At 38.2% G+C, this 60948-nt stretch overlaps 6 protein-coding genes and 1 pseudogene across 6 annotated transcripts; 6 read left to right on the forward strand and 1 right to left on the reverse strand.

Annotated features, from left to right (window-relative positions):
• Positions 1 to 5610: 5610 nt before the first annotated feature.
• LOC131977752 (interferon-induced protein with tetratricopeptide repeats 1-like) lies at positions 5611 to 7616 on the forward strand. The gene is made up of 2 exons (XM_059341178.1): positions 5611 to 5615; positions 6323 to 7616. The coding sequence occupies exons 1-2, from the start codon at positions 5611 to 5613 to the stop codon at positions 7614 to 7616; spliced, it is 1299 nt and encodes a 432-aa protein (XP_059197161.1).
• A 4678-nt stretch (positions 7617 to 12294) lies between these two features.
• LOC131977753 (interferon-induced protein with tetratricopeptide repeats 1-like) lies at positions 12295 to 13659 on the forward strand. Its single transcript, XM_059341179.1, has one exon. It carries the CDS (start codon positions 12295 to 12297, stop codon positions 13657 to 13659), a length of 1365 nt encoding a protein of 454 aa, XP_059197162.1.
• Positions 13660 to 18873: 5214 nt separating this feature from the next.
• On the forward strand, positions 18874 to 20799 carry LOC131977754 (interferon-induced protein with tetratricopeptide repeats 1-like). Its single transcript, XM_059341180.1, has 2 exons — positions 18874 to 18986; positions 19488 to 20799. The coding sequence occupies exons 1-2, from the start codon at positions 18874 to 18876 to the stop codon at positions 20797 to 20799; spliced, it is 1425 nt and encodes a 474-aa protein (XP_059197163.1).
• A 4015-nt stretch (positions 20800 to 24814) lies between these two features.
• On the forward strand, positions 24815 to 26934 carry LOC131977755 (interferon-induced protein with tetratricopeptide repeats 1-like; annotated as a pseudogene).
• A 2863-nt stretch (positions 26935 to 29797) lies between these two features.
• LOC131977756 (interferon-induced protein with tetratricopeptide repeats 2-like) lies at positions 29798 to 33304 on the forward strand. Its single transcript, XM_059341181.1, has 2 exons — positions 29798 to 29802; positions 32293 to 33304. The coding sequence occupies exons 1-2, from the start codon at positions 29798 to 29800 to the stop codon at positions 33302 to 33304; spliced, it is 1017 nt and encodes a 338-aa protein (XP_059197164.1).
• A 5660-nt stretch (positions 33305 to 38964) lies between these two features.
• On the forward strand, positions 38965 to 56502 carry prpf38a (pre-mRNA processing factor 38A). Its single transcript, XM_059341645.1, has 10 exons — positions 38965 to 39176; positions 40635 to 40794; positions 42509 to 42630; positions 49285 to 49370; positions 50072 to 50182; positions 50343 to 50455; positions 51379 to 51405; positions 51523 to 51614; positions 54369 to 54417; positions 56160 to 56502. The coding sequence occupies exons 1-10, from the start codon at positions 39047 to 39049 to the stop codon at positions 56203 to 56205; spliced, it is 936 nt and encodes a 311-aa protein (XP_059197628.1). The 5' UTR covers positions 38965 to 39046; the 3' UTR covers positions 56206 to 56502.
• Positions 56503 to 57525: 1023 nt separating this feature from the next.
• LOC131977767 (interferon-induced protein with tetratricopeptide repeats 1-like) lies at positions 57526 to 58890 on the reverse strand. Its single transcript, XM_059341195.1, has one exon. The coding sequence runs from the start codon at positions 58888 to 58890 to the stop codon at positions 57526 to 57528; it is 1365 nt and encodes a 454-aa protein (XP_059197178.1).
• Positions 58891 to 60948: the final 2058 nt, after the last annotated feature.

A 60948-nucleotide genomic window follows, 5' to 3' on the forward strand; every position in this document is an offset into this window, starting at 1 on the left:
GAGTCTGGAGGAATGGCCCCACTGTAACACGGATGGTCTGACGGAGAGAGGTACAAACAGACAGCCCGGGGGGCCATTACCTGGGTCTGGCTGGTGTTGCAGAGCAGTCCTCACCTCCTTCTCAATCTCCCAGGTGGCTGCTCCAATAATACAGGCCCTGGGCACGATGGTGTCAGGCTCTGCAGCTGCCTCCTCCCTCTCAAACACTCGATACCAGTGCATCAGGCTTCACGTTTCTAGACCCGGGCCTGTAGGTCAGGACAAAATTAAAACGACCAAAAAACAGGGCCCACCTGGCTTGACGAGGGTTTAGGCGCTTCGCTGCGTGGATATATTCAAGGTTCTTATGGTCAGTCCAAACCACGAACGGCTGCTCTGCCCCCTCCAGCCAGTGTCGCCACTCCTTGAGTGCCAATTTGACCGCCAGCAGTTCCCGGTTCCCGACATCGTAGTTCCTCTCTGTGGGGGATAAGCGATGAGACAAAAAGGCACAGGGGTGAAGCTTGTTATCCTCTGGGGACAGCTGGGACAGGACGGCACCAACTCCTACGTCCGAGGCATCCACCTCAACCACAAACTGCCGGGCTGAATCAGGCTGAGTGAGGATAGGAGCTGAGGTGAACCTCCTCTTCAGCTCCAAAAAAGCCCCTTCAGCCTCAGAAGCCCAGAGAAAAGATCTAGCCGGGGAGGTAAGTGCGGTTAAGGGTGCAGCAATACGGCTGTAATTTCTGATGAATCTCCTATAGAAGGTAGCAAAGCCCAAAAACCTCTGAAGCTGCTTCCTACTTTCAGGCCTTGGCCAATCCATGACCGCTCTCACCTTCTCAGGATCCATCCTCACCTGGCCCTGGGCAATGATGTGGCCGAGAAAGGTTATAGTGGTGGCGTGGAACTCACACTTCTCAGCCTTGACAAATAAGCGGTTCTCCAGCAGCCGTTGGAGGACCTGGTGGACATGCTGGATATGTTCTGCTTGGTTTTGAGAGAAAATGAGAATGTCATCAAGGTAAACGAACACAAATCTGCCTAGCATATCTCTCAGCACATCATTGACAAGACATTGAAAAACTGCAGGTGCATTGGTGAGACCAAAGGGCATGACCAGGTACTCAAAATGCCCCAGAGGAGTGTTAAAGGCAGTCTTCAATTCATCTCCCTCACGGATCCGGACTAGATGATAGGCATTACGTAGGTCTAGCTTGGAAAAAACTGTAGCTCCCTGGAGCGATTCAAAAGCAGTGTTCATGAGAGGGAGTGGATACTTGTTTTTAACTGTTATGTCGTTCAAACCTCTGAAATCGATGCATGGCCTGAGAGTCCCATCCTTCTTGCCCACAAAGAAAAAACCGGCTCCCAGAGGTGAAGAGGAGGGACGGATGATCCCAGCCGCCAGCGAGCTGTTAATGTACTCCTCCATAGCCGCCCGTTCAGGCCTGGAGATGTTATACAGGCGGCTTCGGGGATATGTGGACCCAGGTAGCAGGTTGATAGCGCAGTCATATGGTCGGTGCGGGGGTAGAGAGAGTGCCTGTTGTTTGCAAAACACCTCAGAAATCCCATGGTACACGGCTGGGACTAGAGACAGGTCCAATGGAACTGGTTCGGGTTTCTGGTGGGATACAGAGGAAGGCAGAGCAGATCGCAAACAACTGGCAAGACAGGCTGGGCTCCAGTTACTTATCTTGGCTGTGGTCCAGTCAATGTTAGGATTATGTATGGTTAGCCAGGAATGTCCCAAAACCAGAGGTATAAACGGAGAGTTGATTACATAAAAGGAAATGTGCTCGAAATGGTTACCTGACAGCTGGAGCTGGACGGGGCAGGTTCGGGTGGTGACTCGAGCCAGAAGTCTCCCGTCGAGGGTGTTAGCTTCCAGAGGCTCCTCCAGTTGCTCTGTGGGCAGCCCCAGCTGTTTAACCAACATAGTGTCCAAAAAACTCTCGTCGGCTCCGGAATCAATAAGCGCTAGGACTTCTAGCGTCTGGTCCTTCCAGCTGATGGTGGCATGTAACTGGGTATGGGGTCGGGAAGACAAAGGTACGTTAGCCCGGCTCGCTAGGATGCTTCCCCTGGCTAGCGAGCCCTCCGGTTTAACGGTCTGCTAGGACAGGTGGCGAGGTAGTGGCCAGGTCCTCCGCAGTAGAGAGAGGTGTTGTTGGCTCTTCTTCGTTCCCGTTCCTCCGCGCTGAGCTGGTTACGTCCCAGCTGCATGGGTTCACCCTCGGCATACTCCTCTCGCGGCCCGGGTCTCTGAGGCGGAACAATGCTGGCAGCAGGGCGAGAGCTTGCTGGAGCTGGGGAATGCTCCCTCCGACGAGACGTGACGTCACCACCAGGATTCCGCCGCTTCTCTCTTCGCCGCTCACGGCTACGATTGTCTATCCGGATGGATAAAGAGATTAATTCATCCAAGTCCTCGGATTCAGGATAGGACACTAGCTCATCCTTTAACTGTTCGGATAGTCCGTTAACAAAAACTGCCTGTAGAGACGGACCATTCCACCCACTCTCTGCTGCCAGGGTCCGGAACTCAATGGCATATTCGGCCACGCTCCGAAACCCTTGGCGGAGAGAGAAAAGCCTCATGGAAGCGTCTTTACCTTGGACTGGGTGATCAAAAACCTTCGACATCTCCGTGGTAAAAGCAGCATAGGTGGTGGTGAACTGATCCTGCCTCCTCCAGTGAACCGAAGCCCATTCCAGCGCCGCTCCCCGCAGCAGTCCAATCAGGTAAGCGATACGAGCCTTCTCCGTAGCGTATGTAAGGGGCTGGAGATCAAAAACAAGACCACACTGCATTAGAAATGTTTTACATTGTCCCAGATTCCCGTCGTACCTCTCCGGCGGGGAGACCCACGGCTCTCTGCCGGGGTTAGCTGTGGTAGGTGCCGCTGTGGCCGGTACTGGAGAGGGGTCTTGTAGTGCGCCCTGGAGGTTCGCCATGCGGATCGACAGGTCACGGAGTCCGACCCTTATCTCCTGAAGCGCGGCGCTGTGCTGGTCCAGTATTACACCCTGAGTGGAGACGGCGTGACGGACGGGCTCTAGGTCTGCTGAGTCCATACTGGCCGGATCGTTCTGTCAGGACCGGTGACCAGAACTCAGACGCAGACCAGAGATCAGAGAGATATGGATGATTTATTTAGATTCTTCAAAAAGAAAAACAGGTCGAAGGGGTGGTGCTGGGAATTCAGGAGCGGGTTCGGATCCAGAGCTCTCGGCTGGCTGGTGCGCTGGACTGGGTACAGGTTGAGGCACGATGGTCTGAGGCGAGGCAGAGAAAACAAGGTTAGGAACAGGCACAAAAACCAGAGTTACTACCAGGTTGCTGGTGAGTCTCATACAAACTGATTCGACGATCCGGTGGGGACTGGAAGGCTGGTCTGGTCTTTTATAGGAGTGTTGATTGTGGAATGAGAAACCGGAGTGCAGGACTGATGAGATGCGTTGCAGGTGTGTAAGCTGGAGCTGCCGAGACCACGCCCCCCAGCAGTAATGCATGCCACAGACAAGTCACAACCGGGGGTTGTGACAAACATAGATACTGAATAAAATTGGACCCAGGACCGAGCCCTGAGGAACACCAGAAGAGACATTTAAAATACTGGAAGAGCAGCCATCATGGTAGACACATTGACACCTGTCGGACAGATAATTTGCAAACCAACCAACAGCTTGTTTGGACAACCCAATGTCTAACAAACGTTTTCCAAGATGTGATGGTCCACTGTGTCAAAAGCCTTGGAAAGGTCAACAAAGAGAGCTGTGCAAAAGTTTTTTATGATCTAGTGACTCTAAAATGTCATTTGTGACTTTAAGGGAAGCTGTAATGGTGCTGTGCTGTTTCCTGAATCCAGACTGATATGGAGAGAGAATGTTATTTGTATGCAGGAAGTCCTTCAACTGATCATTTACAAGTCTTTCAAGGACCTTGGACAAAATGCATAACTTGGAAATCGGTCTATAGTTGTTAAGGGAGGTGGGATCTCCCCCTTTAGGTAGAGGGAGGACGTGAGCGGTCTTCCAGATTTTAGGAATTTTTGTTGTTGTAAGAGTGAGGTTAAAAATATGTTGGAGGAGTTTAGCAATAATATTAGCTGCTAATTTTAAAAAATAGGGTTCCAATTTATCTGGGCCGGCATATTTTGTGGAGTCAAGTGATACCAGAGCTCTTTGGACTTCTTCGAGTGAAAACAAGGTAAAATGGAACAGTGGGCCTGCAACAACATGACCTTCATCAGGAGCAGATGACAGTGCGTCTGAAGCAACAGGCAGACAAGAAGTGGATAAGACATTTGGGGGAGAGGACTTGGAAAACAGGGAACCAGAGGCAATAAAATGCTTATTAAAACAGTCAAGCATAGAAGCCCTATCTGAAACGATGGAGGAGTCGTCGTTAATAATACAGGGAGGAAGTTCACAATGAGTGCCAGTGGCCGAGATGGATTTAAATACTTTTCCAGAATTTCCTGGGGTCATTTAAATTTTCGGCTGTAGTAGAGAGATAAAAATATGACTTGGCCTTTTTTATAAGGACAGAGAATCTATTTCGTAGTTGTCTAAAAGTGAGCCAATCAGTCTCCAGCCCTGTTTTCCTTGCCTGAGCCCAAGCTAGGTTTCGCTCATGGAATAAAATAGAATGTTACTGTTGTTTCACAGCCTGTCATTTGGGTACAGCTACCCACAGTTATCTGGGAAAACATCCAGTTTAGTGCCATACTTTTGGCGGGAAATTTAACCTGGCCGCAGACAGAATTGCTTCCTTAAAGAGGTTTAATGGTGCAGCAACCTAAACACAGATGTTGTAATTTTTTGATCAACATTGCATTGTCCAATCTATGTTGAAAAGTTAGCTGTGGCCTGGATTAGGATCCAAAGGGTGTCCGGTTCCGGTCTACGTCTGGACCAGGTCTGCAGCGAAACCCCTAACAGCTCAGGGTGCATGTCAATAGGGTCAAATAATTGAATTTCAAAATACAATATGTCTTCTTCATACCTTTCTGTCTCGTATAAAGGTCTGATGAGGATGAAAAGGCACAAACTAGTCCACTTACCAGCTTTTTAGTGCAGCTAATGGCATTCATCAATGGATGGAGGTGCCTCAGGAAGTTCAAGTAAAATTTGCAGTTTGAGGCTCATTTCTGCAAACGTCTGCACATCGAGGCTAAAGCTGGGAACATACAAAATGACTTGATGTGTACGTTTTGTGGAGGTACATCGAGAGAAACCCAAAATCCAGAGTGAAACTCTGTATGTGCTCATATTTTTGACAAATGAAACTGATTCTGCCTGTGAAGGTGCAGCCATAAAAATCAGGCATCCTCAGTTTGAAACTGAAATCAAAACATTTAAGTTGAGTTGTGTTTTTATCCAGATCAGACTAGGTTTCCATTCTTGAGAAGCGAAAGTGAAGTAGAGAAAAGGCAGGAATGCAGGAATACAGCAACGCCCCACCCCGGACAGCAACTTTGACTTCAGTGAGAATATTTAAAGCTGCGACTCAACAACATCTCATCACTTACTACACAACAGAAGTCTGTGACTGTTTGAAAACCGGACAACTCAAAGCATCAGGAGCTAAAAAACAGCCAAACTAACCACTGAGTTGAGATGAGGTGAGTAGCTGCATTTTGTAATCGTATAATATTATAATATCCTTCTTCCCTTCAGCCAGGGCCACGGTTTAAAATTTGATTGATTTTTAGAAATCATTTTGTACTTAGTCTTAATTCATGACATTAATTATGTTCTTACTTTTAGCTTACTTGATTCTTTCATGAGTTCAGACTCTGCTTTTATTCATCTCTCTTCAGTTCTTTTCTTTACTCCCGTCTTTGTTGCTTCTTCTTTTTTCCCCATTATTCTCTCCAAATTTCCTCCCTGCCTTACTGACTTTTCCATTTCTTCCTGACCTCTTTCAGTCCCTTTTCCATATTGCTAACCCATTCCCACCTGTCCTCGTTTTGCTTTTCATCAATATTTTTTATTTATGCCTTTGATTTATTCATTTCTGTGTTCTTTCCTCCTGTATTCCTTTACTTATTCACTCAATATATCTCTTTCACCGTTTTGTTTGCATCTTGGAATGCTCCTGTCTGGTTTCCATTTTCAAAATGGTTGTCCTCCAATTATGAGGGTCTCAAACTGCTACCCTTCCTGGAAAATTGTTGTGAACAGTGTTGGAAACAGCGGATTGGTTTACTTCAGATTCAGGAGGAGCAGTTACAATTCTGTCTTTCCAGGGAAAACACAATCCTTCCCTTCTATTTAGTGTTTCTTCCACCATGCATGTTTTAATAATTATTTTTTTATTCTCCATCAGTGCTGCTCAGAGTCAAACTACGCTGGTGTCCAAACTGGAGGCCCTGCAGTGCCACTTCACCTGGGATCTGGACCCCAGCAGGTCCAAACTTCTCCATCTCCAGGAACAGCTGAAGGACATCGGCACCGAGGAGGGAAACAGCTGGCTGGGTCACATTCACAACCTGCAGGGGTTTGTTGAATACAAGATGAAAAACATAGAAAATGCCCAGAGCTTCTTCAACAAGGCTGCAGAGGCCTTCTGCCAGCTGAGAAACGCAGACGAGGGTCCCTGGTTGGTGGTGAACTACGGGAACCTGGCTTGGCTGCACCACCACCTGGGGGACGAAGCAGAGAGTGAGGCTTACCTGTCAAAGGTCGACGCCCTGATGAATAAATACCCGTCTCCATCCCAGGACGAGCTCCATCCGGAGATCTACGCTGAAAAAGCCTGGACCCTGATGGAGTTCACTGCAGACAAAGAAGTGATTGAAGAATACTTTGAGAAAGCCATCAGGATGCAGCCGGACATGGTGGAGTGGAAGACCAGCTACGCTTTAGCATCAATGAATGCTTTTAATAACAGCAGCACAGGGGTGGAGGCTGAAGTCTTGAAGAAAATGAGAATCGCCAAGGAACAAGATCCAGAGAACTTGTACCTCGCTGTTTACTACCTTCAGCAACGCGCTAAAAAAGGAGAAAAGGTTGAAGATGAAGCTCGTGAGTTAACACAAAAGGTTTTGAGAAATCCTGTCAGCAGCTACAGCGATATTAGACCATTACTCAGCATTTACAGATACTATTTATCTGTTGATGAGGCTATTGACTTGGTAGAGGAGGCTCTGGAAAAACAACCAGATGAGCGTTATCTGAAGAGATGTGCTGCACTCTGCTACAAATGGAAGATCGTCTGTTGCGGAGATGGTTGCACTAAGCAAAGTGTGATCAACAGAGCAATCAATCTCCACGAGGAGGTGATTTCTCTTTACCCTCATTCTTCTCTCGGGATGAAAATAGACCTCGCAAAGATATATGGAATGTCAAATGACGGTCTGGCTAAAGCTGAGCAGATGTTCCAGGAACTGTTAGAAAGTGACCTGGAACCTGCAGACAGACAGATGCTGTACACACAGTATGCAAAACATCTGTTCTGCAATCAAAAAGATTACAACAGGTCAACAGAATATAACATGAAGTCAGCAGAGATACCGCACCAATCACACTTTCGTCAGAACAGCATCAAAACTTTGAGCCGCATTAGAGACAAAACTAGAGAGAAAGTAGCAGAGTTTCTGAGAAACCTGCCAGAGCTATAGTAGTGTTTTTAACAACACTGGTTCTAAATCCAGGAGAAAAGAATCTAGGTATTGCATCAGCAAAACTATTTAAATGATTACATTCATAAATTTGATGACATTCACATGAGAAAAACCTGTTTTCCTCTGATGGTTAGCGATCAGATTGTTGCACAAAGTAACAGTTTGCCTTTAATGCTTTATTTTATTTGTGTTTGTTTTTTAGAGGGTGCCAGCCAGGTCTCTCTCCTGACATTTAACATAGTTAAGTCTTAGATTAGATTTGTTGGTTTGGATACATGCATATCATAATTACAGTTAAACACACACCCTGCACAATAAACAACACAAGAATAACACGACCAAAGTTCAGCTTCAAAACCAAAAGCATGTATTTGATCAGAAATGAAAAACAGAATCCCTCCTCAGTCTGGACACAAAAGTCCACAAAACCAAAGGAAATCCAACTCAAGATCCACAACAGGTTCTATGTCTCTTTAAGTTCAGTTATTGGTTTAAATAAAAAAAACACAACTCAGTTCAGCTCACACCAGTTTTTCTTCAACAAAATTAAACTCAAATCAGTTTATCACAGTTACAACCAGCAGGATGCGTTTGATTAATTAGGTCGAGTAATCTTGTTAATCAAAGAACGATTAATCCTGTTAAATGATAATTTCTATCCATTCTGTATGAGTTAATAATGAGTAATGAGTCCATAATTACTACAATAGCATTAAAAACTCTTGACTTGGACTCGATAAAGTCCTGCCTGCTGCCCTGATATGAAACCTGCTTTGCTGTAAGCTTTGATGTTGGTTATGTAATAACTAAAATAATGTGGAAGCTGAATATTATCTGCAGATGTAATGGATTGTTTGTAAATAGACTGTGTAGACGTCTGTACTCTGACTTTTGCTTTACTTTTCTTTTTATGAATAAATACTTTTTGGACCCACACAAGTGGTGTTCAGGTTAAAAGAATAGATTATATGAGAACGCTTTGTGTAAGCTTTGGAGAATATAAAAGTCTTTGATGTATGAGCTGCACTTACTATTCATAGAAAGAATGTTGAACTGTGTCTGTGATTTTCTTCATTAAATAAACATTTTGTACACTGACAATGTTCAAGTGTTTGGTTTTAGTGGGTAAATTCATGTACTCTACACAGCTGCACAGAAAAAACAATGATGGACTTTAATCAAACTACAACTTTTTAAAGCTGCTGCCAAATATGTTTTAACTTTTATGTCAACACAGATGATCATTAAACACATAGTTGTATGAAAACATCTTGTTACAATACATGAACAGGTGAGAAATGATTGAATATGAGCTTTTTGTGTCAGTTAAACAGAAAACAGTAACCTGGGTACACCTGTAGGTGGCAGCAGTGTCATAATGCAGGTGTGTCCAGGTAACAGCTGGCCCAGCTCTTGGCACCTTAATATTTCTATTTGATGGGGGAAATGTGGCATTTAGGTTTGAATACTTCACTCAATGTGGCAGTTTATTATATCTTCAATAAGAAATGTCTCTAACTTTAAATATCAATATAAACACCTTGAGGATATTTTTATCCCAGGTGTGTGTCTGCAGGTTTCAGTTCCTGGGAAACAGAAGTCAAAGTGCATTTTAAGATTGAACTCAAGACTTTATATGTAAATCATTCCTTGAGGTGTGCTTACAGTTTAGGCTTTTTATCCACTCAGGTTTTGGATGAAACCGTTCCATCAGATCCACTCAAGCTCAACTATAACTTTTTAAAACTGCTGCAAAATATTTATTTTTTCTTTTAAGTCAACACAGATGAACATTAAACACATAGTTGTATGAAAACATCTTGTTACAATACGTGAACAGGTGAGAAATGATTAACTATGAGCTTTTTGTGTCTAAAAGAAGTGTTTTACAGCTAGACTGATCTGTCATAATGCAGGTGTGTCCAGGTAACAGCTGGCCCAGCTCTTGGCGCCTTAATATTTCCTTTTGATGGGAACGTGCAACTATAAAAATGTGGCATCATATTATGTCTTCAAGATAAAAACACATTTGATGAGTCATGCTTTTAACACCAGGTGTGTGTCTGTAGGTTTCATTTCATGAGAAACTAAAGTCAAAGTGCATTTCAGGTTAAACAGCTTCTTTGTCTGTGAATTCCCCGCCTCTACAGTTCTCTTGGACCTCAGTGTGATCAGGTGTGCTGAGGAATGTAACCACAACCACAGTGATGTCACAAGGTACAGGAGTCCACCTGGACCAACATCACTGCAGCAACATTTCTCTGAGAGGAAAACCTTTAGGGATAATAGATATTGATTGGCAGAGAGCATGGTAATTACCATATTACACCATATATATCCAACCAACCTAGATTCTTACAGACTGATAATAAATGTAGTTTTTAGCAATGATCACAAATCTTTCACACACTTGTTTTACCATTGTATATATTCAGTTACAGTCCAAAGACATGCAGCTTAGGTTTAACTGGTGACTCTAAATGTCCCGTAGGAGTGAATGAGAGTGTGAATGGTTGTCTATCTCTATGTGTCTGCCCTGTGATAGTCTGGAGACCTGTCCAGGTGGACCTCTCAACCTATGGATGGATGATGGATGGATGGATGATGGATGGACGGATGGTGGCAACAGGCAGCATTTGAACTTTTCCCCCTTTAGCACCCCAAAGCATTTCCGTGTGTTATTATTGGTGCTGCCCCTAAAGACAACAGTACTCTGTCAATAAGAGTGAAGAAGTCAGCATGTTTACAGAAGAGGTAAAGTTACATTTTTTATAACGTTATACTGAATGGTAATGTAGCTTGAGTGTTACTTCTCCCGTACAAGTTTCATACAGTTTTATATTGTTAAACGTCGGAGTACAAGTAACATTAGCGTTAGAAGGAAACGTTAGCAAAAAAGTGTGCGTTTATTCATTCATTTAGTCTATAAGGAGACAGAACAAGTTTCACATACATTTATTTATTAATGGTGGTTGGTCGAACCAACATCAAGTTACTAATGTAGCAAAATATACCGTTAGCAGCTTGGCTACTGTTAGCAGCTTGGCTACTGAAGCAACTTGTAGAGGTGGGGGAGAAATCAATCAAGTATTACAATATTTTCCATGGCAATATAATATTGATTCATGGCTGCAAAGTAACGATATTTAGCGTTCGGACGGCCAGATGGCCCTCAGTATTTTTCCGGAGGCTGTAGCGGGCTCACTTTTATGAATATACTGGAGATACTGGTATCATATGAAACTACAAGATCTAAGGAATCTATAGGCACCATGTGCGTGCAGGATATCGTGTTGGGAAATAATGCTGCAATGTTAGTCTATTTTTTTTATGTTTCATGGTGATTGTCAAAGCGCTCATGTGACCTCTGACATCATGCTATCTCAATGAAAACAGGCTCTCTGGGTTTCCACAAGTCTCCTCTTTACGTAAGGCTACCTCCCAATTCAGAATGCGCAAAGAAAAGAACACAATCCATTACTTCCTTCTTTAGCAAAGACTTGAGGCCTTACAACATTGTGGAAAACGAGTTTTAGCTACATGCTAAAGACACTGGAACCAGGAATGTGACTCCGTCGAGACGTTATTTCACGGACACAGCCGTATCGAAGCTACACAGAGCAGAGAAAAGTTTGAGAAAATGCTGCAGTTGTTGTCGTTCATACATGTTTAATATCAGTTCAGTTCAGTTTAACTTAATACTTTGTTGGTCAGTCTGTGGCTTTGACTCTCATTGTGGAGAAATAAAAAGACTGAAGTGAGATGAATAGACTGAGAATTTTCAATTTTTTATATTTTTGACTAATGAAACTGATTCTGTCTGTGAAGGTGCAGCCATAAAAATCAGGCATCCTAAGTTTGAATATCTCAGATTCTTCAAGATAAAAAACATTGAAAGAACTGAAATCACAAAGTTCAAGTTGAGTTGTGTTTTTATTCATATGTGACTGTAGGTTTCCATTCTTGAGAAGGAGTGAAGACGAGATAAGGCTGAACTTTAGAGTTTAGCGTACATAATAAAGTACTCGGGTTACTTCATTTAATGACTTTATGAAGGAACGCCCCGCCCCGGACAGCAACTCTGACGTCAGTGAGAATATTTAAAGCTGCGACTCAACAACATCTCATCACTTACAACACAACAGAAGTCTCTGACTGTAAACCGGACAACTCAAAGCATCAGGAGCTAAAAAACAGCCAAACTAACCACTGAGTCAAGGAAACATCTGAATGATGAGGTGAGTAGCTGCATTTTTTAATATCTTATAATATTAAAATCAAAAGATTAACACTAACGATCCTACAAGTCAATGATGTTTTCAGTCACTGATGTTCAGTCCTCAATTTCTTCTGTTTTCTTCCAGGGCCACGGTTTAAATTAGATTTCTTTTTTCTGCAATCTGTTAGTTCAGACTCTGCTTTTATTGATCTCTCTTAAGTTCTTTTCTTTTCTCCTCGTCTTTGTTCCTTCTCTCCTTTTCCCCGTTATTCTCTCCACATTTCCTCCCTGTGTTACTTTCCCATTTTTTCCTTGTATTCAGGTTTTAATATTCTTTAAACCTGAGCAACACTTCAAAACTGTGTTTAGACGGCTATCAGAATTATTAAAAATGATCATAAATAATTATTAAATATATTAAATGATGTCACTTGATTTACTCTGAGTAACCTCAAGATGGGGCACCACGTTACCCATGTTTTAATAGTTGTTATTTTATTCTCCATCAGTGCTGCTCAGAGTCAAACTACACTGGTGTCCAAACTGGAGGCCCTGCAGTGCCACTTCACCTGGGATCTGGACCCCAGCAGGTCCAAACTTCACCGTCTCCAGGACAAACTAGAGGATATCGGCACCGAGGAGGGAAACAGCTGGCTGGGTCACATTTACAACCTGCGGGGGTTTGTTGAATACAAGATGAAAAACATAGAAAATGCCCAGAGCTTCTTCAACAAGGCTGCAGAGGCCTTCTGCCAGCTGAGAAACACAGACGAGGGTCCCTGGTTGGTGGTGAACTACGGGAACCTGGCTTGGCTGCACCACCACCTGGGGGACGAAGCAGAGAGTGAGGCTTACCTGTCAAAGGTCGACGCCCTGATGAATAAATACCCGTCTCCATCCCAGGACGAGCTCCACCCGGAGATCTACGCTGAAAAAGCCTGGACCCTGATGGAGTTCACTGCAGACAAAGAAGTGATTGAAGAATACTTTGAGAAAGCCATCAGGATGCAGCCGGACATGGTGGAGTGGAAGACCAGCTACGCTTTAGCATCAATGAATGCTTTTAAGTACAGCAGCACAGGGGTGGAGGCTGAAGTCTTGGAGAGAATGAGAATCGCCAAGGAACAAGATCCAGAGAACTTGTACCTCGCTGCTAACTACCTTGTGCAACGTGCTAAAAAAGGAGAAAAGGTTGAAGATGAAGCTCGTGAGTTAGCACAAAAGGTTCTGAGAAATCCTGTCAGCAGCTACAGGGGTTTTAAAGCATTGATTTGGTTTTACAGAAACTATGTTTCTGTTGATGAGGCTATTGATTTGGTAGAGGAGGCTCTGAAAAAACATCCAGATGAGCGTTATCTTAAGAAATGTGCTGCAATCTGCTACAAACAGAAGATCGTCTGGTGCAGAGATGGTTGCACAGAGAAAAGTGTGATCAACAGAGCAATCACTCTCCACGAGGAGGTGATTTCTCTTTACCCTCATTCTTCTCTCAGGATGAAAATAGACCTTGCAAATATATACGCAAAGTCAGGTTACAGTCTGGCTAAAGCTGAGCAGATCTATCAGGAACTGTTAGAAAGTGACCTGGAACCTGCAGACAAACAGATGCTGTACACACAGTATGCAAAACATCTGTTCTGCAATCAAAAAGATTCGAACAGGTCGATAGAATATTACATGAAGGCAGCAGAGATACCGCACCAATCACAGTTTCGTGAGAACAGCATCAAAACTTTGACCAGCGTTAGAGACAAAAACAGGAGCCAAGAAACTAGAGAGAAAGTAGGAGAATTTCTGAGAAACCTGCCAGAGCCATACTAGTGTTTTAACAACACTGGTTCTAAATCCAGGAGAAAAGAATCTAGGTAATGCATCAGCAAAACTATTCAAATGAGTACATTCATAAATTTGATGACATTCACATGAGAAAAACCTGTTTTCCTCTGATGGTTTCCGATCAGATTGTTGCATGAAGTAACAGTTTGCCTTTAATGCTTTCTTTTATTTGTGTTTGTTTTTTAGAGGGTGCCAGCCAGGTCTCTCTCCTGACATTTAACATAGTTAAGTCTTCGATTAGATTTGTTGGTTTGGATGCATGCATATCATAATTACAGTTAAACACACACCCTGCACAATAAACAACACAAGAATAACACAACCAAAAGTTCAGCTTTAAAACCAAAAGCATGTATTTGATCAGAAATGAAAAACAGAATCCCCCCTCAGTCTGGACACAAAAGTCCACAAAACCAAAGGAAATCCAACTCAAAATCCACAACAGGTTCTCTGTCTCTTTAAGTTCAGTTATTGGTTTCAATTTAAAAAACACAACTCAGTTCAGCTCACACCTAGCCTGGCTAACACCAGACTATTCTCAAATGAGGGCTAGTCTGGCAACGAGCAATGGATTTCTCCGTAGAGGAGGTGTGGTTTACGATCCTCCAGAGCCGTTTATTGGGAGCTTAGAATGTCTATCAAAGCGTCTGTAGGTAGCTCTTAGCCAATCAGATCAGTTATACCAGATGACGTAGTAGAGCAACAGAAATGGATGTTTGTTGTGTGTGTGTCTGTGAGAGAGTGTTGCTGCTGCTTTGCTTCTCCAGTTCTCGCTTTCTGCAAGATTATTTATTTTCACGCTTTATTCCCCCTCATGTCATTCAGCCACACACATCCACTGATTTTATGGGCAATAAACAAGCTGCTGCGGGTCTCTGGGGGCTCCGCTGTCCCCCGGCTCGTAGCGAGACCGCCGGTGGTGACCGGCGGTCTCGCCGGTGCGGCGCTAATCACCGGCGCTACCTGTGATCTCGCTCCGAGCCGGGGGACAGCGGTGCCGCCGAGAGACCTTTTGCCTTTCAACTTTCGCTCTTAACTGTTTAAAACACCATCTACAGCTAAAGAGAGTTTCGCGTCTGCAGCAGCCATGTTGGATCCGGAAAACTACAAGCTTCCAAATGCCGAGTAGTACGCGTCATCGTCTTGCCGTCCCTCCCCGCTCTGTGATTGGATCCCTAAAACAGGGCTAGGAATCCTTCCTAGATTCCAGACCCTTTCGCAGTTCGAAATTAAATTCGAGCGTGCAAGGCAGTCTGGGTATACCCAGGCTAGCTCACACCAGTTTTTCTTCAACAAAACTAAACTCAAATCAGTTCATCCCAGTTACGACCAGCAGAATGCGTTTGATTAATTAGGTAGCGTAATCTTGTTAATCAAAGAACGATTAATCCCGTTAAATTATTATTTCTATCCATTCTGTATGAGTTAATAATGAGTAATGAGTCCATAATTACTACATTAGCATTAAAAACTCTTGACTTGGACTCGATAAAGTCCTGCCTGCTGCCCTGATATGAAACCTGCTTTGCTGTAAGCTTTGATGTTGGTAATGTAATAAATAAAATAATGTACAAGCTGAATATTATCTGCAGATGTAACGGATTGTTTGTAAATAGACTGTGTAGACGTCTGTACTCTGACTTTTGCTTTACTTTGCTTTTTAGGAATAAGTACTTTTTGGACCCACACAAGTGGTGTTCAGGTTAAAAGCATATGGAAACCCCAACAATGGGACAAGTAAGGTTAAATATATTCAGGATAACCTCACATTATTACCTCCCAATCCTTTCTAGCCATAAGCCATTAGCAAGTTAGCCTTTTAGTTCGGACCGCCTTCTCCCCTCTTCAGTAACTCATTACTTAATTAAATGATGAACAGTCCTTAAAACAAAGTGGTGGCTAGCTTGTTAGCCCGTTTGCTAGCTACAGCTGCTACCAGCTACTATGTTAGTATCACTACCAAGTATCTAGAAACAGATACTAGGCAGAGATTTGTAGATAATTTAGCTTGAACTTTTTATGAGTAAACACAAACAATGTGCTGCTCGGCACAAAATCACAAAATGTTTGAGAAATACATGAAAGTTGTTAATAACACAATGTCTTATTAGCGTGCTGCTTGCTAGCATGCCAGTGCTACATCACTCACAGCATTCATCTATTAAAATAATAACTTGTTTGTAACTTGTATGTAACTTGTGTTTAGGCTACTACTCCTATATGAATCATTTTGTCTTTCCAATGTGTTTTCAGTTTAACTGATAAAAGAAAACTCTATATGAAATACTATATTCTTTGTTCTTTTCTATTGTGAGAAAATAGAAAGATTGATTCATAATGTTATTATTAATTGACATACAAATGTGTTTAAAATAATGCACAACACCTTAATATTTCTGTTTGATTGGATGGTGTCATGTGGCATCTTAGGTTTGAATATATATATTTATATTTCACTGTGGCTTCATTTTATAACTTCATGAGCAATAAAAACTTTACAATTTGATAAGTCATGTTTGAGTTTTATTGTTAGATATGTGGCTGCAGGTTTCCATTACTGGAAAACGGAACACCAGACTTAATGATACCAAAGTCCACACAAATGTCCAGAGAAAGGATGTTTGCATGTATATATACAAACGCTGGGTTCCCAACAACATCACATCATTTACAGAAAAGCAGAAGTTGGACATCTCTGACTTCACACCAGCGAACTCAAAGCATCAGGAGCAACAACTGGTCTGATATTTAGAAAACAGCTGAACGATGAGGTGAGAAGATACTTATACATTTGAATCACTGTATGAGTTAATAAGGATTATCACTGAGTTATGTAATTGGTATGTGATTAATTTCTTATTAAGTCCTAGAGTCTGAAATATTAACTTTAAAGATCCTACAAATACATTATGATGTCTTGAATCACTTACTCATTCTCCATTATTTTATTCCTCTTTTTTATAATTTTCTTTCCTTCTTTACTTTTCTCGTTTTGTTTCTGTCTTCTTCCCCTTCAGCCAGTGCCATAGTTATCTTAAAATTTTATTTCCTTTATTATTATTTCTTACAATTACTTGACTCCTGATACGTTGTTTTCTTAAGGTTTGTATTTGTATTTATTTATTTGCACCAGACCAGATCTTCTCTTACACAGAATTGTAGGCTGGTATGAACGTAAATTGACACACCACCCCCAGTTCTCCGTGGTCTACAACAGTGAACTGCCTTATTTAAAGGTATATCATATGACATTTCTGTTGAATCTGTCAGCCATGTTTCTGACGGGGCAATAATAGAAAGTTCATGATTGAGAGAAGATAAATAATTAGTAAAGTCATCATCATTTTTAGGAAGACTGTGAGCATTCAAATGACAAATAGAAAAAGGTGAATTTGAGAAACCCTCATATAAACCTTTAAATTGTTGGACATTATAATATTCACAAGTGGTAGACACATTGCTGGTAAATGTAAGACAATTTGAGTCAGTATAACCATCAGATCCGTTTAAATCAAAAGGGTCGAAAACATGCTCAGCACAAAAGTCCTTTAGGTCTACATCAGTTAAAAACTCATTCATAATGTGACAAAAGAAAATAAAAAACAAGTAGCACTTTAGGCTGCTAGGTCATAAACCTAAAATTGTCTATAGAAAACTCATGCACAAGCATTAGGTGTTGACTTACTTGTGGTAGACTTGGATGAGGGAGTGTGGACAATCAACTGGTCATATTTTAGATAAGCAATGTTGCCTTTCATTCATTCCTCCTTAAGCTGTGGCAGTAGCTCCTTCCTTTTGGAACGCACCCTCTCAGAGAAATCCTCATTAATAAAGAACTTTGTGCCCTTCAGACACTTGGCCCTTTTAATGATTTCTTCTTTGTCTTTGAATTGAAGGAGTTTGACAGGGTTAGGCTTAGGGCACTGTTTCGGTGCGCTCTTTCCACCTCGATTAGTTCAGGATCCATCTCAGAGTGATCAGCAAGGAATTTCTTATCTTTAACTTCAGTGTCATGCCAGGTTTCAGTTTTCTCTTCTTAGATGCCGTCGATGAGGATGTTATTCCTCCTTGTCTGGTTTTCGATGTAATCTATTTTGGAAGTGAGAGCTTCTAAAGATATTTGAATTTCATCAAAGTTAGAATTGATGGATTTAAAATTGCTCAGATTGGCTGTGTGAGCACTCATTAGCTCCTCCACCTCTGACTGAGAGTACTCCATATTGTGTTTGTATTCCAAGACATCTTTCACAAGAACATCTATTTGTTTATTGGTTGAATCCATGACAACCGTGAGAAAGGTTTTAAAGTTATTTTCCTGGAGATCTAGGATATCCTTGTAAAAGAGCTTTTGCTGGTCGAGTAGCTCTCGTAGACTGCTCATAGAGACATAATCCTCATCCATGCTAGTTTTAGGCTCCTCATTTCTTTCCCCTTTTGGCTTTTCACAAGGCATGCCTGGAGAGGAAGGTGACTAGCTGTTGGTGGGCCTGGTGGTGGCGAGCAGCCACTGGGCCTGGTGGTGACTAGCTGCCACTGGGCCTGGTGGTGACTAGCTGTTAGTGGGCCTGGTGGGACTAGCTGCCGCTGGGCCTGGTGGTGGCTGGCTGCTGGTGGGCCTGGTGGTGGCTAGCTGCTGGTGGGACTGGTGGTGGTTAGCTGCTGGTGGGCCTGGTCATGACTAGCTGCTGGTGGGCCTGGTGATGACTAGCTGCCACTGGGCCTGGTGGTGGCTAGCTGCTGGTGGGCCTGGTGGTGACTAGCTGTTGGTGGGACTGGTGGTGGCGAGCAGCCACTGGGCCTGGTGGTGACTAGCTGCCACTGGGCCTGGTGGTGGCTAGCTGCTGGTGGGCCTGGTATTGGCTTGCTGCTGGTGGGACTGGTGTTGACTAGCTGCCACTGGGCCTGGTGGCGGCTGGCTGCTGGTGGGCCTGGTGGTGGCTAGCTGCTGGTGGGCCTGGTGCAGGCTATCTGCTGGTGGTTTTACATCGCACTGCCATAGACATAATTCTGGTGGACAAGTTGGAGAAATTCTAAATCAATGTGACAGCTGGCCTCTTCAGAACTTATCACCCCTTAGAGAAATGGTTTCATGTGACTGGCATGACTGGCAACGACCCAGGAATTGACAGAACCATGGTTACATACGTAACCTCTGTTCCATTTCATTCCTTCCTGACTTCAGTTGCAGCAACAAAGTAGATGATTCACACCAGCAGTGTCACCAGTAAAGAAACACCCACCTTCTGGTTCATCGTTAGTGCCAATGGCAGAATAGCTGATGCCAGAGCAGATCCTGAAGCCACATTAACATGGTACCAGTGACCTTGTGACACCCTGATGGTTGATATAAAAAAACACTGAAGTATTGTCTGTCTTAACTATGACATGCTTGCCTCTTTCAGTCCCTTTTCCTTATTGCTAACCCATTCCCAACAAACCTCCTTTTGCTTTTCATCAATGTTTTTATTTATGCCACTGATTGATTTTTGATTGATTGATTTCTGTGTTCTTTCCTCCTGTATTCCTTCACCTATTCACTCTTTTAATGTTTCTTTTACCGTTTGTTTGTTTTTTTGCATCTTGGATTGCTCCTGTCTGGTTTCCATTTTTTCAAATTGTTGTGCTCCAATTATGAGTGTCTCAAACTGCTACCCTTCCTGGAAAATTGTTGTGAACAGTGTTGGAAACAGCTGATTGGTGAACTTCAGATTCAGGAGGAGCAATTAGAATTCTGTTTTCCCAGGAAAGACACAGTGCTTCCCTTCTATTTAGTGATTCCTCCTCCTCTAAAATGTTATTTTATTCTCCATCAGTGCTGCTCAGAGTCAAACTACACTGGTGTCCAAACTGGAGGCCCTGCAGTGCCACTTCACCTGGGATCTGGACCCCAGCAGGTGGAAAAGTCTTCGTCTCCAGGACCAACTGAAGGACATCAGCACCGAGGAGGGAAACAGCTGGCTGGGTCACATTAACAACCTGCAGGGGTTCATTCAGTACAAGCTGGGCTTCACTGAAGACTGCCAGAATTTGTTAAACAAGGCTGCAGAGGCCTTCTGCCAGCTGAGAAACGCAGACGAGGGTCCCTGGTTGATGGTGAACTACGGGAACCTGGCTTGGCTGCACCACCACCTGGGGGACGAAGCAGAGAGTGAGGCTTACCTGTCAAAGGTCGACGCCCTGATGAATAAATACCCGTCTCCATCCCAGGACGAGCTCCACCCGGAGATCTACGCTGAAAAAGCCTGGACCCTGATGGAGTTCACTGCTGACAAAGAAGTGATTGAAGAATACTTTGAGAAAGCCATCAGGATGCAGCCGGACATGGTGGAGTGGAAGACCAGCTACGCTTTAGCATCAATTAATGTTTTTAAGTACAGCAGCACAGGGGTGGAGGCTGAAGTCTTGGAGAGAATGAGAATCGCCAAGGAACAAGATCCAGAGAACTTGTACCTCGCTGCTAACTACCTTGTGCAACGTGCTATAAAAGGAGAAAAGGTTGAAGATGAAGCTCGTGAGTTAGCACGAAAGGTTTTGAGAAATCCTGTCAGCAGCTACAGGGGTTTTAAAGCATTGATTTGGTTTTACAGAAACTATGTTTCTGTTGACGAGGCTATTGATTTGGTAGAGGAGGCTCTGAAAAAACATCCAGATGAGCGTTATCTGAAGAGATGTGCTGCCCTCTGCTACAGACAGAAGATCGTCTGGTGCAGTTATGGTTGCACAGAGCAAAGTGTGATCAACAGAGCAATCACTCTCCATGAGGAGGTGATTTCTCTTTACCCTCATTCTTCTCTCAGGATGAAAATAGACCTCGCAAATATATACGCAAAGTCAGGTTACAGTCTGGCTAAAGCTGAGCAGATCTACCAGGAACTGTTAGAAAGTGACCTGGAACCTGCAGACAGACAGATGCTGTACACACTGTATGCAAAACATCTGTGCTGCATTCAACAAGATTACAACAGGTCAACAGAATATAACATGAAGTCAGCAGAGATACCGCACCAATCAGAGTTTCGTGAGAACAGCATCAAACCTTTGAGCGGCGTTAGAGACAAAAACAGGAGCAGAGAAACTAGAGAGAAACTAGCAGAGTTTCTGAGAAACCTGCCGGAGCCACACTAGTGTATTTAACAACACTGGTTCTAAATCCACGAGAAAAAAGAATCTAGGTATTGCATCAGCAAAACTATTCAAATGAGTACATTCATAAATTTGATGACATTCACATGAGAAAAACCTGTTTTCCTCTGATGGTTTCCGATCAGATTGTTGCATGAAGTAACAGTTTGCCTTTAATGCTTTATTTTATTTGTGTTTGTTTTTTAGAGGGTGCCAGCCAGGTCTCTCTCCTGACATTTAACATAGTTAAGTCTTAGATTAGATTTGTTGGTTTGGATGCATGCATATCATAATTACAGTTAAACACACACCCTGCACAATAAACAACACAAGAATAACACGACCGAAGTTCAGCTTCAAAACCAAAAGCATGTATTTGATCAGAATAGAAAAACAGAATCCCTCCTCAGTCTGGACACAAAAGTCCACAAAACCAAAGGAAATCCAACTCAAGATCCACAATAGGTTCTATGTCTCTTTAAGTTCAGTTATCGGTTTCAATTTAAAAAAAACACAACTCAGCTCACACCAGTTTTTGTTCAACAAAATTAAACTCAAATCAGTTTATCACAGTTACAACCAGCAGGATGTGTTTGGTTAATTAGGTCTAGTAATCTTGTTAATCAAAGAACGATTAATCCTGTTAAATTATTATTTTTATCCATTCTGTATGACTTAATAATGAGCAATGAGTCCATAATTACTACAGTAGCATTAAAAACTCTTGACTTGGACTCGATAAAGTCCTGCCTGCTGCCCTGATATGAAACCTGCTTTGCTGTAAGATTTGATGTTGGTAATGTAATAACTAAAATAATGTACAAGCTGAATATTATCTGCAGATGTAACGGATTGTTTGTAAATAGACTGTGTAGACGTCTGTACTCTGACTCTTGCTTTACTTTGCTTTTTATGAATAAATACTTTTTGGACCCACACAAGTGGTGTTCAGGTTAAAAGAATAGATTATATGAGAACGCTTTGTGTAAGCTTTGGGGAATATAAAACTCTTTGATGTATGAGCTGCACTTACTATTCATAGCAAGAATGTTGATCTGTCTGTGATTTTCTTCATTAAATAAACATTTTGTACACTGACAATGTTCAAGTGTTTGGTTTTAGTGGATAAATTCATGTACTCTACACAGCTGCACACAAAACAATGATGGACTTTAATCAAACTACAACTTTTTAAAGCTGCTGCCAAATATTTTTTAACTTCTATGTCAACACAGATGAGCATTAAACACATAGTTGTATGAAAACATCTCGTTACAATACATGAACAGGTGAGAAATGATTGAATATGAGCTTTTTGTGTCAGTTAAACAGAAAACAGTAACCTGGGTACACCTGTAGGTGGCAGCAGTGTCATAATGCAGGTGTGTCCAGGTAACAGCTGGCCCAGCTCTTGGCACCTTAATATTTCTATTTGATGGGGGAAAATGTGGCATTTAGGTTTGAATACTTCACTCAATGTGGCAGTTTATTATATCTTCAATAAGAAATGTCTCTAACTTTAAATATCAATATAAACACCTTGATGTTGATATTTTTATCCCAGGTGTGTGTCTGCAGGTTTCAGTTCCTGGGAAACAGAAGTCAAAGTGTATTTTAAGATTGAACTGAAGACTAAATCATTCCTTGAGGTGTGCTTACAGTTTAGGCTTTTTATCCACTCAGGTTTTGGATTAAACCGTTCCATCAGATCCACTCAAGCTCAACTATAACTTTTTAAAACTGCTGCAAAATATTTATTTTTTTACTTTTAAGTCAACACAGATGAGCATTAAACACATAGTTGTATGAAAACATCTTGTTATGATACATGAACAGGTGAGAAATGATTAACTATGAGCTTTTTGTGTCTAAAAGAAGTGTTTTACAGCCAGACAGATCTGTCATAATGCAGGTGTGTCCAGGTAACAGCTGGCCCAGCTCTTGGCACCTTAATATTTCCTTTTGATGGGAACGTGTGGCATGTGGCATCCTTTTATGTCTTCAAAAAGATAAAAACACATTTGATGAGTTATGCTTTTAACACCAGGTGTGTGTCTGTAGGTTTCATTTCCTGGGAAACTAAAGTCAAAGTGCATTTCAGGTTAAACAGCTTCTTTATCTGTGAATTCCCCGCCTCTACAGTTCTCTTGGACCTCAGTGTGATCAGGTGTGCTGAGGAATGTAACCACACCCACAGCAGCAAGATTTCTCTGAGAGGAAAACCTTTTGTGCTTCAAAATAAGTCTATTTTTTTATGTTTCATGGTGATTGTCAAAGCGCTCATGTGACCTCTGACATCATGCTATCTCAATGAAAACAGGCTCTCTGGGTTTCCACCAGTCTCCTCTTTACGTAAGGCTACCTCCCAATTCAGAATGCGGGAAGAAAATAACACAATCCATTATTTCCTTCTTTAGCAAAGACTTGAGGCCTTACAACATTGTGGAAAACGAGTTTTAGCTACATGCTAAAGACACTGGAACCAGGAATGTGACTCCGTCGAGACGTTATTTCACGGACACAGCCGTATCGAAGCTACACAGAGCAGAGAAAAGTTTGAGAAAATGCTGCAGTTGTTGTCGTTCATACATGTTTGATATCAGTTCAGTTCAGTTTGACTGAATACTTTGTTGGTCAGTCTGTGGCTTTGACTCTCATTGTGGAGAAATAAAAAGACTGAAGTGAGATGAATACATTGAGAATTTGAAAAAAACAATTCTTGATGTAATTTAATTTTTTGGACACAAAATGCAGTTCAACAGTTAAATCACAATATATTGTATCACAATACTGACCATATTGCAAAATAAAATCTTAAAATCGCAATAATAGCGTATCCCTCTTTTCACCTTCTTTGCCTCCACCGTGAACGAGACTCTTCTGTTTCTACTGTTACCGTTGTTTCACAGCCTGTCATTTGGGTACAGCTACCCATAGCTATCTGGGAAAACATCCGGTTTAGTGCCATACTTTTAGCGGAAAATCTAACCTGGCTGTAGACAGAATTGCTTCCTGAAAGAGGTTTAATGGTGCAGCAACCTAAACACAGATGATGTCATTTTTTGATCAACATTGCATTGTTCAATCTATGTTGCAAAGTTAGCTGTGGCCTGGATTAGGAACCAAAGGGTGTCCGGTTCCGGTCTACGTCTGGACCAGGTCTACAGCGAAACCCCTAACAGCTCAGGGTGCATGTCAATGGGCGGCCCTCTCTCCATTTAATGCATGTTTATAGGTCTTGTTGGCATGTGTGTATTTCAACAGGGTCAAATAATTGAATTTCAAAATACAGTATGTCTTCTTCATACCTTTCTGTCTCGTATGAAGGTCTGATGAGGATGAAAAGGCACAGACTGTGGTCCACTTACCAGCTTTTTAGTGCAGCTAATGGTCTTCATCAATGGATGGAGGTGCCTCAGGAAGTTCAAGTAAAATTTGCAGTTTGAGGCTCATTTCTGCAAAAGTCTGCACATCGAGGCTAAAGCTGGGAACATACTAAATGACTTGATGTGTACTTTTTGTGGAGGTACATTGAGAGAAACCCAAAATCCAGAGTGAAACTCTGTATGTGCCCATATTTTTGGTTAATGAAACTGATTCTGTCTGTGAAGGTGCAGCCATAAAACTCAGGCATCCTACGTCTGAACATCTCAGATTCTTCAAGATAAAAAACATTGAAAGAACTGAAATCACAAAGTTTAAGTTGAGTTGTGTTGTTATTCATATGTGACTGTAGGTTTCCATTCTTGAGAAGGAGTGAAGATGAGATAAGGCTGAACTTTAGAGTTCAGCGTACACAATAAAGTACTCGGGTTACTTCATTTAATGACTTTATGAAGGAACGCCCCGCCCTGGACAGCAACTCTGACGTCAGTGAGAATATTTAAAGCTGCGACTCAACAACATCTCATCACTTACAACACAACAGAAGTCTCTGACTGTAAACCGGACAACTCAAAGCATCAGGAGCTAAAAAAAACAGCCAAACTAACCACTGAGTCAAGGAAACATCTGAATGATGAGGTAAGTAGCTGCATTTTTTAATATCTTATAATATTAAAATCAAAAGAATAACACTAACGATCCTACAAGTCAATGATGTTTTCAGTCACTGATGTTCAGCCCACAATTTCTTCCGTTTTCTTCCAGGGCCACGGTTTAAATTAGATTTCTTTTTTCTGTAATCTGTTAGCTCAGACTCTGCTTTTATTGATCTCTCTTAAGTTCTTTTCTTTTCTCCCCGTCTTTGTTCCTTTTCTTTTTTCCCCCATTATTCTCTCCACATTTCCTCCCTGCCTTACTTTCCCATTTTTTCCTTGTATTCTGGTTTTAAAATTCTTCAAACCTGAGCAACACTTCAAAAGTGTGTTTAGACGGCTATCAGAATTATTAAAAATGATCATAAATAATTATTAATTATATTAAATGATAGTTGTTATTTTATTCTCCATCAGTGCTGCTCAGAGTCAAACTACACTGGTGTCCAAACTGGAGGCCCTGCAGTGCCACTTCACCTGGGATCTGGACCCCAGCAGGTCCAAACTTCTCCATCTCCAGGAACAGCTGAAGGACATCGGCACCGAGGAGGGAAACAGCTGGCTGGGTCACATTCACAACCTGCAGGGGTTTGTTGAATACAAGATGAAAAACATAGAAAATGCCCAGAGCTTCTTCAACAAGGCTGCAGAGGCCTTCTGCCAGCTGAGAAACGCAGACGAGGGTCCCTGGTTGGTGGTGAACTACGGGAACCTGGCTTGGCTGCACCACCACCTGGGGGACGAAGGAAAGAGAGTGAGGCTTACCTGTCAAAGGTCGACGCCCTGATGATTAAATACCCGTCTCCATCCCAGGACGAGCTCCATCCGGAGATCTACGCTGAAAAAGCCTGGACCCTGATGAAGTTCACTGCAGGGAAAGGAGTGATTGAAGAATACTTTGAGAAAGCCATCAGGATGCAGCCGGACATGGTGGAGTGGAACTCCTGCTATGTCTTGGGGTTGGTGAATGCTTTTAAGTACAGCAGCACAAGGGTGGAGGCTGAAGTCTTGGAGAGAATGAGAATCGCCAAGGAACAAGATCCAGAGAACTTGTACCTCGCTGCTAACTACCTTGTGCAACGTGCTAAAAAAGGAGAAAAGGTTGAAGATGAAGCTCGTGAGTTAGCACAAAAGGTTTTGAGAAATCCTGTCAGCAGCTACAGGGCTTTTAAAGCATTGATTTGGTTTTACAGAAACTATGTTTCTGTTGATGAGGCTATTGATTTGGTAGAGGAGGCTCTGGAAAAACATCCAGATGAGCGTTATCTGAAGAAATGTGCTGCAATCTGCTACAAACAGAAGATCCTCTGGTGCAGAGATGGTTGCACAGAGCAAAGTGTGATCAACAGAGCAATCACTCTCCATGAGGAGGTGATTTCTCTTTACCCTCATTCTTCTCTCAGGATGAAAATAGACCTCGCAAATATATACGCAAAGTCAGGTTACAGTCTGGCTAAAGCTGAGCAGATCTACCAGGAACTGTTAGAAAGTGACCTGGAACCTGCAGACAGACAGATGCTTTACAGACTGTATGCAAAACATCTGCTCATCAATCAAAAAGATCACAACAGGTCAACAGAATATAACATGAAGGCAGCAGAGATACCGCACCAATCAGAGTTTCGTCAGAACAGCATCACAACTCTGAGCAGCGTTAGAGACAAAAGCAGGAGCCGAGAAACTAGAGAGAAACTAGCAGAGTTTCTGAGAAACCTGCCAGAGCTATACTAGTGTATTTAACAACACTGGTTCTAAATCCAGGAGAAAAGAATCTAGGTATTGCATCAGCAAAACTATTCAAATGAGTACATTCATAAATTTGATGACATTCACATGAGAAAAACCTGTTTTTCTCTGATGGTTAGCGATCAGATTGTTGCACTAAGTAACAGTTTGCCTTCAATGCTTTCTTTTATTTGTGTTTATTTTTTAGAGGGTGCCAGCCAGGTCTCTCTCCTGACATTTAACATAGTTAAGTCTTAGATTAGATTGTTGGTTTGGATGCATGCATATCATAATTACAGTTAAACACACACCCTGCACAATAAACAACACAAGAATAACACGAACAAAGTTCAGCTTCAAAACCAAAAGCATGTATTTGATCAGAAATGAAAAACAGAATCCCCCCTCAGTCTGGACACAAAAGTCCACAAAACCAAAGGAAATCCAACTCAAGATCCACAACAGGTTCTATATCTCTTTAAGTTCAGTTATTGGTTTCAATTTAAAAAACACAACTCAGTTCAGCTCACACCTAGCCTGGCTAACACCAGACTATTCTCAAATGAGGGCTAGTCTGGCAACGAGCAATGGATTTCTCCGTAGAGGAGGTGTGGTTTACGATCCTCCAGAGCCGTTTATTGGGCGCTTAGAATGTCTATCAAAGCGTCTGTAGGTAGCTCTTAGCCAATCAGATCAGTTATACCAGATGACGTAGTAGAGCAACAGAAACGGATGTTTGTTGTGTGTGTGTCTGTGAGAGTGTTGCTGATGCTTTGCTTCTCCAGTTCTCGCTTTCTGCAAGATTATTTATTTTCACGCTTTATTCCCCCTCATGTCATTCAGCCACACACATCCACTGATGTGTGTGGGCAATAAACAAGCTGCTGCGGGTCTCTGGGGGCTCCACTGTCCCCCGGCTCGGAGCCAGATCACCGGTGGTGACCGGCGGTCTCTGCGGTGCGGCGCTAATCACCGGCGCTACCGGTGATCTCGATCCGAGCCGGGGGACAGCGGTGCCGCCGAGAGACCTTTTGCCTTTCAACTTTCGCTCTTAACTGTTTAAAACGCCGTCTACAGCTAAAGAGAGTTTCGCGTCTGCAGCAGCCATGTTGGATCCGGAAAACTACAAGCTTCCAAATGCCGAGTAGTACGCGTCATCGTCTTGCCGTCCCTCCCCGCTCTGTGATTGGATCCCTAAAACAGGGCTAGGAATCCTTCCTGGATTCCAGACCCTTTCGCAGTTCGAAATTAAATTTGAGCGCGCAAGGCAGTCTGGGTATACCCAGGCTAGCTCACACCAGTTTTTCTTCAACAAAACTAAACTCAAATCAGTTCATCCCAGTTACGACCAGCAGGATGCGTTTGATTAATTAGGTAGAGTAATCTTGTTAATCAAAGAACGATTAATCCCGTTAAATGATTATTTCTATCCATTCTGTATGAGTTAATAATGAGTAATGAGTCCATAATTACAACATTAGCATTAAAAACTCTTGACTTGGACTCGATAAAGTCCTGCCTGCTGCCCTGATATGAAACCTGCTTTGCTGTAAGCTCTGATGTTGTTAATGTTATAACTAACATAATGAACAAGCTGAATATTATCTGCAGATGTAACGGATTGTTTGTAAATAGACTGTGTAGACGTCTGTACTCTGACTTTTGCTTTACTTTGCTTTTTAGGAATAAATACTTTTTGGACCCACACAAGTGGTGCTCAGGTTAAAAGCATATGGAAACCCCAACAATAGGCCAAGTAAGGTTAAATATATTCAGGATAACCTCACATTATTACCTCCCAATCCTTTCTAGCCATAAGGAATTAGCAAGTTAGCCTTTTAGTTCGGACCGCCTTCTCCCCTCTTCAGTAACTCATTACTTAATTAAATGATGAAGTCCTTAAAACAAAGTGCTGGCTAGCTTGTTAGCCCGTTTGCTAGCTACAGCTGCTACCAACTACTATGTTAGTATCACTACCAAGTATCTAGAAACAGATACTATGCAGAAAATTGTAGATAATTTAGCTTTAACTTTTTATGAGTAAACACAAACAATGTGCTGCTCAGCACAAAATCACAAAATGTTTGAGAAATACATGAAAGTTGTTAATAACACAATGTCTTATTAGCGTGCTGCTTGCTAGCATGCCAGTGCTACATCACTCACAGTACCCATCTATTAAAATAATAACTTGTATGTAACTTGTGTTTAGGCTACTACTCCTATATGAATCATTTTGTCTTTCCAATGTGTTTTCAGTTTAACTGATAAAAGAAAACTCTATATGAAATACTATATTCTTTGTTCTTTTCTATTGTGAGAAAATAGAAAGATTGATTCATAATGTTATTATTAATTGATGTATAGGCTGAACATTAGTCAGATGAAACCAATTGTACCAGAAAGTGTTTCAAGCTGTACACAATAATAAATAATTGTATGTACACCAAGAAATCTTATATTTGTTTGTTTCATTTATCATTTAGTGTTCATAAATGCTGCTGTACACAGACTTGCCTTCACTACACAGGACAGTGACAGAAATCAGACACCAACTGTTTCAGGCTGCTCTGACAAATTTAATTTCACTTTCACTTTGAACATTTAAGTCCACATATATATGAGCGTTAATGTGTGATGTGTGAACAGGTGAAAAATACACCAAATATGAGCTTTTATGTGGAAAAGAAGTGTTTTCAGTCAGGGTGAAGTGGAAACCAAACCTGGTCACACCTGCAGGTGGCAGCAGTGTCATGATGTCATAATGCAGGTGTGTTCAGGTAATTCTTCATAGCAACACGCTGCAGACAGCTGCAGCACAGAGATACATACAAATGTGTTTAAAATAATGCACAACACCTTATTATTTCTGTTTGATTGGATGGTGTCATGTGGCATCTTAGGTTTGAATATATATATTTATATTTCACTGTGGCTTCATTTTATAACTTCATGAGCAATAAAAACTTTACAATTTGATAAGTCATGTTTGAGTTTTATTGTTAGATATGTGGCTGCAGGTTTCCATTACTGGAAAACGGAACACCAGACTTAATGATACCAAAGTCCACACAAATGTCCAGAGAAAGGGTGTTTGCATTTATATATACAAACGCTGGGTTCCCAACAACATCACATAATTTACAGAAAAGCAGAAGTTGGACATCTCTGACTTCACACCAGCGAACTCAAAGCATCAGGAGCAACAACTGGTCTGATATTTAGAAAACAGCTGAACGATGAGGTGAGAAGATACTTATACATTTGAATCACTGTATGAGTTAATAATGATTATCACTGAGTTATGTAATTGGTATGTGATTAATTTCTTATTAAGTTCTAGAGTCTGAAATATTAACTTTAAAGATCCTACAAATACATTATGATGTCTTGAATCACTTGCTCATTCTCCATTATTTTATTCCTCTTTTTTATAATTTTCTTTCCTTCTTTACTTTTCTCGTTTTGTTTCTGTCTTCTTCCCCTTCAGCCAGTGCCATAGTATTCTTAAAATTGTATTTCCTTTATTATTATTTTTTACAATTACTTGGCTCCTGATACGTTGTTTTCTTAAGGTTTGTATTTGTATTTATTTATTTGCACCAGACCAGATCTTCTCTTACACAGAATTTTAGGGTGGTATGAACGTAAATTGACACACCACCCCCAGTTCTCCGTGGTCTACAACAGTGAACTGCCTTATTTAAAGGTATATTATATAACATTTCTGTTGAATCTGTCAGCCATGTTTCTGACAGGGCAATAATAGGAAGTTCATGATTGAGAGAAGATAAATAATTAGTAAAATCATCATCATTTTTAGGAAGACTGTGAGCATTCAAATGACAAGTAGAAAAAGATGAATTTGAGAAACCCTCATATAAACCTTTAAATTGTTGGACATTATAATATTCACAAATGGTAGACACATTGCTGGTAAATTTAAGACAATTTGAGTCAGTATAACCATCAGATCCATTTAAATCAAAAGGGTTGAAAACATACTCAGCAATAAAGTCCTTTAGGTCTACATCAGTTAAAAACTCATTCATAATGTGACAAAAGAAAATAAAAAACAAGTAGCACTTTAGGCTGCTAGGTCATAAACCAAAAATTGTCTATAGAAAACTCATGGGTTAGGCTTAGGGCACTGTTTCGGTGCGCTCTTTCCACCTCAATTAGTTCAGGATCCATCTCAGAGTGATCAGCAAGGAATTTCTTATCTTTAACTTCAGTGTCATGCCAGGTTTCAGTTTTCTCTTCTTAGAAGCCGTCAATGAGGATGTTATTCCTCCTTGTCTGGTTTTCGATGTAATCTATTTTGGAAGTGAGAGCTTCTAAAGATTTTTGAAATTCATCAAAGTTTAAATTGATGGATTTAAAATTGCTCAGATTGGCTGTGTGAGCACTCTTTAGCTCCTCCACCTCTGACTGAGAGTACTCCATATTGTGTTTGTATTCCAAGACATCTTTTACAGGAACATCTATTTGTTTATTGGTTCAGTTTTAGGCTCCTCATTTCTTTCCCCTTTTGGCTTTTCACGAGGCATGGCTGAAGAGGAAGGTGACTAGCAGCCACTGGGCCTGGTGGTGACTAGCTGCTGGTGGGACTGGTGGTGGCTAGCTGCTGGTGGGCCTGCTGGTGGGACTGGTGGTGACTAGCTGCCACTGGGCCTGGTGGCGGCTGTCTATTGGTGGGCCTGGTGGTGGCTAGCTGCTGGTGGGCCTGGTGGTGGCAAGCTTGTGGTGGGCCTGGTGGTGGCTAGCTGCTGGTGGGCCTGGTTGTGGCTAGCTGCTGGTGGGCCTGTTGGTGGCTAGCTGCTGGTAGGCCTGGTGGTGACTAGCTGCTGGTGGGCCTGGTGGTGGCTAGCTGCTGGTGGGCCTGGTGGTGGCTAGCTGCTGGTGGGCCTTATGGTGGCTAGCTGCTGGTGGGCCTGGTGCAGGCTATCTGCTGGTGGTTTTACATCGCACTGCCAGAGACATAATTCTGGTGGACAAGTTGGAGAAATTCTAAATCAAAGTGACAGCTGGCCTCTTCAGAACTTATCACCCCTTAGAGAAATGGTTTCAAGTGACCGGCATGCCTGGCAGTGACCCAGGAATTGACAGAACCATGGTTACATACGTAACCTCTGTTCCATTTCATTCCTTCCTGACTGCCAGTAGCAGCAACAAAGTAGATGGTTCACACCAGCAGTGTCAACAGTAAAGACACACGCACCTTCTGGTTCATCAATCCTGAAGCCACATTAACATGGTACCAGTGACCTTGTGACACCCTGATGGTTGATATAAAAAAAAACACTGAAGTATTGTCTGTCTTAACTATGACATGCTTGCCTCTTTCAGTCCCTTTTCCGTATTGCTAACCCATTCCCACCTGTCCTCCTTTTGCTTTTCATCAATATTTTTATTTATGCCATTGATTGATTGATTTCTGTGTTCTTTCCTCCTGTATTCCTTCACCTATTCACTCTTTTAATATGTTTCTTTCACCGTTTTGTTTGCACCTTGAAATGCTCCTGTCTGGTTTCCATTTTTGTGCTCCAATTATGAGTGTCTCAAACTGCTACGCTTCCTGGAAAATTGTTGTGAAAAGTGTTGGAAACAGCTGATTGGTGAACTTCAGATTCAGGAGGAGCAATTAGATTTCTGTTTTTCCAGGGAAGACACAATCCTTCCCTTCTATTTAGTGATTCCTCCTCCTCTAAAATTATATTTTATTCTCCATCAGTGCTGCTCAGAGTCAAACTACACTGGTGTCCAAACTGGAGGCCCTGCAGTGCCACTTCACCTGGGATCTGGACCCCAGCAGGTCCAAACTCTACCGTCTCCAGGACAAACTGGATAACATCGGCACCGAGGAGGGAAACAGCTGGCTGGGTCACATTCACAACCTGCAGGGGTTTGTTGAATACAAGATGAAAAACATAGAAAATGCCCAGAGTTTGTTCAACAAGGCTGCAGAGGCCTTCTGCCAGCTGAGAAACGCAGACGAGGGTCCCTGGTTGGTGGTGAACTACGGGAACCTGGCTTGGCTGCACCACCACCTGGAGGACGAAGCAGAGAGTGAGGCTTACCTGTCAAAGGTCGACGCCCTGATGAATAAATACCCGTCTCCATCCCAGGACGAGCTCCATCCGGAGATCTACGCTGAAAAGGTTTTGAGAAATCCTGTCAGCAGCTACAATGGAATTAACCCATTGCTTAGGGTTTACAGAAACTATTTATGTCTTGACGAGGCTATTGATTTGATAGAGGAGGCTCTGGAAAAACATCCAGATGAGTGTTATCTGAAGAGATGTGCTGCACTCTGCTACAAATGGAAGATAATTTGCAAAGAGCAAAGAAAGCCAAAGCAAAGCGTGATAGACAGAGCAATCTATCTCCACAAGGAGGTGATTTCTCTTTGCCCTCATTCTTCTCTCAAGCAGGAAATAGACCTCGCAACCATATACGCAAAGTCAGATTACGGTCTGGATAAAGCTGAGCAGATCTACCAGGAGCTGTTAGAACGACCTGACCTGGAACCTGCAGACAAACAGCTGCTTTACTACAACTACGCAAAGTATTTACACTTTGAGCAACACGAGTTTGAAAGTTCAGTGCGATATCATATGAAGGCGGCTGAGATACCGCACCAATCCCTCTATCGTGACGACAGCATTAGAGTTCTTAAGAAGATTAAAGACAGAATGCATAGAGAAATACAGGAGTTTCTGCGCAACCTGCAGGAGCCACAGTGATTTTATCAGCATTGATTATAAATCCAGAAATAAACTGTAGGTATTGCATTACCCCCAAAAATGTATACATACGTATGGATTTCAATCAAGGGAAAATTTGTGCAAATTGCGTTAATGAGCTGCTGATCGATACACGGCAGGAAGTAAAGTTTGGCCTTATCCAGTGTGAATAATTAGAGGTTAACTTTATCCCAGGAAGTGAATCTAATGATGGCGATTCCCCTGGAACAAATTGATTTTGCTTTTATAAATGCGAGCATTATCCAGTATGCATGAACCAGAATGTTAAATTCTTTAAGAAATACATAAATGTTGCTTATTTGCTTCTTTGGATCTTCATTGAAAACCACTTAAATGTGGAGGTTTATAATTTTTTTCATTATTTAAAGTAGAAGAGAAGACGGCTGCATTATCTTACTCAAACCCTGTAATGTACAATTAATTCATTGTTGGTTTTTATTATTTTCAATTCAGATAATAGTGTATATTTGTTGCATTGAATACCCTGTATTCAAATGCTGAGCCAAACTTTTTAAACTTCTATAGAGGAGGATTAACTTAGATAGTTATCAACAGCAAGTGGCTACCTTAGCACAATGAATGGTTTAAAGGTGGTAAATACCAATACAAAAAATCTCTTTAATGGCTTTTACTAAATTTATAATTGAATTAATTTACACCACACTGTGCTTTTGTGAGTACAGATGTATCTACTCCTGTAGCAGACTACTGGTGTAAAATGTAAAAACGTCTAGCAAGTCTAGAATTGGAATCAACAATTTTGGCATGGACCAAAAGTGAATATGCTGATATATTAATTATGAACAATTGCCATTGTACAATGCCTCACACGGGGCACCAATAATGTAAGGAAATTAGGATGTCCCAAAATACGTGTATGGATAATTCTAAACGGGGCACCATTTATATTGGGAACATAGCATTACTGAATGACTAATATATATTCTCAGGTTTTGAATCCATATATATAATAATTTCCAGAACGGCTTGCCATAATATATATTAAATATATAAATAAATAAATTATCCATGGAAATCAAATTGATTAACCCATTGATGTCTGGATTTGGAGTCACACTCAAAATTAAAGTGGAAAAACACACTACAGGCTGATCCAACTTTGATGTAATGTCCTTAAAACAAGTCAAAATGAGGCTCAGTAGTGTGTGTGGCCTCTAGCATTGTCTTGCATTAGGAGTTTCTATAATATCCTTTTGTACATTTACGTAGGAGCTAAAGTTGAGGGCAGGACTGACTGGAGATTGTTTTTGTTTGCTGTATTTGTCAGTCAGAATAAACGGAGATCACCTTCAAAAGGATATCTGGTCCTGGTTTCATCAATTCACACAACACAGAGTAACCTCCACCGGTTACATAACACCTAATTAAAGACTATACCAAAAAAAAGTGAATATATTGCCAATAACGCTCTATTAAAAGCCAGACTAAAACAATGAAAAAATCAAATCAAATAAAAAATATAGATGGATAAAACTCAGTTAACAGTTCCTTAATGAATAAGAAAATAATAATAATTTTAAATAAATAATAATATTAAAAAAATAAAATAAATATAGATATAATAAATTCAGTTAAAAGTTAGACTAAACAAGTATGTCTTAAACAATAAAAATACAATTAATAAAATATTATAAAATAAAATAAATAATATATTATACAATAATATAAATATAGATAGAATAATCTCAGTTAAAAGTTAGACTAAACAAGTATGTCTTAAACAATAAAAAATACAATTAATAAAATAATATAAAATAAATAAAACAAGATAAAATAAAATAAATATAGACAGAATAAAGTCAGTTAAAAGTTAGACTAAACAAGTATGTCTTAAACAATGAAAAAATACAATTAAAATATTTTAAAATAAATAAATAATATAAAATAAAATAAATATAGATAGATATAATAAATTCAGTTAAAAATTAGACTAAACAAGTATGTCTTAAACAATAGAAAATACAATTAATAAAATTAGATAAAATAAAACAAAATACATAAAATAAATATAGACAGAATAAAATCAGTTAAACGTTAGACTAAACAAGTATGTCTTAAACAATAAAAAATAACATTAATAAAATAAGATCAAATAAATAAAATAAAATAAATAAGTATAGATAGAATAAACTCAGTTAAAAGTTAGACTAAACCAGTATGTCTTAAACAATAAAAATTACAATCAATAATATAATATAATATAAATAAATAAAATAAAAATAAAATAAAATAAAATAAGATCAAATAAATATAGATAACATAAACATAAAAATAATTTAAGATAAAATGAAATAAATAAAATAAATATAGATAGATAGATGGATAAAACTCAGTTAACAGTTAGACTAAACAAATAGGTCTTAATGAATAATAATAATAAAATAAAAAAGATACAATAAAATAAAATATAGTTAAAAAGTAGTAGATAGTTCAAAGTTAGACTAAACAAGTATGTCTTAAACAATTAAAAATGCAATTAATAAAATAAATAACATAAAATAAAATAAATATAGATAGAATAAATTCAGTTAAAAATTGGATGTCTTGAGTTTGCTGTTAAAATTTGTGTAGTATTCAGAGATGAGCAGGAATCCTTTCTAATGGTCTTTATTCAGCTCAGCAGCGCCACCTGCAGACCAAGCAACATTTTGTTCTGAAACATCGACACGGCCCGTAAGTGTTCCTCACACTGAACCAGAAACAGTCAAACATGAGCTGGTAGAATGTAAAGAAAGAGACTTCTAGGGGAAACACAGTAACACCCTGGAAAGTCTTCTCGGGAAAAAATCATGCAAAGAAAACAAGCCTCTATTTAATTACCTGAGGGAAACAGGACTTATAAAGAGAAATAAAATAAATATAGATAGTTAAAAAGTAGTAGAAAGTAGTTAAAAGTAAGACTAAACAAGTATGTCTTAAACAATAAAAAAATACAAATAATAAAATAATATAAAATAAAGTATAATAAAATAAATAAAACAACATAAGATAAAATAAAACAACATAAGATAGAATAAACTCAGATAAAACTTAGACTAAATCAGTATGTCTTAAACAATAAAAAATACAATTAATAAAATAAATAAAATAAAATGAATATAGATAGAATAAACTCAGTTAAAAACTAGACTAAACAAGTATGTCTTAAACAATAAAAATTTAAGAATTTAGTTATGTATTTAATTATTTATGTTTGCATGTAAAATGCTATTATTTACACTATTATTACTACTATTGTCTTTTCCCGTTTAATCATTTATTTATCTTAATTTTATTATTATTATTATTATTATTATTATTATTATTATTACTTTATTACTTTATTTATTTATTTATTTTTATCAGTATTATTATTTTCTCTCCTTATTTTCCCGTCAATCTATTGCTCCACCACTCCAGTCCGCCTGTACGTTGGTCTGCCAACCGCCAATAAAACTAGTTAGACTAAACAAGTATGTCTTAAACAATAAAAATGTAAGAATTTAGTTATCTATTTAATTATCTGTTTGTATGTAAAATTCTATTATTTACACTATAATTACTACTATTGTCTTTTCCCGTTTAATCATTTATTTATCTTATTTTTTTAATTATTATTATTATTATTATTACTATCATTACTTTATTTATTTATTTTTGTCAGTATTATTATTTTCTCTCCTTATTTTCCCGTCAATCTACTGCTCCACCACTCCAGTCCAGCAGGTGGCGGTAATCTCCTGTCCGTTGGTCTGCCAACCGCCAATAAAACTAGTTAGACTAAAGAAGTATGTCTTAAACAATAAAAATGTAAGAATTTAGTTATCTATTTAATTATTTGTTTGTATGTAAACTTCTATTATTTACACTATAATTACTACTATTGTCTTTTCCCGTTTAATCATTTATTTATCTTATTTTTTTAATTATTATTATTATTATTATTATTATTATTACTTTATTTATTTATTTATTTTTATCAGTATTATTATTTTCTCTCCTTAATTTCCCGTCAATCTATTGCTCCACCACTCCAGTCCGCCTGTCCGTTGGTCTGCCACAACCAATAAAACTAGTTAGACTAAACAAGTATGTCTTCAACAATAAAAATTTAAGAATTTAGTTATCTATTTAATTACTTGTTTGTATGTAAAATTATATTATTTACACTATAATTACTACTATTGTCTTTTCCCGTTTAATCATTTATTTATCTTATTTTTTTAATTATTATTATTATTATTATTACGATCATTACTTTATTTATTAATTGTTGTCAGTATTATTATTTTCTCTCCTTATTTTCCCGTCAATCTACTGCGCCACCACTCCAGTCCAGCAGGTGGCGGTAATGCGCCTGTACGTTGGTCTGCCAACCGCCAATAAAACTAGTTAGACTAAACAAGTATGTCTTAAACAATAAAAATGTAAGAATTTAGTTATCTATTTAATTATTTGTTTGTATGTAAACCTCTATTATTTACACTATAATTACTACTATTGTCTTTTCCCGTTTAATCATTTATTTATCTTATTTTTTTAATTATTATTATTATTATTATTACCATTATTTATTTATTTTTATATTTTATATTATTTTCTCTCCTTATTTTCCCGTCAATCTACTGCGCCACCACTCCAGTCCAGCAGGTGGCGGTAATGCTCCTGTCCGTTGGTCTGTCAACCGCCAATAAAACTAGTTAGACTAAACAACTATGTCTTAAACAATAAAAATTTAAGAATTTAGTTATCTATTTAATTACTTGTTTGTATGTAAAATTATATTATTTACACTATAATTACTACTATTGTCTTTTCCCGTTTAATCATTTATTTATCTTTTTTTTTTTTATTATTATTATTATTATTATTATTACTATCATTACTTTATTTATTTATTTTTATATTATTTTCTGTCCTTATTTTCCCGTCAATCTACTGTGCCACCACTCCAGTCCAGCAGGTGGCGGTAATGCTCCTGTCCGTTGGTCTGCCAACCGCCAATAAAACTAGTTAGACTAAACAAGTAGGTCTTAAACAATAAAAATGTAAGAATTTAGTTATCTATTTAGTTATTTGTTTGTATGTAAACCTCTATTATTTACACTATAATTACTACTATTGTCTTTTCCCGTTTAATCATTTATTTATCTTATTTTTTTAATTATTATCATTATTATTATTATTATTACTTTATTACTTTATTTATTTATTTATTTTTATCAGTATTATTACTTTCTCTCCTTAATTTCCTGTCAATCTACTGCTCCACCACTCCAGTCCGCCTGTACGTTGGTCTGCCAACCGCCAATAAAACTAGTTAGACTAAACAAGTATGTCTTAAACAATAAAAATTTAAGAATTTAGTTATCTATTTAATTATTTGTTTGTATGTAAAATTATATTATTTACACTATAATTACTACTATTGTCTTTTCCCGTTTAATCATTTATTTATCTTATTTTTTTAAATTATTATTATTATTATTATTACTATCATTACTTTATTTATTTATTTTTATATTTTATATTATTTTCTCTCCTTATTTTCCCGTCAATCTACTGCGCCACCACTCCAGTCCAGCAGGTGGCGGTAATGCTCCTGTACGTTGGTCTGCCAACCGCCAATAAAACTCAAAAGAAGAAGAAAAAGACGCAGAAGAAGAAGAAGAAGTTGCTCAGACTGCTTCCGGTGTCTGTTCCCGTCCAGCGTGTCTCCTGATGGCGAACAGAACCGTTAAAGATGCGAACAGCATCCACGGAACCAACCCGCAGTACCTGGTGGAGAAGATCATCCGGACCCGAATCTACGAGTCCAAGTACTGGAAGGAGGAGTGCTTCGGTCTGACCGGTGAGTGGCTCGGTACCGGCGGGACGACCGGAGCTCCGCGGCGGCTCAACACCAGGCGGCTTCACCCCCAAATATATATATAAACAGCAAGACTTTCTTATATATGTATCTATGGCTTCCGTCCTCCGGTCCGGGTCCACATTAACTACATATTTACATTAAGAAAACACATAGAAACACACAAATAAATTGAGGCTAGCCCACCAGGCAGCTTCACCCTCCGCTCCGGATCTAAATTAACTCAATATTTACTGAATGTAGAGCAGAATCTTTACCATGACGTGTTGGTAAAACAAACAACAACAAAAAGGACAAAAAAACACACATAATAACACATAAAAACACACACACACAAAACACATAAAAACACACAAAAAACACACACAAAATTACAAAAAACACAAATGTAAAAAAAAACAACCCACACATGACGCTTAAAACACACACAAAAACACCAACAAAATTGCAAAAAACACATTAAAAAAACTACTAAAACATAAACAAATGAAAACACTAAAATTTTCAAAAAACACACACAAAAACAAAACAAGAAACATACAAATAAATTGAGGCGAGCCCACCAGGCGGCTTCACCCTCCGCTCCGGATCTAAATTAACTCAGTATTTACTGAATGTAGAGCAGAATCGTTACCATGACGTGTTGGTAAAACAAGCAACAACAAAAAGGACAAAAAAACACATTAAAAAAAACCCACAAATGTCAAAAACACACACACACAAAACACATAAAAACACACAAAAAACACACACAAAATTACAAAAAACACAAATGTAAAAAATAAAAAACACACACATAACGCTTAAAACACACACAAAAACACCAACAAAATTGCAAAAAAACACATAAAAAAAACTACAAAAACACATGAAAACACTAAAATTTACAAAAAACACACACAAAAACAAAACAAGAAACACACAAATAAATTGAGGCTAGCCCACCAGGCGGCTTCACCCTCCGCTCCGGATCTAGATTAACTCAGTATTTACTGAATGTGGAGCAGAATCTTTACCATGACGTGTTGGTAAAACAAACAACAACAAAAAGGACAAAAAAACACATTAAAAATCCCCACAAATGTCAAAAACACACACATAATAACACATAAAAAGACACAAAAAACACATAAAAACACACACAAAATTACAAAAAACACATAAAAAAAACTACTAAAACATAAACACATGAAAACACTAAAATTTTCAAAAAACACACACAAAAACAAAACAAGAAACACACAAATAAATTGAGGCTAGCCCACCAGGCGGCTTCACCCTCCGCTCCGGATCTAAATTAACTCAGTATTTACTGAATGTAGAGCAGAATTGTTACCATGTCATTGTTTTCAGGACAACCTCAAGTTTCACAGCGACTCTTTCTAAAGTGTGTGTGTGTGTGTGTGTGTGTGTGTGTGTGTGTGTGTGTGTGACCCACAGCTGAGCTGGTGGTGGATAAAGCCATGGAGCTGAAGTTTGTGGGCGGAGTGTTTGGAGGAAACATCAAGCCCACCCCGTTCCTCTGCCTCACGCTGAAGATGCTGCAGATCCAACCAGAGAAAGACATCATCGTCGAGTTCATCAAGAACGAAGATTTCAAGTGAGTTTCAGCTCCGCGCTGCTGTTTTCACTTCATCGAGCAAAGAAAACACGCTGACTGATGCACAAACAGGATCCATTTATTATTAATCTGGAAGAGGAAGAAAAATACTCTGTAGAATCTGAATTCTAGAGATCTTTATCTTTAAGAAGAATAAATATCGTATAAAGAAAAGTATAAAGAATAAATAAAGAAATCTGTGTCAGGAGAAAGTTTAAGATGTTTTTTAATGAACTTTGGCTGAACTAATTTTTATTTTGTTGCTGTTTTTTTATCCGCAGCTTCTATAGAGGTTTTCAAACAAAGCACTGAAGGCCTGTTGTCATGTTTTAGGACTGAAAAAAAGAATTTTCAAACGGAAAAAACAAAAGTATTTTTTGTTGTTGCTGTTATAAAAGTGTATTTACCGCTGCTGTTGGATCACTGAGGACTTTATTCAGCTGTGTGAAGTGAAAATGTTGTTTTTGAAGGCAAATATTGACTGAAGCAGAAGTTTATTTGATTTAAAACATGTAATTACATCTTTTTCATTTCCATAAATTTAGACTTCTGACCTTTCAGCGCTGCAGAGTTATTGGAAATATCTGTCATCTAACTCTACAAATATTATAATAATATTAATATAAGTGCAGCTTCTTCTTTATCTGCTTTCAGAATTTCAACACCAAATTTACCAAAATAACTGAAATAGAGACATATAATAACCCCCAAAAAATCTAATAGGATTAAAAATAATACAAAAAAATAGGGCCCATATTACCTAAAAAAATAAGAATATAACGTCCAAAAAAACCTTAAAAATAATTTAATAAATAAATGTACGGGCCTAAACATCTTCTAAATAATTAATTAAAAATTAATGAAAGGTCTCAAAATGAAGAAATAAAAACGAAAATTACATAAATTAAAAAATATATATATTTATGAAAATATAATTAAGAAATATAATTACCCCAAAAAATCTTAAAGATTATTAAATTTAAAATGAATAAATAAGTTAAGACCATAATACCTAAAATTATATTTAAAAAACGAAATTACATACATTTTAAAAAAGATATTTATGAAAATGTAATTAAGAAATATAATTACCCCAAAAAAATCTTATAGAATTTAAAAAAATAAATAAGTAAAGACCATAAAACATTAAATAAATATATATATATAACGAAATTACATGCATTTAAAAAATATATATTCATGAAAATATAGTTAAGAAATATAATTACAAAATACAATTTTATAGAATTTAAAAGAATAAATAAGTAAAGCCCATAAAACCAAATATATATATATATATATATATATATATATTTTTTTTTAAATATAAAATATATTTAAAAAAATATAATTACCAAAAAAAATCTTATAGAATTTTAAAAAATAAATAAGTAAAGCCCATAATACCAAATATATATATATTTTTTTTATATAAAATATATATTTAAAAACAAAAGATATATATATATATAATTTTTTTAACATCTTCTAAATAATTAATTAAAAATTAAAGAAAGCATAATTACCTAAATTAAAAAAAACATATAAATGGAGACAATGCTACGCAGCCAACACTGTCATCTAACGCTCCAGATAATATAATAATATTAATATTAGTGCAGCTTCTTTCTCTGCGTTCAGAGTTTGAATGTGAACTTTGTGGAAGAAGCTGCAGCTGTAACCCAGAAACCCGTTTCCTGTTTCCTGTCGTCAGGTACGTGCGGTTGCTCGGGGCGATGTACATGCGACTGACGGGAACCGCCGTCGACTGCTACAAATACCTGGAGCCGCTCTACAACGACTACAGGAAGGTCAAGAGTCAGAACAGGAACGGAGGTGAGACTCCTTCTGATCCCTCTTTCTCTCATGTAGACTCGAAACAGAAAATACATTACAAAAAAAGAGAGAGAGACTCAAAACAGAAAATACATTACAAAAAAACGAGAGAGAGAGACTCAAAACAGAAAGTACACTAAAAAAAACGAGAGAGAGAGAGAGACTCAAAACAGAAAATACATTAAAAAAAACGAGAGAGAGAGAGACTCAAAACAGAAAATACATTTAAAAAAACGAGAGAGAGAGAGAGAGAAAGAGAGAGAGACTCAAAACAGAAAATACATTAAAAAAAACGAGAGAGAGAGAGAGAGAGACTCAAAACAGAAAATACATTAAAAAAAAGAGAGAGAGAGAGAGACTCAAAACAGAAAATACATTTAAAAAAACGAGAGAGAGAGAGAGACTCAAAACAGAAAATACATTAAAAAAACGAGAGAGAGAGAGACTCAAAACAGAAAATACATTAAAAAAAAACGAGAGAGAGAGAGACTCAAAACAGAAAATACATTAAAAAAAACGAGAGAGAGAGAGACTCAAAACAGAAAATACATAAAAAAAACGAGAGAGAGACTCAAAGCAGAAAATACATTAAAAAAAACGAGAGAGAGACTCAAAGCAGAAAATACATAAAAAAAAAACGAGAGAGAGAGACTCAAAGCAGAAAATACATTCAAAAAAAACGAGAGAGAGAGACTCAAAGCAGAAAATACATTAAAAAAAACGAGAGAGAGAGAGAGAGACTCAAAACAGAAAATACATTAAAAAAAACGAGAGCGAGAGAGAGACTCAAAGCAGAAAATACATTAAAAAAAAAACGAGAGAGAGAGACTCAAAGCAGAAAATACATTAAAAAAAACGAGAGAGAGAGAGAGACTCAAAGCAGAAAATACATTAAAAAAAACGAGAGAGAGAGAGACTCAAAGCAGAAAATACATTAAAAAAACGAGAGAGAGAGAGAGACTCAAAGCAGAAAATACATTAAAAAAACGAGAGAGAGAGAGACTCAAAGCAGAAAATACATTAAAAAAACGAGAGAGAGAGAGACTCAAAGCAGAAAATACATTAAAAAAACGAGAGAGAGAGAGAGAGAGACTCAAAACAGAAAATACATTAAAAAAACGAGAGAGAGAGATTACTTTATTCATCCCCGAAGGGAAATTGGGTTGTCACAGCAGTCCGGTATTCAAGTACAATAAAATACAATAGAATAAAATACTGAGGTAGCATAAATAAAAACAACAATAGAAAAAAACACAGAATAGAACAAGAACACTTAAGAAGTTAAAAAAGAACATCAGTTGGTAGGATGGTTGGCAAGATGAAGGTAATTAAACTGGTGATATGATGCAACAATGCTATAGTGACTAGACGGTATATAATAATAATAATAATAGTACAGTATATAATATATTTAATATAATATGTAATAATAGATAACAATATGAAATAGAAAATACATTACAAAAAAACGAGAGAGAGAGACTCAAAACAGAAAGTACATTAAAAAAAACGAGAGAGAGAGAGAGACTCAAAACAGAAAATACATTAAAAAAAACGAGAGAGAGAGAGAGACTCAAAACAGAAAATACATTTAAAAAAACGAGAGAGAGAGAGAGAGAAAGAGAGAGAGACTCAAAACAGAAAATACATTAAAAAAAACGAGAGAGAGAGAGAGAGAGACTCAAAACAGAAAATACATTAAAAAAAACGAGAGAGAGAGAGAGACTCAAAACAGAAAATACATTTAAAAAAACGAGAGAGAGAGAGAGACTCAAAACAGAAAATACATTAAAAAAACGAGAGAGAGAGAGAGACTCAAAGCAGAAAATACATTAAAAAAACGAGAGAGAGAGAGACTCAAAGCAGAAAATACATTAAAAAAACGAGAGAGAGAGAGACTCAAAGCAGAAAATACATTAAAAAAACGAGAGAGAGAGAGAGAGAGAGACTCAAAACAGAAAATACATTAAAAAAACGAGAGAGAGAGATTACTTTATTCATCCCCGAAGGGAAATTGGGTTGTCACAGCAGTCCGGTATTCAAGTACAATAAAATACAATAGAATAAAATACTGAGGTAGCATAAATAAAAACAACAATAGAAAAAAACACAGAATAGAACAAGAACACTTAAGAAGTTAAAAAAGAACATCAGTTGGTAGGATGGTTGGCAAGATGAAGGTAATTAAACTGGTGATATGATGCAACAATGCTATAGTGACTAGACGGTATATAATAATAATAATAATAGTACAGTATATAATATATTTAATATAATATGTAATAATAGATAACAATATAAAAATAAAATGAAAAATATAAACAATATATATATAATAATAGTAATAATAATAATAATAATAATAAATAAGAAACAAATGACAACAAATGAATGAAACAGGAACACAACATGAGTTTTATAATAGAAGTAATTATTGAAGATCATCCATCATGTTTGTGGTGTCTCCAGCTGATCCAGGGTTGTTGTTTTTTTGTTGTTGTTTTTTTTTAAATATTTTTTATTGCATTTTCCAACATAGACAAAAACAACAAACAACACACTGTGACCACAGAAAACAAATATCCAACTACTTATTATGTAATAGAGACAATCCAATGAAAATGCTCTGTCCCATTATGATTGACAGTGATGCAGCAAATACACATCTGGAAAGAAGTGAAGAGTCGTTAAAAAATAAACAAAAAAAAAACATTTTTTTTCAAAAATCTCAATTTCAGAAAATGCTAAAAATGTTTGATAATTAAAAATAATAATTATAAGTAAATTCATGTCCTGCCTTATAACCCAAAAACATCAGTTAGCCATCTATCATCCCTTTTAATACAATAGTTGTGAGTCTTTTACCAGCATATTTAAAGAGCCAGATCTTTAAAAAATCATCAATCTTACATTTAAATCTGTGTGTTAATGATCCATTGGTAATAAGTCAAATATCACTTTGTGCCAGGAGGTGCATTATTTGTTTTTTAAACTTAATGAAAAAATTCTTACAGAAGAACCATAATAGATAAATACAAACAAGGACCTCAATACTGTAAGAAAAAATCACAAAAAAACCCATAATGACCTAAAAGAAATCTTAAAAATAATGTAAATTATATATATCATCCTATGTTTGTGGTGTCACCAGCTGATCCAGGGTTTGTTTTTTTTTGTTTTTTGACTAAATGAAAAAATTCTTACAGAAGAACCATAATAGATAAATACAAACAATGACCTCAATACTGTAAGAAAAAAATCACAAAAAATATATATATAATGACCTAAAAAAATCTTAAATAATTTTTTAAAAATCATATAAATTATATATATTTTTTAATATAATAAAAAATTATTAGACCACCCTTTGTCTTCAATTTCTCGTTCATTTTAATGTCTGGTTCAACTAAAGGTTAATTTGTTTGGACAAATATAATGATAACAACAAAAACACCTCAAAATAATTTAATTTAGGGCTGATATCTAGACATTTAACATGGTTTTATTGGTAATAACCAAAATCAATATAATAAATACATAATAATTATAAATAAATAAAAAACTTACACAAAAAAAAACATAATTAATAAATACAAACAGTGACCTCAATACTGTAAGGAAAAAAAAATCACAAAAAAAACATAATGACCTAAAAAATAAATTTTAAAAATAAAAAAATAATCTACACTCATGGAAAAAATTATAAGACCACAGTTTTTCTTTAATTTCTTGTTCATTTTAATGTCTGGTTCAACTAAAGGTTAATTGGTATGGACAAATATAATGATAACAACAAAAATAGCTGATAAGAGTTTCATTTAAAAGCTGATATCTAGACATTTAACATGGTTTTATTGGTAATGATTTGGTTATTGTTAAGGATGTTTGCATGACTGTAGATGTAAAAATGATCAAAAAAGACACAAAATTACCAAAAATAACCGAAAAAGACACAAATTGACCAAAAATACAGTAATGGATAAAATTATTAGACCACCATTGTTTTCTTCAGTTTCTTGTTCATTTTAATGTCTGGTACAACTAAAGGTTCATTTGTTTGGACAAATATAATGATAACAACATAAATAGATGATAAGAGTTTAATTTAGGGCTGATATCTAGACATTTAACATGGTTTTATTAGTAATAACCAAAATCAATATAATAAAATAATATAATAAATAAATAATAATAATAAATAAATAAATAAACTTACACAAAAAACATAATTAATAAATACTGTAAGGAAAAAGAATCACAAAAAAAACCATAATGACCTAAAAAAGAAATTTTAAAAATAAAAAATAATCTACACTCATGGAAAAAAGTATAAGACCACAGTTTTTCTTTAATTTCTTGTTCATTTTAATGTCTGGTTCAACTAAAGGTTCATTTGTTTTGACAAACAACAAAAATATCTGATAAGAGTTATTTTAAGAGCTGATATCAAGACATTTTCCATGGATTTATTCATAATGATTTTGGTTATTGTCAAGGATGTTTCCTTGACTGTAGATGTAAAAAATTATGAAAAAAGACACAAAATGACCAAAAATACAGTCATGGAAAGTCGTTTTTTTTCAGTTTCTTGTTCATTTTAATGTCTGGTACAACTTAAGTATAATATAAATATAATGATGACAACAAAAATAGCTGATAAGAGTTTAATTTAAGAGCTGATATCTAGACATTTAACATGGTTTTATTGATAATAACCAAAATTAATAAAATATATATATATAAATTCTTCCTCAAAAAACATAATAAATAAATAAATACAAACAAGGACCTCGATGCTGTAAAAAAAAATCACAAAAAACCCCATAATTAGCTAAAAATAAATCTTAAAATGACTGTGTGCATTATTGAGGTATGTGTTGTCATTCTGCTCTGTGGCCTCTAGAGGGAGCTCCTCTACTGTTTATAATGTTCAGTTTGAGATCAGTGAAACACTTTAAACACTTTTCTTAAATGTATATATAATTGTGCTTTTAGTGAGAGCAGTTCAATGAAATAAAGACAAACGTTCCTCTACACCTTGTTGTTTAAAAATCATTCACTGTATATGAAAGTTATGGAGAGCGATAAAAGGAGACCTGACGGCGTTAAAGCTGACGGCAGGAAAAAAAACTTAGGGGGAACTAAACTTTGTGCTGGTACCTAAAAAATAAAATAAAATAAAATAAAATAAAATAAAATAAAATAAAATAAAATAAAATAAAATAAAAACTAGGCACCAGTGGAACCACAGACACACACACACAGACAAACACACACACACACACACACACACAGATACAGACACACACACACACACACACACACAGATACAGACAAACAGACACACACACACACAGATACAGACAAACAGACACACACACACAGATACAGACACACACACACAGACACACACACAGATACAGACACACAGACACACACACACAGATACAGACACACACACACAGACACACACACAGATACAGACACACACGCACACACAGGTAACGACAAACGGACACAGACACACACAAGCAGACACACACAAGCAGACACACTCACACACAGACACACACACACACAAACAGACACACTCACACACAGACACGCACGCACAAACACGCAGACACACACGCACACACACGCAGACACACGCACACACACACAGACACACACACAAACACGCAGACACACACATGCAGACACACACAGACACACTCACACAAACGCGCAGACACACACACACACACGCAGACACACACACACACACGCAGACACACACACACACACAGACACACACACACACACAAACACGCAGACACACACAAGCAGACACACGCAGACACACTCACACACAGACACACACACGCACACACGCAGACACACACACACGCAGACACACAGACACACACACGCAGACACACACAAGCAGACACACGCAGACACACTCACACACAGACACACACACGCACACACGCAGACACACACACACGCAGACACACTCTCACAAACACGCAGACACACACACACACACAGACACACTCACACAAACACGCAGACACACACACACACACACACACACACAGACACACACACGCAGACACACTCACACGCAGACATACTCACACAGACACACACACACGCAGACACACTCACACAGACACACACACACACGCAGACACACACACATAGACACATAGACACAAACAAACAGGCACAGACACACACACAGGCAAACACACACACACACATAGACACATGCAGATACACACACACATAGACACACAAGCAGACACACACACACATAGACACGAACACGCACACACATGCAGACACACACACATAAACACACACACACGCAGACACACACATAAAGGCACACACACACAGAGACACACTCACACAGACACAGACACACTCACACACACACAGTGATTTCACCCTACTCTGCTCTCATTAAACCCTCATGAAGCTGTTTTTATTGACAGATAATTCTCCTAGAAGACTGATTCAGGATCAGTCAGCGATCTGAGTAACAACAGATAGTTTGGTTTTACAACATTTATGGGTTTTATAATTAAAATCAGGTGTTTTCCAGGTGAGTTTAGAGGTTTAATCCTGAACTCTTCGTTTCATTTGTTTGTTTGTTTGTTTCAGAGTTTGAGCTGATGCACGTTGACGAGTTCATCGACGAGCTTCTTCACGCAGAGAGGATGTGTGACATCATTCTACCACGACTCCAGGTCGGTTTATACACACACACACACACACACACACACACACACACAGGGATAGACACACACACACACACACACACACACACACACACGCACAGAACACACACAGATACACACACACGCACAGAACACACACAGATACACACACACAGATACACACACGCACAGATACACACACACACACGCACAGATACACACAAACGCACAGATACACACACACACACACACACACAGATACACACACACGCACACACACACACACACACAGATACACACACACGGATGGAGGGACACACGCACACACACACACACACACACACACACGAATAAACATAGACAAATAAAATATAAATAAACAAACTATAACCAAAACAAATAAAATAGACTTTCAGGCTCTGTGACAAAAAATTGCAGATAATCATTATGTGTTATGTTATTTTTTTATTAAAATAACACACAAACAGCTGGAGTGGATGCTTGGGAATTAGTTTTTTCCAGCAGTTTGTGCTTCCTGTCAAACATCTACAGCTTTACTTTAACACAAAAAACATAAAAAGTCAATATATTGAGTCCAGAAAAAAAATATCGTGTCCATTTTTATATATTGAACGATAAGTCGATGTAGTAATTATCGTAACAGGCCCACGTGTGTGTGTGTGTGTGTGTGTGTGTGTGTGTGTGTGTGTGTGTGTGTGTGTGTTTTCCAGAAGAGGCACGTCCTGGAGGAGGCGGAGCTTCTGGACCCACGAATCAGCGCTCTGGAGGAAGATCTGGACGAGGTGGAGAGCAGCGAAGAGGAGGACGAAGAGGAGGAGAAGGTACAGATCCAGTTATGGCGTCGAGGTTGATACACGATTAGTAGAAGAGAAAACTGAAAACATGATTCATTAATAAATTAAAACAGATTTTGAGTCTAGTTTAAAGCTCAGCAGCTGCCAAATAGAAACTATTTCCTGGTGACTGACTGACTCTTTCCAGCCGGAGAGGCTCCAGACGCCCGAGCCCCACAGGCGCCGCGACGGTTACCGTGACAACGACCGACCTCGCCGCTCTCCGTCGCCGCGCTACAGACGCAGCCGCTCGCCCAGACGGTAAAAACCTAAATAACACATTTCTAACAGGACAGGATTAGTAATCAGGTGGGAGAGTAAAAACAACAAGAGGATGTTTTAGTCTTCACGTTTAGAGTTTTTTCTGATATTTAGATTTTTTTCTCCACATTTCGACTTTTTTTCCTGATATTTCCTGATTTTCTAACTTTTTCCTCGACTTTTTTTTAATGATAATTCACCATTTTCTTGACATTTTGTCTTTTTTCTGATATTTTGATTTTTTTTCTCTCCACATTTCGAATATTTTTTCTGATTTTTCGACTTTTTCTAATATTCAAACTTTTTCCTTGACTTTCCGACTTTTTTCTGATATTGCAACTTTTTTCTTGATATTTTGACTTTTCTTATATTTCAACTTTATCTGTTAATTCAACTTTTTTCTAGACATTTTTCACAAAATTTAGACTTTTTCTCCACATTTCAACTTTTTTTCCTGATATTTAAACTTTTTCCTCGACTTTCCGAATCTTTAATGATAATTCACCATTTTCTCGACATTTTGACTTTTTTCTGCCATTTCGACTTTTTCTAATATTTCATCTTTTTCCTTGACTTTCCGACTTTTTTCTCGTCATTTTGACTTTTTCAATATTTCGACTTTAATTTCAACCTGACTTTTTTCTGACATTTGAACTTTTTTTCTGACATTTAAACTTTTTTTTCTGATATTTCAACTTTTTTTCCTAAAATTTAGACTTTTTCTCCACATTTCTGCTTTTTTCCCACATTTTGACTTTTCTCTTATGTTATAACTTTTTTCTCTGATTGCATAATTATTTTTTTCCCCTCATTATTGTTTTCTCCTTTCTGATCCTCTTCCGTAACATTTACACTTTTTATAAATTGATTATAAATCCTGAAATCTCCTCTAAATTAAATCTTTTGTGTTTTTATTTTTCCAGGAGGAGCCGATCTCCAAAGAGACGCAGGTTTGTTTGCTTTTACCTGGAAATCATTTGTTTCCTTTAAATAAAATACTGGTAACACAACTTACTCCTGTGTGTGTGTGTGTGTGTGTGTGTGTGTGTGTGTGTGTGTGTGTGTAGCCCATCGCCCCGGAGAGAACGCCATCGCAGCAAGAGCCCCCGCCGCCACCGCAGCCGCTCCAGAGACAGACGCCACCGCTCCAAATCCCCAGGTAAACAAACAAACAAACAAACAAACAAGCCAAGCAGTCACCCAGGACTGTTTGTATTTATTTAAAAAAAAAACTATTACTACTACTTCTATTGTCCTGTAGAGTCTTTAAAATAATACATGGATAATAAAAAATAAAATAATCCTCATAATAATCATAATAATAAACATAATAATTGAATGATAACTTTAAATGTTATTTATATTTAGCGCCTTATTATCCGTGTGTGCTTCTTCTAAATATGGCCAATAAAAACAATAAAACAACACTGAAATCTCTCATAAATACTGTTATATAAACATCAATCTCAAGAAAAACAACAAGCTTCGTTATAGTTAGATAATTAAATTTGTATTCAAAAACAATAAAAGATGAATCTCTACGATCGGCATGTTGAGTCTGTAAAACAATACATGGATAATAAAAAAAAATCATCATATTAATAACAAAATAACATAAAATCTGTCAAATACTGTTATATAAATATCAATCTCAAGAAAAATGAGCTTTGTTATAGTCAGATTATTAACTTTGTATTTTAAAAGATGAATCTCTACTATCGGCCTGTTGAGTCTGTAAAACAATACATGGATAATAAAAAAACATAATTAATACCAACATACAAAAATACCAACATTGATGACAAAATAACAATAAAATAATAAGAATTATAATTTATATAGAACTTTTAGTAACAAGGAGATAAGTTCAGGTATTAATTTCTCATCCGTCAGCGATACTGAAGGCTCATATAAATGCTGTCATCTCTGGGTCAAAGGTGATGTCGTTATCTTGAGGAAACAACGAGATAATTAGCTCGTTATCATGAGAACACGCAGGTCGTTTACTCTCGTTACTGAAAGGACTTTTACTTTGAGAAATCTGTGAACTGAAGGAGTCGAAATGCACAAGTTTTTACGTTTGTGTCCTCACAACTTTGTGGGGTTTTTTATTTAAAAGGAAGTCTTTTGGTGAATATAATCTATTTCATCTTATTGTCATTATACCCCATACCAGGGGTCTCAAACTCAAATTACCTGGGGGCCGCTGGAGGCAGTATTAAAGTGACCAAAAAAAGACACACAATTACCAAAAAAGACATAAAATTATTAAAAAAGACGCACAATTATTAAAAAAAGACACAAAATGACCCAAAAAGACACAAAATGACCCAAAAAGACAAAAAAAATACACAGAATTACCAAGAAAGACACAAAATTATTATTTTTAAAAAGACACAAAATGACCCAAAAAAGACCCAAAATGACAGAAAAAAACTAAATTACATAAAAAAGACACAATGACAAAAAATACACAAAATTACCAAGAAAGACACAAAATTATTTTCAAAAAATGAAACAAAATGACCCAAAAAGACACAAAATTATTTTTAAAAAGACACAAATGATCCAAAACAGACAGTTATTAAAAAAGACACACAATTATTAAAAAAAGAAACAAAATTACCAAAAAAGTAATTAAAGGGACCTCCTACACACAACACGGTAAAGTGCCATTCATATAAAACTCACATTAAACTTTCATATCAAGGTGGGGGCCACAAAATATCATCACGAGGGCCACAATTGGCCCGCGGGCCGCCAGTTTGAGACCAATGCCCCATGCCATGCACTAATGCTGTCATCTCTGGGTCAAAGGTGATGTCGTTATCTTGAGGAAACAACGAGATAATTAGCTCGTTATCATGAGAACACGCAGGTCGTTTACTCTCATTACTGAAAGGACTTTTACTTTGAGAAATCTGTGAACTGAAGGAGTCGAAATGCACAAGTTTTTATGTTTGTGTCCTCACAACTTTGTGGGTTTTTTTATTTAAAAAGGAGAAAAAAGTGGTTTCTACTTTTGGTGAATATAATTTATTTCATCTTATTGTCATTATACCCCATACCAGGGGTCTCAAACTCAATTACCTGGGGGCCGCTGGAGGCAGTATTAAAATGACTGAAAAAAGACACAGAATTACCAAAAAAGACACAAAATTACAAAAAATACACAGAATTACCAAACAAAGACACACAATTATTTGAAAAAAAGACACAAAATGACCCAATAAAGACACAAAATGACAGAATAAAACGACTAAATTACTTTAAAAAGACACAAAATGGCCCAAAAAGACACACAATTATAAAAAAAAGACACAAAATGACAAAAAAAAATACACAGAATTACCAAAAAGACACAAAATTATTGGAAAAAAAAACCCACACAATTATTGAAGACACAAAATTATTGAAAAAAGACACAATTATTAAAAGAAGACACAAAATTACTTAAAAAAGACACAAAATGACAAAAAAGAAACAATATGACAAAAAAAAATACAAAATTACCCAAAAAACAGTAATTAAAGGGACCTTCCACACACAACACGGGTAAAGTGCCATTCATATAAAACTCACATTAAACTTTCATATAAAGGTTGGGGCCACAAAATATCGTCACAAGGGCCACAATTGGCCCGCGGGCCGCCAGTTTGAGACCCATGCCCCATGCCATGTATATGCTTCCACTAACTAACCTGCACATTACAGATATTCTTTTCTTATAATAACGAGTGAATCTTCTTCTTTTTCCCTCAGACATATTCCTTTAATTTTGTGGTATTTTTGTATTTGATTTTGTATTTTGGGGGGTTTTTGTACAGATTCTCCTGGTCGGATCGACTCTGTGAAAAGTCTTTTTAATGCTTCTGTAAAAAACTGATTTATGCTTGTTGTTTTTGTTTCCCAGGTCACCACAGAAGCCACAGACACCGCAGCCACTCAAAGTCTCCAGAGAGGTGAGAGACGCTGCTGAAACTGAAACATTTAAACGATTTCAGAGAACAATTCTCAAATATTGTGTCATGTTTGAGGCCGGTTATCATTGGACGTTTTCTAGATATGTAAAGATAAGATCCAGACTAGGGCTGCACAATTAATCAAATTTAAATCGTGATCACGATTTTGGCCGCCACGATTAAATTAGCCTGATCGTCGGCGATATTTCCATTTTAAAATGCGGTCCAATCCTGGTTGCTGATTGGATAGAACGCTAAACAGGAAGTGACGTAGTACTCGACGCCACAACAACACGCAAAATTTTGTAAAAGCCGGCCAAGCAGTGTTGCTAAATTTAGCGACTTTTCAGACCCCCTTAGAGACTATTTTTCAAGAAAGCGACTGGAGACAAATCCAGCGACTTTTTCTGGTGTTATTGGAGACTTTTGGAGGACTCGTTCTTACTCTTCTTAACGATCCGCGGGGGCCGAAGGCTCTTCTAAACGAGCCGCGGGGCCAGCAGCTCGGTAAAAACTGGGGATTTCCACCTGGCGCGTAATGGCCGCGCCGCGGTTTTGCATAACGGCAGCGTAGCCGAGTCCAAGCGGCACAGTCCTCCTGCAGCAGTCTCTCCCAGCTGCAGAACCGGAGGGGATGTTAACCCCTTAGCTTCCTGTCTGCAAATTGCTAATAGGCTAACAATTAGCTCTGTAGCAGTATAGTGTGTATGTGCTAACAGGCTAACAGTTAGCTCTGTAGCAGTACAGTGTGTATGTGCTAACAGGCTAACAGCTAGCTCTGTAGCAGTACAGTGTGTATGTGCTAACAGGCTAACAGTTAGCTCTGTAACAGTACAGTGTGTATGTGCTAACAGGCTAACAGTTAGCTCTGTAGCAGTACAGTGTGTATGTGCTAACAGGCTAACAGTTAGCTCTGTAGCAGTACAGTGTGTATGTGCTGCTGCTGCAGGAGGTGTTCACTGTTTACAACTGAGACTTTCCCGGTGGTCACTCTTCCCACTAGTGAAAACACGGCTAATTCTCAAATACTTTGTCATGTTTGTCAGCATATGTGAGACCAGGTATCATTGGACGTTTTCTAGATATGTAAAGATAAGATCCAGACTTTTGATAACATTAAGTGGGCAGATTTTTCTACAAAATCCTTATTTTTATTGAACAGAAAAGGCCAAAACACAAGAATATTTTTGCCTAAAAATCCAGTTTTAACTCATTTAAATCAATGTAGAGATCTGAGCAGACATTCAATGAAAACTTTCAGGACGTATTTTAGTCCAAAACAACCGAAACACAAAGTTCTTTACAGAAATTTGTATCACACGATCTGCTGCTGCAGTTTTCATGTTTTCATGTTGACTCAGAAAATAAAAATCATAATTCTTCACCTTGGAAACATTTGACTCAAGTGGCTGTTCTTGAGCTTTTGACTGTATTTCACAACTTTCTTCAGCAGAACAAAACGCTGCAAATATGTCGGAGTGTGATTTATTATAAGTAATGAGTTGTGAACCGTTTGTTCAATTATTTCCATTCAGCATCATTTTGTTTTAATTAATTTATAAGTGCAATGGTTGCATCTTCAACAGCTGACTCTGTTCCTTTATATTGTTAATACTTTCTTATATTTGTAGATTATAATGATTGTTTACTATTTTTATTGAAGCTCCTGTTTCTCCCTTGCTGCTGTAATCCCCCGTTGTGGGACTAATAAAGGAAATCATGTCTTTCTTTTCACATTACAGGAGTTCAAAAAAGAGTCACAAGAAGAGTCGAAGAGGAAACGAGTGATTTCCCTTTTTACTTTTACATTTTTATCCCCAAACAGTCAGAGATCTTTTCCTCTTAATATTGTATGAAATGTTTTTTTTTTAAATTTCACCAATAATTTCCACCTGTTTTGTAAGATAACAGTGTTTTTGTACAGTATGTAATCACTTGTTCTGTGCTTCAAAGAAAAACCTAATCATTTTCATTTAATTCTGACCCTCATTGATAACTTTTGGATCTGTGTAAGTGTAGAAAATACGTTTGTTAAAATGTTTAGAGTGAGTTTCACACTCAGAAATAAAGACCCTGACCCATTCAGTCGTGTGTTCCTCATCACTGATCCTCCTGGGATTTTATTCACAAAACACTTTGTCAGGTAAAATAACACAAATAAGGAAGTATTACAGCTGTGTAAAGCCACACTATGAGCCAAAATAATATCATTTAATTAAACGTAAATGGCTCCAATAGTAAAATAAATAGATATTTTCTTTAAGTTAAATCAAGCTTTTCTTTTCAGGACAATGCTATTTTCCTATATAAGTAAGACAAAATTGTTGACAGTGTGACTGGAAAGCATGAAATTAATTATTAAAATTAATTAAAAAACGGCAGTACTTCAAAAGTTTGAAGTCCACCAGCGCCCCGTTTACAAAAGTGCAAATAGAGTTTACTTGATCTATTTAATCAAATGAAAAGAGAGCCAGTTTAACTAAATCAGTCCCATAAAGTTACTAAATTATCAATTAGGCACTCTGATTAATAATGAATTTAATAATTATAACCAAACTACCAAATTAATATTTAGTAATGGTTGAAGGAATTTGGAGTTCTTTTCATAGAAGAGGTTGGCATATCACTCATACATGTAAAACATTAATGGATCGCATGGATGTGTGTTCCAAAATGTATTTATTCATAAGAAAAGCAAAGTAAAGCAAAAGTTACATAGGTCTAAGTAGTCTATTCATAAACAATCAGTTACATCTGGAGATAATATTCAGTTTCTACATCATTTTAGTTATGACATTACCATCATCATCATCATCATCATCATCATCATTTCACTACTTCAAAGCTCAAAGCGAAGCAGGTTTATATCAGCGCGGCAGGCAGATCCAGTCCTAATCAATCTTTGATAAACAAGTTTACTTGATCTATTTAATCAAACGTATCGTCCTGATTTACTTGTGCAACAATCTGATCGCCAACCATCAGAGGAAAACAGGTTTTTCTCATGTAAATGTCATCAAATTTATGAATGTACTCATTTGAATAGTTTTGCTGATGCAATACCTAGATTCTTTTCTCCTGGATTTAGAACCAGTGTTGTTAAATACACTAGTATAGCTCTGGCAGGTTTCTCAGAAACTCTGCTAGTTTCTCTCTAGTTTCTCGGCTCCTGTTTTTGTCTCTAACGCTGCTCAGGGTTGTGATGCTGTTCTGACGAAACTGTGATTGGTGCGGTATCTCTGCTGACTTCATGTTATATTTTATCGACCCGTCGTAATCTTTTTGATTGCGGAACAGATGTTTTGCATACAGTGAGTAAAGCATCTGTCTGCCTGCAGGTTCCAGGTCACTTTCTAACAGTTTCTGGTAGATCTGCTCAGCTTTAGCCAGATTGTAACCTGACTTTGCGTATATATTTGCGAGGTCTATTTCCATCCTGAGAGAAGAATCAGGGTAAAGAGAAATCACCTCCTTGTGGAGAGTGATTGCTCTGTTGATCACACTTTGCTCTGTCCAACCATCTCTGCACCAGAGGATCTTCTGTCTGTAGCAGAGTGCAGCACATCTCTTCAGATAACGCTCATCTGGATGTTTCTCCAGAGCCTCCTCTACCAAATCAATAGCCTCATCAACAGATAAATAGTATCTGTAAATGTTAAGTAATGGTCTAATACCGCTGTAGCAGCTGACAGGATTTATCAAAACCTTTTGTGCTAACTCACGAGCTTCATCTTCAACCCTTAATCCTTTTTTAGCACGTTGCACAAGGTAGTTAGCAGCGAGGTACAAGTTCTCTGGATCTTGTTCCTTGGCGATTCTCACTTTCTCAAAGACTTCAGCCTCCACCCCTGTGCTGCTGTACTTAAAAACATTCATTGATGCTAAAGCATAGCTGGTCTTCCACTCCACCATGTCCGGCTGCATCCTGATGGCTTTCTCAAAGTATTCTTCAACCACTCCTTTCCCTGCAGTGAACTTCATCAGGGTCCAGGCTTTTTCAGCGTAGATCTCCGGATGGAGCTCGTCCTGGGATGGAGACGGGTATTTATTCATCAGGGCGTCGACCTTTGACAGGTAAGCCTCACTCTCTGCTTCGTCCCCCAGGTGGTGGTGCAGCCAAGCCAGGTTCCCGTAGTTCACCACCAACCAGGGACCCTCGTCTGCGTTTCTCAGCTGGCAGAAGGCCTCTGCAGCCTTGTTGAAGAAACTCTGGGCATTTTCTATGTTTTTCATCTTGTATTCAACAAACCCCTGCAGGTTGTAAATGTGACCCAGCCAGCTGTTTCCCTCCTCGGTGCCAATATCCTTCAGTTGGTCCCGAAGACCAAGAAGTTTAGATCTGCTGGCCTCCAGATCCCAGGTGAAGTGGCACTGCAGGGCCTCCAGTTTGGACACCAGTGTAGTTTGACTCTGAGCAGCACTGATGGAGAATAAAATAACAACTATTAAAACATGGGTAACGTGGTGCCCCATCTTGAGGTTACTCAGAGTAAATCAAGTCACATCATTTAATATAATTGATCATTATTTATGATCATTTTTAATAATTCCGCTAGCTGTCTAAACACACATTCGGAGTTTTGCTCAGGTTTGAAGCATATTAAAACCAGAATACAAGGAAAAAATGGGAAAGTAAGGCAGCGAGGTAATGTGGAGAGAATAATGAGAGGCGGGGTAGGTCGCCAGACAATCACACTCTAATTCACACCTACGGGCAATTTAGAGTCACCAATTAAACCTAAATGCATGTTTTTGGACTGTGGGAGGAGAACCCACACTGACACGGGGAGAACATGCAAACTCCACACAGAAGAGCCGCAGGCAGGAGGCAAACCAGCGACTCTCTAGCTGTGAGGCGAGAGCGCTAACCACTACACCACCGTGAAGCCCTCTGAACTAACAGATTGCAGAAAAAAAATCTAATTTAAACCGTGGCCCCGGAAGAAAACAGAAGAAATTGAGGGCTGAACATCAGTGACTGAAAACATCATTGACTTGTAGGATCGTTAGTGTTAATCTTTTGATTTTAATATTATAAGATCTTAAAAAATGCAGCTACTCACCTCATCATTCAGATGTTTCCTTGACTCAGTGGTTAGTTTGGCTGTTTTTTAGCTCCTGATGCTTTGAGTTGTCCGGTTTACAGTCAGAGACTTCTGTTGTGTTGTAAGTGATGAGATGTTGTTGAGTCGCAGCTTTAAATATTCTCACTGACGTCAGAGTTGCTGTCCGGGGCGGGGCCTTCCTTCATAAAGTCATTAAATGAAGTAACCCGAGTACTTTATTATGTACGTTGAACTCTAAAGTTCAGCCTTATCTCGTCTTCACTCCTTCTCAAGAATGGAAACCTACAGTCACATATGAATAAAAACACAACTCAACTTGAACTTTGTGATTTCAGTTCTTTCAATGTTTTTTATCTTGAAGAATCTGAGATATCCAAACTTAGGATGCCTGGTTTTTATGGCTGCACCTTCACAGACAGAATCAGTTTCATTAGTCAAAAATATGAGCATATACAGAGTTTCACTCTGGATTTTGGGTTTCTCTAAATGTACCTCCACAAAACGTACACATCAAGTCATTTTGTATGTTCCCAGCTTTAGCCTCGATGTGCAGACGTTTGCAGAAATGAGCCTAAAACTGCTAATTTAACTTGAACTTCCTGAGGCACCTCCATCCATTGATGAAGACCTTTAGCTGCACTAAAAAGCTGGTAAGTGGACAACAGTTTGTGCCTTTTCATCCTCATCAGACCTTCTTACGAGACAGAAAGGTATGAAGAAGACATACTGTATTTTTAAAAATTCAATTATTTGACCCTGTTGAAATACACACATGCCGGACCTATAAACATGCATTAAATGGAGAGAGGGCCGCCCATTGACATGCACCCTGAGCTGTTAGGGGTTTCGCAGCAGACCTGGTCCAGACGTGGACCGGAACCGGACACCCTTTGGTTCCTAATCCAGGCCACAGTTAACTTTGCAACATAGATTGAACAATGCAATGTTGATCAAAAAATGACACCATCTGTGTTTAGGTTTCTGCACCATTAAACCTCTTTCAGGAAGCAATTCTGTCTGCGGCCAGGTTAGATTTTCCGCTAAAAGTATGGCACTAAACCGGATGTTTTCCCAGATAGCTGTGGGTAGCTGTACCCAAATGACAGGCTGTGAAACAACAGTAACAGTGGATACAGAAGAGCCTCGTTCACAGTGGAGGCAAAGAAGGTGAAAAGAGGGATAGCGCCAGAAACCGAGCTGAAACAAGAGTGAACCTCAGACGAGCATTCACCAGATGGAAAGAGCTCCGGGACTTGAGAGGACGTTCAGCTAACAGTCTTTGACTCAGTCAGTAAGTAACAAAACCTGCCTTCTTATTAATACTACCAGCTGTTTTACACTCCCTTTGTCATAGCATTTATATCATTTATATCAGGGGTTTTAGTTCAAGTTTGGATTATTTGGACGGTAGCCAAGCTGCTAACGGTAGCCGAGCTACTAACGGTAGCCGAGCTGCTAACGGTAG

The sequence above is a fragment of the Centropristis striata genome, chromosome 9 (genome assembly GCF_030273125.1).
Source record: "Centropristis striata isolate RG_2023a ecotype Rhode Island chromosome 9, C.striata_1.0, whole genome shotgun sequence".
In the NCBI taxonomy this organism is placed as follows: domain Eukaryota; kingdom Metazoa; phylum Chordata; class Actinopteri; order Perciformes; family Serranidae; genus Centropristis; species Centropristis striata.

What these genes read in the sequence shown, in the direction of transcription:
- LOC131977754 (XM_059341180.1), top strand. Translation starts at nt 18,874, where the DNA reads ATGATTCACACCAGCAGTGTCACCAGTAAAGAAACACCCACCTTCTGG. An exon ending in CCTGAAGCCACATTAACATG is followed by an intron (nt 18,987 to 19,487) that starts GTACCAGTGACC and finishes ATTCTCCATCAG; the next exon opens with TGCTGCTCAGAGTCAAACTA.
- LOC131977767 (XM_059341195.1), bottom strand. Translation starts at nt 58,890, where the DNA reads ATGGGGCACCACGTTACCCATGTTTTAATAGTTGTTATTTTATTCTCC.
- prpf38a (XM_059341645.1), top strand. Translation starts at nt 39,047, where the DNA reads ATGGCGAACAGAACCGTTAAAGATGCGAACAGCATCCACGGAACCAAC. An exon ending in TCATTCTACCACGACTCCAG is followed by an intron (nt 49,371 to 50,071) that starts GTCGGTTTATAC and finishes TGTGTTTTCCAG; the next exon opens with AAGAGGCACGTCCTGGAGGA. An exon ending in AGGACGAAGAGGAGGAGAAG is followed by an intron (nt 50,183 to 50,342) that starts GTACAGATCCAG and finishes GACTCTTTCCAG; the next exon opens with CCGGAGAGGCTCCAGACGCC.
- LOC131977753 (XM_059341179.1), top strand. Translation starts at nt 12,295, where the DNA reads ATGGGGCACCACGTTACCCATGTTTTAATAGTTGTTATTTTATTCTCC.